At 33.6% G+C, this 72,089-nt stretch overlaps 5 long non-coding RNA genes across 6 annotated transcripts in view; 4 read left to right on the top strand and 1 right to left on the bottom strand.

Annotated features, from left to right (window-relative positions):
* Window positions 1-469, top strand: part of LOC111509132 (uncharacterized) — a 5,904-nt gene extending 5,435 nt beyond the window's left edge. Inside the window, exon 2 of the long non-coding RNA XR_002722603.2 lies at window positions 1-469. This exon is cut by the window's left edge and continues 219 nt beyond it. This is a non-coding gene — a long non-coding RNA (uncharacterized lncRNA).
* Window positions 1-16,672, bottom strand: part of LOC111509131 (uncharacterized) — a 17,962-nt gene extending 1,290 nt beyond the window's left edge. Inside the window, exons 1-2 of one of the 2 annotated variants that reach the window (XR_012467296.1) lie at window positions 16,397-16,589; window positions 4,264-8,772 (exon numbers count right to left, since the gene is read on the bottom strand). This is a non-coding gene — a long non-coding RNA (uncharacterized lncRNA). Of the gene's footprint in view, window positions 1-4,263; window positions 8,773-16,396 lie in introns of those variants that run through there. The other variant, XR_002722602.2, reaches the window with a different exon arrangement.
* Window positions 16,673-22,491: 5,819 nt separating this feature from the next.
* LOC111509133 (uncharacterized) lies at window positions 22,492-29,252 on the top strand. The gene is made up of 3 exons (XR_002722604.2): window positions 22,492-22,613; window positions 24,010-24,221; window positions 29,040-29,252. It is a non-coding gene; the product is annotated as an uncharacterized lncRNA (long non-coding RNA).
* Window positions 29,253-32,983: 3,731 nt separating this feature from the next.
* LOC141485580 (uncharacterized) lies at window positions 32,984-41,353 on the top strand. Its single transcript, XR_012467295.1, has 2 exons — window positions 32,984-34,852; window positions 40,482-41,353. It is a non-coding gene; the product is annotated as an uncharacterized lncRNA (long non-coding RNA).
* Window positions 41,354-46,971: 5,618 nt separating this feature from the next.
* On the top strand, window positions 46,972-52,769 carry LOC111507660 (uncharacterized). The gene is made up of 2 exons (XR_012467193.1): window positions 46,972-47,265; window positions 51,715-52,769. It is a non-coding gene; the product is annotated as an uncharacterized lncRNA (long non-coding RNA).
* Window positions 52,770-72,089: the final 19,320 nt, after the last annotated feature.

Raw genomic sequence — 72,089 nt, 5'->3', positions numbered from 1 at the left:
GGAAAATACCGACCTGCCTACTACGGGCCGACGGCCGGATACAGATTGAAGAGCTTTTATACGAACTTTGAATGTCATTTTGGAGAATGTCGGGATTATAAGTTTTTGTGTGCCCATTGTCCAGACCCGAATATGTCAGATTTCAGTATTTATACTGTCAGAAAGGACTGTACGAACTGTTATTATTGAAGTGGTAGTGTGGCGAAAAACTTCAGATGAAGACATACAGAAAAGAACTGTCCATGAATGTTCAGTTCATTTCGGATCTAAGTCGGTGACCAATTGATACTAAAATGATAGTAATGATTCAATTGTTATAGATTGAGATACGTTTTCGTCAGAAGTGAGGTACAAATCTGAGGTTGTAAAAATGTGATATATTTTTGAATCATAAATTATGATAATGCTAAGTGAATTAGTAGCAGAAAAGATATTTGTAAGACTCCGGAAATAAATGATAATAATAATATTCATTTCTTTGATTGAAAAGTACAGTTGAAAGAAGTCAATGCAAAATTTGCTAAAGCTGAATATCACGGGTTAGTTGATTAGTGAATTCTTGAATGGTTCAACACGTCCTTTGAATTACTATTTTTCTTAGCTTATGTTTTGAAAGAGAGGACTGAAAATTGGATTCATTTTTTTAAACATATGAACTAGCCTCTAGTATATAAGTGCTGGCAACTGTAATTGTTTTCAGCTGTTTAAAAGCATCTCTGTATGAATCTCGGTACCCTAGCATAGCTATTATTCCAACAGCATATTTTTGGAAAAGAAATATCATTTTGACAGAAGCACTCCAGTTGAGAATACCATAATGGTGAATGGAAGTTAGCATGGTACTATTTTAAGAGTATAGTAGAGCTGCAGTGATTTGACATGAATCTAATAGAATAGCAGATTTTCTTCAGTTTATTACATAATGTATCAATATGTTGATTCCACAATTATTTTCCATGTAGAACGTTTCCTAGCATATTTACAGTTTCTACAGGACTAATTGATTTTTCACTATTTTCATATGGTATACATTCGATTCCCTTTGACCACGTCTGCTGAACAATATGGTGTTAGTTTTAGATTTGTTGAGTTTTAAATTGTTTTTTCCAGTTCACAATATGATTTTATCATATACCGGGTGGCCCGGAACCAATTTACCACCCCTGTATCTTCGTTGTTATTGTATATGGATGTTTTAATTTGGTACTTCGATTTGATGCTATGAATGTACGATTTAGCAAATATCAAACCGAATATGACCCTTCCGGTTTAACCAGAAGCGCATTGAGTTTTTATATTTCAAATGGAAAGTATGTAAATTTTTGAAAAATACGATTCGGTATGGAATTACCTTTACAATGATGTCACAATCATACTACCAATTCACAATCTGCCAATATAATATATAATTGAGATTTATAAAATATCAATTTTAGTATTCCCCTCGTAACGAAACATTTTCATGGAAGTATGCTATGGAATATTGAAAAATATCGTATAAGTAATAATAATGTATGGCCAAACTTTTTACGCAATAAGTTTTATGCAGACTAACTATTTTTATAATTTCATTTTATCTTCATTTCTCAACATCAATACACTCATTTCTTTTGAATACTAACTTAGGAATTTTTAAAGTTGGTTGAAAACTCCAATACATATTGTAATACTAAACATAAAAAAACCTCCATATTTTTGTTATTTATTTTATTTTTTATGAGGATAATTTCCATGGTATACCTACATTTGTATTGAACCTTTCAACTTCATGTTAGTTTATTGTGGCTCACACCTAATCGACACTTGACCAAATAAACTCAGCTTTTTAACAAAGCCGATTAGTTTGTATGGTAAGTGGTTTTTCAGGTCAGATGGTTAGAGTACGGCTCTGCCAAACTCTAAAAACCTGATTCGGTCCCCAGCATGGCAGGCACAAAGTATATGTGCTCTGCTGTTTCATTATTTTCGAAATAGTGATAACACACACTCTCTTCCGACAATCCGGTCTCTGCATATGATGATTCAAATGAAGTGACTCATAAAAAGGTCTGTTAGATATCGTAGTTCATCTCTACTGTAATCCAACAACTGTTTGGTATCAAGCTTCACCTTGGATTGAGCTAATCCTGGAATATTCTGCCAAAAGTCCATGAATCTTCTTGCTATCCAGGTGTTCAGGTCAGTATGGCCAGGAATCCAGACCAGAGACAATATTTCAAGTCTCCTATCGAGGAGAGATGTTTTTGGCAATATGCTACCAATTTAGATGTTGCCCGGTAGGAGCCAAGAGCTTCCAACGCCGCTTTACTATTCAAGAATTTTTTCATTGACTTGTGTATGAGGTTAGATTATTTCAATCTCTTCACACACGATTCAATAGCGTTAATTTTTGCTTGAAGTACAGTCGCATAGGTTCCTAGGCAGGTTTATATCTCTGTTCTGGGTCCGCGACTGAAAACACCTGCACTAGAACCGGAAGGTGTTTTCAATCCCTCTGTGAACCAACAACAATCTGGTCTCAATATTTCCTTTCTAAGAGGATCCAGTTCTTTCTACTCGGGAACAATACTTTATAAGGAAGTTCGTAGTTGACAGATGGAGGCATGAAGTCAGAGGTCATTTCCAGAATGCTGTGACTTTCAGTGTCAACCAACAATCTGCTGCATTCTGCATTAAATTGATTTGTACAATTGGCAATGTTCACAAGTTTATATGCAGTCCATCTAGCCTCTCTCTACAGGAAAATATAGAGAGGCGGTAGATCTAGAAGGATCTCCATGGCCGGTGACGATGTGGTACAGATGGCACCACTGATGGCCAGACAAGCCTGTCTCTGTGAGCCAGAGAGCTTCGCCTGGGCCGTTTTATGTAAGCCCCTCGGCCACCAGGCAATCGCATCATAAGTGATCATTGGTCTGACAATCATCACATAAATCCAATGGATTCGTTTGAGACCTAAACCTCACGTTTTACCACAAATCCTTCGACCTGTCCATAGGAACAGTCTGGCTTTGTGTAAAACTTTTTCCAAGTGAGCGTTCCAGGTAAGTTTTTTATAGAGAACAATGCCAAGATATTTCACCTCAGTTCCAAATGGAATGACCTCACCATCGAGGGAATGTGGCGTTAGATCGTCCAATTTTATCCTTCTCGTGAAGGGGATTATCTCAGTTTTGCTAGGGTTGACAGACATCTGCTCTCTCAGGCACCAGCTGTGAACAACGTCCATCGTGCCTTGGAGGATATAACAAGCTATCCTTTCCGACGTGGAACTTGCCAACATCAGTTTGTAATTCCCTTGATTTGGACTCGTTCAATGCACTCCTGAATGAGGTGAAAATTATTCGTCATAAGAAATTCAAAAAACATTCAGATGGTTTTCCATCAGGAACTCTTCGTACACTCTTGACGAATATAAAATTTGCCACCTATTTTACTACAAGAATAAGTTATTAGCACTCATTTTTATATTGTATACCAATTTTGAGATTGTGATATCAGCAACTTTATTTATAACTTTTTTCTCATTTTTATAAACACCGTGTACCCTCTCGCTGTGTATGTTCATGTATTGTGACTCGCTACAAATGTTTTCAACATAACGTAGTCGAATGAAGTATCTATCTATCTACATATGTAAGTACTTTACCATTTTGGTCTTTTGTTCACTTGAGTTTCAAAAATGACTCTACTTACACAAGATATGCTGGAATCAATGAAGACATGATTTTGTGAAAAAACTCCGCTCAAAAAATACTTTTTTTGGCTTCCTCCTCAACAGAAAATGAAAAATCTTCAAAACTGAAAAATACTGAAAAATTTTTGGAATCATCCATGATAATAAATATAGAATTTACGCAATTGATATTATTCAAGACGCCTTCCGCTACGCGAAAGCTTCATCAGTTGGACTAGTATATCAAACTATTCTACAATATATTTGGCTTACCGGACCAAGTCAAATTGATCAAAAGTCAATGAAGACAAAACTTCAGTGTCGTTTAGATCAGAAGCATATGAGTTGACTTGTAGTTCTTGCCCAACATTTTATATGGGCCAAACGGAGAGAACCTTCTTCGAAAGGATGAAAGAACATGAGTAGTTACTTGAATATGAAGACGAATTTCACGTTTGCAAATCATCTTCTGGATAATTGACTGATTGTAATGGAACAGGTATATTTATAATGAAAAATCACAATGGAATATAACTTCTAGGAAAATAGATGAAATATTGACATATCTAAGGAAATTATTTTGTTACCTTGCCTACTTTCTCTCGTTCATTGGTGTTGATTCAGGAACATTTGGTTGAATTTTCTGCAAGTTCTGACGACGATTTGGTCACTTTGTCCATGTGTGATAAATAATTTCATAAGAATTTCATTTGAATAATTGATATTTGCACTCATTCTGGAAGATGTTTTGAAACACCGTCGATTACTATTCATAAATTACTTATGAAAGTAACCAAACTGTTATAACCTTGATGATTCCACTGCAACCTAACACCTCATTCCTAAAAAAATATGTTTCCAGGATAACTGACTTTATTAAGAAAACTTTATGATTTAGGTATAGGGATATGATATATCATATTGAAACATTTTTTATCACCCTCCAATTCATCGAGTAATATACAGGGGGTTTCATTTGAAAAAATGAACTTTTGGCCACTTTCATGCATAATGGAAGTAATAGTAATTTTAGCACGCCCTGCATGGTATGGAGTCGACTTCTTGGTTTCAATTAATCATTTCGAGTTTCTTGAAACTATCATCAGAATATTAACTTTTCATGAATTGAGAGTACTGATGTACTCTATATTTCTATGTTTCTATGTTTTTTCACCACTTGTATTTGTTTCTGCAGTTTCATGGTATTTGTATTCAGTTTATTGTATTATTTTGAAAATGCCCTTATGTGACGAAACTGTAGTAACGAGTGGTTGAAAAGCATAGTGACTTTTGTTTCCCATTTATCATGAATTACATCCAATGAAATACCATATTTTTCATCAGAATAGAACTACTATTACCTTCCTCAAATACACATAGAAAGGATGTGAAGTGCTAAATGAATTTGAGCAATACAGCATCGCAGTATGATTCGTCCTGCAAAAGTGAGAATTCATTTTCTGGTCTATCACCCAAAAGCAATACTGCTGGACGAATGGAAGCTTCTACAAAATGACTTCAATAGGAATTCTTACACAAATTTCTGTCGGATTTATTTCAAAATCCATCGTGGTGTATGCAGAAAACAAATATTTCCTGTCTGCTGTTTGCTAATTTTTATTATACTAAATAGTTTTCAGAGTCAAGGTTCAATCTAATATTATTTGACTATATCTTTATTGCAAGCTACAAAATCAACTACGTGCTAGATGAATATTAATATCATTTTGTTTTGATTCATATTGATTTGTATTAGCAGATAATCGTTTCTCAACGTGTTGGCTTATGCAATGTGTCAAGTTCATTTTATATCTTCAATATGGGGCAAAACCGTGGAAAACAAGCATGACCTTTATGTTGCATCACAAGTTCTCGTGAAATAGAAGAAGAAAGCAAGTATCATTCATATCGTTCTTTACTGAAAAAAAATTAATACTCTATCAGAGTGTCTCGATACGTTCAATATGTCTGAAAACATTAAAAAGTACTATACTTATTTTCATATATTATGAAGAATAGTACTGAAAGTAGCAAAATAATTAGAATAATACAAACTTTTTTTTATTGAAATGATTATAGATATTTGAAAGATACAGAAACGTAACTTCTTTGAATCATAAGCTCTCAAATTATTCAATAACATGATAATTGAACTGCATTATTGCATTATTTTCAGTTTTATTTCACAAAATTGGTGACAGGCACACAGAATATTTCTCAAAAGTAAAAATCCATTATTTTTCGTCAGCACGCTAGTAATATTTACATATCGTTGAAGGAGTATCCAAGTTATTAATAATACAGTATTATTAAATCACTTTCTACATGGTATATATATATATATATATATATATATATATATATATATATATATATATATATATTCGTTCATATAGTACGCGCCAACTGAGATGACAAAATTTGTAATGTATAAGTATGATGTGGGTTGATAAATTGGTTACTGAGAGATCTACAGGGTGTCCCAAACCTCTGACAACATTCGAAATCGCCGTTATCTCAACAGTTACAGAAAAAAGTTACTATGTTGAATTTAAGGCACCACTAAGATCCATGTGTCATTATGTGGTGAAACCATAATGTTATATTTTTTCTTCAACAGGAAAAAATATAACATTATATTTCTATTTTTCCTGATTGCATATTTTTCTTAATTGCCTCTTCTATTATTTATTTAATTATTGATCGTTATTTATTGAAAAAAGAATTTTTTTTAAGTCTTTTCAATATAAACTTCTTGTCATGTAACAATAAATCATAAGGATTTTATTACTTGCACTTTCAGTAGTTGTAGGATCATTAACATTTACTTATTGTCATATTTGTATGGAGTTTAAGAAAATTAAATGAAGCAATCAGTCATTCTGTTAATTTAATTTTAATGAGTTTACTCTTTAACCTTCTTCAAATTTCCGATGCTCACAACTCTAGTGAAAGGCTTGAATTGTTAATAAATTCATAATGAACAAAAATGACTTGAAGCATATTTGTCATAACTGCAATAGTTTAAAAGTTATTATAATTATATAATTATGAAAGCGAAGGAGCGAATAAAAAAGACAAGTATCAAGGTATCACAATATTGAAAGTTTAAAAAAATAGAATAAATTGAAAAAAAAAACACATAGTTACTTTTATTATAGAAAGTATTGAAAAAAATAAAATAAAAAAAAATAATTTGTTCATAACATTTTTTTAAATGAAAAATTAAAACAAGAATTTAAAAAAGTTTTCTCAAAACTTTAAAGAACAATAGGATTTATGATAAAAAAAAGGTTCCTTAATTTCAATATTTAGTTGCAAAAAACGATTGTTAATTAACAAACGCATTTTTTAGCAACAAAGAAATTTTTTTAGGAAACCATTTTTTTCTAAAAATCATGATTTTTTTCAATTAACATATTACAAAAAAAAATTTTCGAATTACTTGTAAACAATGTATTTGTTTACAATTAATTTATTAGCAATAGCTGTAAAAAATGAAAAAAAATAAATTATTCATTAGTTTTTAGCCATGAGACATAGAAACAATGAAAAATAAAAAAAAATTGTTATGTATTTTTTATAAAATTACAATTTTCAATTAAAAACATAGAAAACAACAATTTTTTTATTTTAACAACGGTAATCTATTTTTTTGCCTATTAAAGATAACTTCACCAAACGTAAGAAATGCCAGGGATTTAGTTTAATAAATAAGGATTTTTATATCAACTTTCAATTCAGAAAAAGTTATTAATTAACAAATTTATAATTAACGTTAAAATTGGGATAAAATTTTTTTGTCTGGGGATTATTGTTTAATGATGTATCTCAACATCACATGAATTTTTTCATTCCCTAATATTCACATTTAATATGTTTCAATATTTTATTTTTTTTTAATGTCAGAGTAACGAAAGGCGCACGGAAGCCAGACTACCCGCTTTTGGCTCTATTTTCAGGGCTCTGTAAAAATTATAAATAATCGAGATACAGTTTCGGGAGTCGGGACTTTTTTACCTTTTCAAATTTTTTTTCAAATTTCTAAAATTTTGAAAATTTTCCGAGATATTAAGAAAAAACTAAAGCCCCATTTTTTTCACTTAATTGTTTATAACTTTTGTAATTTTTATCGGCCCGTTTTCGGACCTTACCTTAAACTTTCTAGGCAAAAATACGAATCGAATGACACCTTGGTCGTAATTTTTGGACAGGGCTGAAAAATGTCACCAAAAAGAGCTAAATCGAGTACATGTGAACCAGAATATTATTGAAATGTAATTTGAAGTTATTTACATGTTGCTTGAGGTATTTTACTTTTCACTATTAACAAAAAGTCCCCACCCTTTCTACTTTTAAAGTAATTATACACATTTGAAATTACACGTTTTCTCTCCCTCATTTCAAAGTCATAAAATTGGCTCATTAACTTTTATTACTTCACACTCATCTTATAATTTAACGCCTGACTCAAGACTATTTTCTTCTGGCTGTTGCGCTACTGCGCATACAATGGCCATATGAAGTTGATGTTGATACCTGTAACCACATATAAAAATCACCGAAATCTTATTATCTCATCAATATTCGAGACAGTAGTACAAAATGTATGTATCACTTTGAATTATCCTGATTTCCAGAAAAAATATATATCAGTAATAACATCCGCGACATAAATCACTTAAATTATAAATACTGAAATACCCTTTCTCTGGATTGGGACATACACTGCAATCAATTCTGTTATCCACACATTCCCTGAATATACATATTTTTTTCATGTAATAAAGTCTTTTTTGATATCCTGGGGTTGAAGGAAACCCTGATTTTTGCTTCTGATTCACTTTTTTGCAAATGTCACCGCACACCTTAGTTCTGTAGCACTGAAACAAGTTGTGATTTTCAGTGTTCAACGGTATTTCTTTGCAGTTCGATACAAAGCAGCATGTTTCACTATTCCTCCTTTCTCGAGACTTGACGTTTGGTTTTACAATAAAAATGAACTCGGGTATTTTCTTTTTTCCTCTTTCACAATCAGCTATGGCCAAAAGGATAAAAAATAATGTAATAGTAACAACTCCGTAGTAGAAGTATTTCTGAAACCAAAATAAGTTACTCAATAATAATGAATTATATGCATGATAGAACTAAACAAAAAACGGCATAGAGTCTATGTTCACTTATATCTGCAACTATACAGGGTGAGGTTGGGTTGAGTCCAAAGTGAGTGGGTCAATACAACCCTCCACCGCAACCCGCAAATGTTTATTGTGTCTCTTAACTATTCACACTCGACCAAATGAATCCAGCTTCTAAACGGAGCCGATTAGTTTGTATTGTGACAGGTCTTTCAGGTCGGAACTCTAAAAACCTGATTCGGTCCCCAGCGCGGCAGGAACAAAGTATGTGCTCTGATGATTCATCATTTTCCAAACAGAGGCGACATACACTGTCTTCTGACAGTCCGAGTCTCTGCATATGATGATTCAAATGACACTGACCTGTAAGAAAGCGTTAGATATCGTAGTTCATCCCTACTGTAGTCCAACTGTTTGGTATCAAGCTTTGAAGGGTGAATAAACGCCTTGAAGTGGTGTTCAATCTTTGTTTGGCAAAGTCCAAAGCGATGCCAGTGACAGGTGCTGGTCCGAAGAAGCTGCCTGCAGCACCCTCTTTTGCAAGGGAGTCAGCAGCCTCATTGGCTTCCAGGTCAGTATGGCCAGGAATCCAGACCAGAGACAATCTGTTGAGTGGTCCTATCGAGAAGAGTCGTTTTAGGCAATTTGCTTCCAATTTAGACGTTGCCCGGTAGGGATCAAAAGCTTCCAACGCCGCTTGTCTGTCCGATAATATTTTTATTGACTTGTGTATGAGGTTGGATTCTTCCAATCTCTCCACACACAATTTAATAGCGTAAATTTCCGCTTGAAGTACAAGCTCATAGGTTCCTAGGCAGGTTGATATCACTGTCCTGAGCCTGCGACTGAAAACACCTGCACCAGAACCAGACGGAGTTTTTGATCCATCTGTGAACCAACAACTATCTGCTCTTGATATTTTCTTCTCTTTTCTCCATAACATAAGTCGATTGATTTCATCAGCTTTGAAATTGTTTGCTCAGGATTCGATAAAGTCGATCGGGGCCGTTTCTGCCTGGTCCTGATTGACGAAGGTTTTACTGATTAGAAAGTTATCAAAGTACTTGAAAAAAATGGTAATCGATTGACAGGAGGTCTCGGAAGTCTGGCTATACAGGGTGTATTGGAATATGTGTCCGATATTTTACAGAATGATTCCTCAGTTATTCATAAGGTGAAACGGTCATATAGTCATGGGTCTGCAAGTATTTCATTTTTGAGAAAAAAGATGAGAAAATTTAGTTTTATTTTGGTTTTTCGTAAACTTCAATATAATGTCGATATTCGAACGACAATTGGTATTTGGGGACTTTTTAATACAAGAAATTCAAATTTGGTTTCAATTTGGAACTTGATTGTAGGGGGTGCCACACAAGTCTTGATCGTTTTCGGTAGGACGGTAGCCTGGTGGCATGAAGTTATTGCTTTGCTTCATTCATTCAATCGACCGTAGTGTGAACCGATGGTTCGAGCCGCAAGGCCGGACGACACTTCCAGTCGTCCAACCCGTGTCGGAAATCACACGTTCAAAGTAAGACTTCGTTAGTCTACAGTTCGCACACAGTCCACAGCAAGTTTCACCTTTTGAGAGTTGTCGTTCGTAGGGGAGCAACAGCTGGTTAACGGGAAAACAGATTTTGAACAGTCACAACTTTATCATCCAAGTATGTATCACATTTTCCAGAGAAAAAATGTTTGTATGCTTGTCAAAAGTCGCTACAAGCAGTCGTTTTCGAGATATTTTGATTTAAATTATTCGATGCATGCGTTTGTCGAAAAATGAAAGAAAATATGTTTTCAATTCAACCTAGAAACATTTCAAACGCTAATTCCTAATCAACAATAAATAACGGAACACTGCAGATATATCCAATTCAAAATCACAATAAATGTTCGAAATGTGCACCTCCTGTCTGTATGAACGCATCCAATCTTCTTTTCATTGATTTGCGCACTCTTTGCAAAATTTCTGGAGTGTCTTAAATCGACTTGCAAGATGTAATTATTCGATTTCTCTTCTCCTTCTGGAAAATGACGATTTCCTGGATCTTGTTTCCAGGTGTTCTCCTATCAGATTAAGAACTGCTTTCTCAGTTCTTACCGTCCGATCTGAACTCGACAGATGACTAGCTTTCTCAAACCTTTCAGTTTCTTCGGAGAAAATATAAGAAAAACGGTGAAGAGATAGAATTGTGTATGTATGTGAATCTCAGATAACTCATTTATTGAACATTAGATACTTCTGATGCACTGTTTGGAACCTTTGTTGTAGTAATGAATATTACTGGAGTAATACCATACCAATATTTCAATACCTTGACATGCAAGCCTTGAAATTCCTTAGTGAGCCATTTTGCTTTCCTTTTTGCCGAACCAAGTTTCAGTAGAAAAACTCCTCAAATTTCATACAACATACAAAAAACATCGTTCTGCAAGAAGGTGAGATTTTGGTACCTTTTGGTGTTAGTCTCTTATTTCCTAGCGTCCCAATTCTACAGACCTTACAATACCTCAAGGAATTACCAGAGAATAATAATTTCAATAACAACGAAATTGATGAATTCGTTTCTCTCACTAATTTGTGTATGAAACAACAACGTTTCCAGGTAGAAGGTAGCTTTTATGAACAGCAGGAGGGAACGGCTATGGGTAACCCCTTGTCCCTCTACTTGGCAAATCTGTTCATAAGCAGATTCGAAATGGAAACCAACAAAAAGTCGAATTATTTTCCTTGGATATGGATCAGGTATATAAATGATATTTTTGCGATATCCGATAACAAAAATTCCTAACTCACGTATGAGTTAGGAAATGAAGAACAACTTTCTTTTCCTGTCATTTTGGTAATGAGGAGCCAATATGGAGGGCTGGAACACAATAAATTCAGAAAGGAAAATAAGCACGTACATTTATATTTCTGACAGTTCACATCACTGTGGACACTACAAACGTACTGGTCTGAATTTTCTATTTGTTTGACTTTTCCTCTCTCACACGAGGGGTTCACAAAAGAAAAACGTACAATACAGGAAATAGCAGCCACTAACGATTTCTAGAGGGGTATTGTAGATTATTCAATAAGGAAGAAAAAGTTAAGGAAAAGGTTAAGAATGAACGGAATCCCGATTTTCAAAAACCAAGAAAACCAAGATAAACATATCTCAGTTCAATACCATCAGTACACGAAGAACTTTGAAAATATTTTCAAGGAACTAGGTATGATAGCGGTTTTTAAAACAGGTCATACACTACACAGCCTTTTAAGAAACCCAAAAGTCAAAGTCATGAATTCAACAAATTCTGGAATTTATAAAATCGAATGTAAGGACTACGATACAAAATGTTATAGACAGAAAAAAAAATATATTAAAATAAGATATAAGGAACACTTAGAATACTTAAAATATTGAAGACCTGAAAAATCTGCAGTCACATCATATTTTGCAAAAAAATCATTCCATAGTTCCATAGATAGTTCAACAATATTAGGAATCACACGTTAAAAGGTAAGACCTCGTTGGTCCTTAGCAAGCACAAGTTTCTCAACTTCTGAGAGTTGTCGTTCATATGGGGGCGGCAGCTGATTAACGGAAAAACAGATTTTAAAACAGATATTACTTAGACAAGTTAACAACAACAGGCATCTAGAGTATAGAGTATAGAAATAAGTAAACATAGTATGATTATGAATAACGATCGTAGACCGATACCTAATAGTCTACTTTATAGGTTGTTCAAATAATATTTTATTCATTGAATTCACCTAACTATTGCATAAGGACACTTTGTAAAATTAATTTAAGACGCAGGTACCTAGAAGTGGTATCTATGTTATAAGTAAGGATAACATTGTAAGTATGTTTAGTTTGAGCTTCCTCTTGAAGATGATCACTTGGTGATCGAAACACATGTCGATGTGTTAAAATAACGGTTTGGTGTTGGGAAAAAACTCCAGTAATATTCAAATTATAGATTACAAAAATAGTTTATTTTTCATATTGTGGAAAGATTTAACCGGAGAAATAGAATTTTCATCTATTATATTTATGTTTAAATCTGTTTTTTCCGGTAACCAGCTGTCGCACCCCTACGAACGACAACCCTCAGAAGTCGAAACTTGTGCGAGCTAAGGATTAACGAGGTCTTACCTTTTAACGTGTGATTCCTAACACGGTATGTTTGCTGATAAACACTACAATGTGTGTTCTTGCAGTATTCAAACGATGAAAAAGCGCTCAGAAATAATAGCTGAAATAACACGGTAAGAGGAAAAGGCAGATATTTTTCATTTATGAAATAACCAAAAATATATGAAAACACGTCATACATATTTTGGAAGAAAAACATTTTGTAGTATGAGAATGTAGGCTAGTTTTCGATTGTAGTATGATATTATTGAATCATTTGAATCATTTCATTGAATTATTGACTTGAATTATTTCAATGGTTTTTATACTTTATCCAAAAATCTAAAATTATTTTAGTGATGCACTGTTTGGAACCTTTGGTAAAGAGGAAGATCTTTCTCTTGAAGATGATCACTTGGTGATCAAAACACTTGGTGTTAGGAAAAACGTCCAGTAATATTCATGAAATCATCCTAATTTATAGACAAGTATCACATTTTCGGGTAGCTCTGATACGTTCAATATTTTTCCAACTTCGATGATGGTTTAATTTGTCATTGGAAAATTCTGACATCCATATATTATCGTGGGATTCATCTGGAGTGAGTGACATGAATACATTCATATGTTACTTCATTAAATGATTCAAAAACATTATATTTGAAAATATCACATTATCTTATGAACTATTGATGTTCTATTATATTGCCATGAATGAAATGAAAATCATTTTTACTCGGAGTTCTTTGTTTCACCTAAAAAGTGAGGAAATGTTAACAGTGTTTTTATCAACGAATATTTTCTGAATGCTATTAATTTTATCTATAGTTTTTGTCCATTCAAATGTCATGTGTGTTTTGCAATTCCATATCAGAATAGAAATTTACTTCACATTGACGTGGTATTCACTGATCGAAAGAGAATTTTGTACACTATACACTGATGCTGACCATCAGAAAAAAAATGAATTTGTGGGGAGCCAATCAAATCAAATAAAAACCCTAAATGAGCAACTCGATTTATGTAGGTCTCTACTCTTAAATTTATAATTTAACTGTCCCTATAATCTGCAGTGTTGAATGTTAAAGTTAGCACCATTGTTCGTTCAACTACCTGTCCTTTCTTACCCAAAAACTCCCGATATAACCGAGTTTTTCAAATCTCACATTTAAGTTATATACTTGATAATGATAATGAAATAAAATTGACTAGTGGTACTTAGGCAAAAGTGCAATGTTCTTGAAGTCATTAAAGATAGTGATGCGGGTGAGTGCCCTATTGGGGTATTTTGCGACCTGAGCAGGGCGTTCGATTGTATCAGTCATACAATCTTATTGAATAAACTATCTCGATACGGTATCCGAGGTGTCACTCATGAATGGATAAATAGTTTTTTGAGTAAACGTAAGAATCGTGTCACTATTGGTAACCATATGTCATCGTGCAATGATTATTCTGAAGTAGGTGTTCCTCAGGGTTCGGTCCTAGGACCTACCTTATTTACACTTTATATCAACGATATTGTGAAGATATGTGATAGCTCAATCATTGTTTACGCTGATGATACATCAGTTATTGTATCAGATAGGGATGAATATTGTATACGTCAGAAATGTGAAAAAAATTCCTTTGATATAGCTCAGTGGTTTAGAGCCAACTCACTTCATCTAAATACAAATAAAACGAAATATATACGCTTTCACAATAGACAAAAAGAAGCTAGTGTAGTTGATTTCGGAGACTTACAGTCAGTTGATAAGACCGTCCGATTTCTTGGATTATATATAGACAAACATATTTCCTGGGGAGAACACTGTAAAATCTTAATCAATAAATTGAATTCTGTTTCCTATCAATTACGTAATTTGAGATCAGTTCTGTCTAAAGATCAGTTGCTGATGCTCTACTATGCCCAAGTGGACTCCATACTTCCATATGCCATCTCCCTCTGGGAAAGGTTTTCGAGAGCTAATGATGTATTTGTTGCACAAAAGAAAATACTCCGAGTAATGTTTAGTCTGTCCTCTCGACATAGCTGTATTGATGTATTCAAAACATGTAAAATCATGACGCTACCATCACTCTTCATCTTTGAAGTTTGTGTGTATATATTTAGTAACATAACAGTTTTTCAACCAGATCTAGCATTCATAAACACGACACAAGAATAAAAAATCAGCTGAATATACCCTTTTCTAGGGTCCAATCATCCAAATACCCTGCAAACTCGTTAGGTCCTTTATTATTTAATAAATTGTCAGACTATGTAAGAGAGAGTCGAACCTTAACATGTTTTAAAAAAAGACTTGAACATTTTTTAATTGAAAGATGCTATTATATTATAAAGTCCATCAGGCACTATAATAAGTATTTGTAAACCCTTTATGATTTGTCTGTTATTTGTGTATTTGGGTAATATATGTATATATGTCTATATATGTATATATGTGTTACACAATTTTTCTATACTATAGATGAACGACTATAATATCTGCAAATTTACTGTTTTGTTGTATACAATTCAACTGAATGTTATCATGTTCTGTTAATTTTAGATAAACGACTACTCCTATACAATACTTGTATTGTCCTTCTGGAGAATAGAGAATTATTATTATTATTATTATTAATTCATCTCATTAAGCCGTCAGAAGTGATGATAAGTGGATTATCTACAACTGAAGATGTTTAGAACAGTTGTTTGATACAGATGAGCCATCCATGCTCGTCTCAAAGACGAAAACCCCCAAAAAAAGGACATGGGTACTGTATGGTGGTCAGCGGCTGATGTGATTCACTGTAACTTTCTGCAACCGGGTCAAACCATCACAGCAGAGTTCTATTGTGAGGAAATCGGCGAAATGTACCGTCAGTAGCAGCCGACACTGGTCAATAGAAAAGATCTGATCGTGCTCCACGACAATGCCTAACCGAACGTTCCACAAATCACCGTCTAAAAACTTAACGAATTGAGTGTCAGAGTTCTGCTTCACCCACCATACTCCTAAGACCCCTCGCCAATCGACTACCATCTTTCCAATCACTTCAATAACTTTCTCACTGGTAGACTTTCGCCAATTAGGATCAGGCAAAAACGGCCTCCGTCGACTTCATCGAACTTCGAGAACGTCATTTTTATATTGCCGGAATCAACCAAGGTGTGTTACATTGACGTAAGTGCACTGATTGAAATTGCGCTTATTTGGAATAAATTGAATAAGTAGTCACTAATATATTACAGTTTGTAGTGGACTCATAAAAATGGACAAAACTGTCGAAACAACCTGATAGTTTTTCACACAACAAAAATATTGAAATATTTTCAGTGAGTGTGTACAGAAGATCTGAGAAACGAACCTCAAAACACTCTAAAAATGTATACAGTATCAAATAAGTAAACTTGTTTCACCTTAAGCAATCAATACAAATATCAAATCTAGTCAATGAATTCTTACCATGATTCTGTGTTATTATGATGACATGAACACTTTATAATGAGTTTGTAATGAATGTGACATTTAAGTTCAAAATATAAAAGATAGAGTTTGTTTTCGTTGAAAAACTACACTGATTAATTGGAGAAACTACGCCACACTGCATTATTGCATAAATAGTCAACAAGTAAACTGATTACGTGAGAGGCATGGCTCATTTTTGAGTGAAATTCATCAACAACATTAATAACATAAAAATATTCGTCTGATGATTATAATACATTGTACATGCTGATAATAATTATTTTAATGACCCACAAGTACAAAAATCATTTCTCTACTCAATCTGGAAAGTAGTTCGTATTCAGTTATCTACAAGATGTGTTTGCTCACAATATGTTTGTCGTTCGTGGGGAGGAGACAGCAGATTATTAGAAAAATTGGTGTAGAATTGAATAGGTGGAACTATAACATAATACAGTAGAACAAAATTGAATGAGAAAACAAAAATAATACTGAAATTCACGAAAAAGTTTGGGTATTGAAAAATTTTTACTATTTTTTATATTGCATTATATGGAATTCCAAACTTTGGACACAGATGCTCGAAAAAAAGTTAGTAAGTTTTTCGACAGATTTGTAAATCTATCCGACACAAACACTAAATGAAAAAAAAATTGTTGGAAAAAAGCCCGAGCCATAACATAAAACCATATAGTAATTCTACGACCTTAGAATGTTTGGGTATAGAAACGGAGCTGGCTCTAAGATGTACTTCTATTGATCAAATTCATTCTGATGGAGAAATTAAAATTGTAAAATCAATTAGGCAAAAGGCTAACGGTAATGAAGTGACTTTTACGAGAGCAGATAAAAGTCTGAGACATGATCCTGCAATTATGTACCAGAAAAAGGTTGAGGAAACCATTAGAACAATAGAATTGGATATGGATGGAAAGAATAAATACAGAGCATTGATCATGAATCTACAACCACACAAAACCAATTTACCGATTAGACCTGTGGTATCGTGTGTAACGGCACCTACCGTAAAAATCTCAAAAATCCTTATGAAATTGATTCAAACCTATACCAATTTCAAGTCGAAATTTAGTATAAATAATCCTCATCAATCAGTGGATACTATTAAAAACGTAATTCTTCCTGATAACGCAAAATTAATATCGTTTGACGTCCAAACTTCATTTCCCAGTATTCCGCCAATTGAAACAATTGGACTGATTGAGTGAATCCACTGATAAACAGGAAATTCAAGATTTACTTACTATTTGTCTATCTCAAAATTATTTCCAGTTTCACGAAAAATTTTATTCATGCAGTGAAGGACTAATGGAAAACCCTTCGAGTTCCTTAAAAGCTGAAATTTTCATGGATAACATATAGTATGAAATTCACAATAATCAGTTAACTAAGAGTTTTTTGTACTGGTACAGATACGTAGATGATATCTTAGTATCTTAGTCCGTTTTACTGGTACAGATAGGCAATTAGACAAGTTAATTGAATATGTCAATTTCATACACCCGTCACATAAAATTGCATTATTCAATAGTATGCTCCACAGACTATTGAATTTTTCACTGTCTGAGAGTAATTTCCAGAGAGAGCTGAGTTTGATCAAACAACGGTTTGGGGTCAACACCGGTTATAAGGTAGATATTATATACTCCATTCTTTCCAAAAAACTACAAAAGCAAGCCATGGACCAGTTCCACCCAAATTCAAGATGCGATAACGTCAGTTATCATTGTCAATTTGGGTGAACCAACCAATAATATTGCCCATTTGCTGAAGAAAAAATACGTAAACGTAGCCTACATGACGAATAATAATGTAAGTAAATTCATTGAAATCAATAAAGACAAAACTTCGATGTCGGATAGATCAGGAGATTTAAGCTGACTCGTGGCTGGCGATCCCAAAACTGTATATTGGCCAAACAGGGAGAACATTTCCCCAAAGAATTAAAGAGAATCGAAGTATAGTTTTGTTAATAGAAAGACCAATTCCACATTAGCAAACCACCTTTCAACAAAATGACATGAGTTCAATCGTGAATACAACGTGTTACATTCAGAAGAGAAGACTTCGAATCTTCTAGAATGTTTAGAAATCAATACATTCAGTAATTCGGGTAATTTATTGAATGATCAATTAGAATTGAATAACTTTCCGTTACTAAATATTTTTTCAAATGTGGAAACTGGGACATAAGCTCAGGTAATTTAATTCATTACAAATTTAGGTAAAATTCAGGTACTTCAAATTGTAGAATTAGGTATATTAAGCATTGAATACGTAGAATATAGTCAGTAAAGATACGTCCGAAGAAGTCATTGTATGGCTTTCATTTAACAATTTTACAAAAACGCAACACGAGTTGCGTTTTTTTTAAATACGTTAGATAATTCTCCACCTAGAAATCGACAAAGACTCTGGGTCTCCATAGCATTGATTTCAAAAATGAGGTTGGGACTAAAAGAAAGAAGAAATCAAATATTTGATGCCAAGAAATTCTCAACGTTCGAAGTAAAATTTTGTTTCAATACATGAACAACGATGTTTCGAAACAAATTTCAATGGAAAACGCCAACTTCTTGAAATATCCTGAAGTATCCTGCAACCGTGTTAGGAATCACACGTTAAAAGGTAAGACCTCGTTAGTCCTTAGCTCGCACAAGTGTCTCAACTTCTGAGAGTTGACGTTCGTATGGGGGCGACAGCTGATTAACGGAAAAACAGATTTTAAACATATGAAACAGATATGAATACGTAAATTCCGAATATTTGCTTCTACCATGAACCAGCATCACTCAGAAGAGGATAAATAGTTTTTGAGAAAAAGGTTTCTGGTTTTCTACTCAATCGATTTGCGATTATACAGACTGAGTGCAGAATGTTCATATGCACAAATATAAACATTTAATTACACTATAATGATTTCTCATTAAGCTTATACTCAGATTTGGAATAGCAATTTTCGTACACAAAAACGCAATAAATGAAAGATTCTATTGATATAATATTCCGCTCACACATTTGCATCTGATATTTTCATGTTCAATATATTTCCATTGAGGACCTTATTTCCGCTTTCGAAGTTATCTGGAAGGCTGTTGATGAAGAGTTGAAGACTAGTGTTTTCATCTTCTGTGAGTTTCTCTTGGAAGTGTATACCTTAATGCGTATCTTTACTCTTTCATATAATGAGTGATTTTTTGCTGGTATCTTTTTGTCAACACTGTTTTTGACAAATATCGCGTGAACCGTGTCTTGTGTCATTGTCAAACTTGTTCAGTTTGGTCTATAATTCAACCATGAATCGACTTACGAATGAACAACGCTTGCAATATATTAAATTTTATTATCAAAATTCATGCTCGGTGAAAAAAGTGCATCGTGCACGTCTTCCAGTTTATATTATTGGGTATTAAACCACCAATACGCATACATAGAGTGAGGACCAAAGAAAATATTGCGGCTGTATCCGCTAGTGTTCGTAATGACTGTGAAATGTCGATTCCCCGTCGTTCGCAGCAATTGGGCCTCTGTTACTCCACTAAATGGAAAATTTCGCGAAAGGATTTGGGTGTGAAACCTTATAAGATACAGCTGAAGCTACATGACCTCCCACAACGTCTTACATTTGGTGAATGGTCGCTGGCGAAGTTGGAGGAAGATCCACATTTTTATCAAAACTTTGTGTTCAGCGACGAGGCTCATTTCTGGTTGAATGGATCCGTTAGCAAGCAAAATTGCCGCATATAGAGTGAAGACCAGCCACAAGCATTGCAAGAGCTACCGTTGCCTCCCGAAAAAGTCGGGATGCATCGGTGGCTGTACTTCTTCAAATATGACAATGGCTGGAACGTTACTATGAATGGCAAGCGCTACCGTGTGATGATTGACGACTTTTTGTTGCCCGAAATGAAAGAATTTCAAATGCCTGACATGTGGTTTCAACAAGACGGTGCCACATGCACCGCCGCAAGAGCCGCCTTCGGTGAACAGGTTTATCTCACGTTTGGGGCCCGTCAATTGGCCGCCTAGATCTTGGATTATTTCTTGTGGGGTCATGTTGAGGCTCATGTATACAGGGATAAACCAGCTACTACTGACGCTCTGGAAGCCAATATTGAAGCATTTATACGTGAACTACCGGTCGATATGCCAAAATTGGACCATGCGCATGGGCCATCTAAAGCGGAGTTTGAAGATGGTTTGCATGAAATCATCTTCAAACATTAAATTATATTGATCGTTCTATCGATTCCAATGAAGATTTCATCAATTTCTTCAAATTTTTTGTGTTGTTTCGAAAATCAAATCCTATACCTCTTAAAAAATCACCCGTTAGTATGTGGTGAGGATTTCCTGAGAATATCTGTTTCAATTCCATTACAAACGTTTGGTATACTAACTGAATAGAAAACAGTGTTTTTTGTATAATTCCAAAATCATATTTGAACGTAGACGTTTTAGATGGAACTCTTTTAAAATGTTTTATTGATGTATTTTTTTTAGTTCATTTAACTTTTTTTTACTTATATCATCATATAGAAGTAGTATAAGTTGATAATGTTCATTCACCAATAATTTTTTTTGTTCCATTCATAGTACATATGTGCATGATGAAATCACATCGGCATTTCTTTCGCATATGACTTATGAATAATAAAGGTAACTACTCGGTAACGAAAATAATTAATAATATCTTTATTTAATTGACCACAGAGGCATTGTTGATAGATAAAACAATACAAATCAGTATAATAGTAAAGTGGAAGTACAATCCACAGTGGAAATGGATGAGGTTCAAATACATATAGAATTTGTCGTTCTAATTCAACCATGTATTTTCGAATATGATGGAGTTTTTGGATATTGTATCCGCTATTATTTCTAACAAATTTTCCACTCTATCCTTGGATAGTCTATAACTCTGAATGACATTTTTTTCAGATTTCAACCCAATTTTGGACTCAGATAGTTGCAGTGACCTTGTCCTACTATTTTTTATACATTTTTTAACTATAACACTAGTCTCTTCCCCTCTCGTATTATATTGGTGTTGTACAGGTATGACTTCAATTTCATTATCAAGATCACCATATTGGGTGATTTGCTGTTTCAAGAAGTGCAAGGTGAATATTCCGTTCACACACGTTCATACTAAATTAACCGTACCTTATCATTGTGCATCCTTTTTCAAGTTTTTCCATGTATCAGTGTTGAAACAGACTGCTGTTTCAATTGCAAAACTCATGAATCCATTCTCCAATATGAATAATATAGATATGAATAATAAATAAAGAATGGTAAAAGGCCCAAAACTTCACCTTGAGGAACGCCATGATAACATTCTTTGAAGAAATTCTAAATTCGTCAATGTTGACTGATCAGAGAGGTACAATTTTAATAGGTTATACCTCTCACATTATTTTCTAGTTTCTCAAGGAGCCTTGTGTGACAGACAGTATCGAAGGCTATGAAAATGTCAACAAATATACTTAGAAGACGGCTATGGATTGTAAAATGATTCATAATTATGAAATGTTAGTTCCCTAATTGCATTCTCCGTCGACCTTTCCCTCTAATCCACTGATGTTCTGACCATAATTTTTGTTTTTGCAATGTTCGAAATCAGCACTATGGGTGAAAAAAGTCCATCCCTGAAACATTCATTTATGAGATATCGATACAAAATGCTCTCAAATCTACAATATGTTTTATAAATTCTCTATTTGAATTATCATTTACAGAACTCTTTTTTGTTTTTAGAATGTTCAATGTTTGTTTTACTATCTTTCTTAAAATACAGTGTTTCAGCAGTTCCTGTGAGTTTGGCGGATTTCTATTAGTTGTTAATACCCTTGAATCGTGGATCAGTTGAATCCACCTTCAAACTGGAAGTGACATTTTTTTTCGAAATTCATGTGTATACCATTTCTTCATTCATTCAGTATTCAGATAAAATGAGTAATTAACATTATTTTCAAGATATTTGAATACATAGAAACACAATATTTTCGAACACCGCCACTGGAAAACCATGTTTTAGTGATGCTGAATATTTTCCCGATAAAAAATACCAATGATAAGAAAAAGTTTATAATTTGAGTTACAATTCGCACATATCGTTGTACGTATGAGTATGTATTTCTGGAAATGCTCAGTTGAAGTGTGCATATGCAGTTGTGGTTTTGATTGAAAAATGGTGAGATTATATCATAAATATTTTCTGGAGATTATTTTATCACCCATCACCGAATCACAGACACATCTATGAACAGATGTGTTTCATTTTCTGCTTCAAAATATTTTCTAATGATTGTCTGTACTTTCCAGTGGATCAAACGGTCATGTGACGGAAGACATATTAGAAAGTTGATTTCATTTGATGAAATGTTGTTAGTTATCTGAATATTGACTTTGGGAACACACAAGAGTTAATTGATTCTGATTTCGAAGGAAGTCATTTGAAATCAATTTCAATTTTTTTATTGCGATTCATTCTGATTTCTTTTTCATAATATTTCTATCTTTTTTGGTAACATTAACAAAACTCTATATTTTCTTGATATAATGCATTGTGGGAAAAATAACCTCATTATTTGATTCATTGCGGAAAGAAGTGTTATGAAAAATGTTTTTTAGGTGATACCGTGTTATATCAATACATTTCAGTAAAGATCATGAGTTATGAAAGAGACAGAGTTTTTTTTTTCATGTTCAAATCATAATTCTAATTTTGGGAATGGATCATCAAGAAACAAAGAGTCCTTGTATTGGTTGGGGTGGAAGAAACCTCGCTCTCTGCTAAAAATCCGAGATCACAAAACCATGCACTGTGGGCATTAACCAGAGTGTTAATGATCTATAAGATGCCTGAAGAAATATTTGATAACTCAGATTCGAAGATGGGCAGTATTGAGATTGTAATGTTTTACCAAAGACAAATATAATGTAATTTTTCTCCCAATTTCATGCTGGTATTGGAATTTCCAAAGTTTCAATGTACAACCATTTGATGAATATTCGCCATGTACGTAATTTTGTTATATGTCAGTTTCTGAGTTTCAATAATTCAATTCCCCATTATTTCCATCCAATCCCCGAAATGAATATTACTGGAGTTTTTTCCCAGCACCAAACCGTTATTTCAACACCTCGACACGTGTTTCGATCACCAAGTGATCATCTTCAAGAGGAAGATCAAACGATTTGATATATCTCTTGAAGATGATCACTTGGTGATCGAAACACGTGTCGAGGTTTTGAAATAACAGTTTGGTGTTGGGATTAAACACCAGTAATATTCATTACTACACCAAAGGTTCCAAAAAGTGCATCACAAATATATTTTGAAATGATTGCTAGATTCATTCGATGAATACCACACTCCTTTCATTGAACTTTTCGAATACTTCGTAATGTTCTTTTTAGTATAAAACAAACAATTACATCCCTACATATTCACTATTTTTTCCCACTAAAACCTCCTCGAATACTGAATTTCTTAGAAAAAGTTCATCTTCGTAGCAGTATTGAATTATTCATTATTCGTATGTTTCGTGTACAGTCGAGTATAAATTAGAATTTTTTTTTTCGAGGTGTGTCGAATGCAGCTAGTTCTGGTAACAACTCTCATGATATTGATAACTTCAACACCAACTCATGGAATTTTCACCCTGAAGAAGTCACTCATAATATTACAATCTCGTCATCGAAGATTGACTAAGTCGGCTTGCTGCCTGATGCCAGTATGTAATGATAAGAGCCATTGTTATCAAACATTGAGTTGTGGACATCTTTGTGAGGAACGGTAATGTATTACTGAGAATAGAAAATGCGTAAAATAATATCATTTTGGAATCATAAAAATGTTAGCGAATTATAAAAACTTTTTGTGCTTGAAAAAATTGAATAACTGCAAAATGAAATGTTCTTATTGTATTCAATACATAATTATTTCATTTCTGTGTATTTTGTCATCTATGAGTTTTTGGGTTTCTGTTATTTTTTTAAAATACATACATTCCATACAATTCAATACAAAATTATTCCATTTCTGTGTATTTTGTAATCTGTGAGTTTTTGAGTTTCAGTTATTTTTTTGAAAATACATATATTCTACACTCTGAAGAAATTGAACAGAAAAAACTTCCAAATAAACTGAAAAAAAACTCCAAAAACTGTTCAAATTCGATGTCTTCTCTCTAAAAATTATGTGATGATCATCGATAACTTGTATTTATCAATTTCATCTTCCAAATAAGAAGAATTTTAATTACACTTCAGAGACCAAAATATTCTCCATCTTGATCACAACACAACAAAGTTTTTGTTTCGGGGTTGAAATTAGATGATTTTAATGTATTTCCACGTGTTAAAACCGAAAGTGACCATAAAAATCATATATTAGCTCTTGTTTTCAAGATATAGTATCATTATATTATATATATGTATATTGAGTTTTCAACAAATGAAATATTTCATCACCAACAGTTGGTACACATGTTTGTTTACATAACACCTCTCTCATCAGCTGTTTTTAAGTAGTAGTAAACCCATCCTTCTACATCTTATGACCCTGATTTTGAGGTAAGCGATAGGTCTAGTGATCCGCACAGAATTAGTCAAGCAGAGTTGAGTGACCTTTTAAGAGATCTTCGCTTGTCTAAGGAAAAGGCTGAGCTGTTAGGGTCAAGACTACAACAGTGGAATCTTCTAAAACATGATGTGAAAATATCTCAGTACAGACAGCGTCAAAAAGATTTGCTTCCTTTTTTTGAGAAAAAAGAAAACCTCGTAGTTTGTTCTGATGTTAATGGTTTGATGGACTGCTTGAATTTGGATCACACTCCATCTGAATGGAGACTGTTTATAGATTCTTCAAAACTAAGCTTGAAAGCTGTACTTCTGCCTAATGGAAATCAGCTACCCTCTATTCCTATAGGTCATGCAGTTCACATGAAGGAAACGTATATAAATATGAAAACACTTCTCTAATCAATCAAATATGAACAACACAAGTGGCACATCTGTGGTGATCTGAAAGTCATTGCTATACTCCTAGGAATGCAATTAGGGTTCACCAAGTACTGTTGTTTTTTGTGTCTGTGGGACAGTCGGGATAGAAAATCTCACTATAAAAAAATGAACTGGCCTACACGAGACCTAAACCCTAATGAGAAAAATGTAGTTTACGAGCCTCTTGTAGATCCTAAGGATGTTCTCCTTCCCCCATTACATATTAAGTTGGGACTAATGAAAAACTTTGTGAAGGCCATGGACCAGGAAGGACAAGCTTTTAAGTACTTGAGAGCAAAGTTTCCCAGGTTGAGTGATGCTAAAGTCAAGGAAGGCATCTTTATTGGGCCTCAAATCCGTGAAATCGTAAATGATCCTGCTTTTGACATGATTTTAACAGGAAATGAAAAAAGAGCCTGGGAAGCCTTTAAGGGGGTTGTACATGGGTTTTTAGGTAACAAAAGAGATGATAACTTCACAGCATTGGTTAAAGAGCTTCTTCAAGCTTACCACCAACTTGGATGCAACATGTCCTTGAAAATTCATTTTCTTCACTCTCATCTTAATTTCTTCCCACAAAACTGTGGAGCTGTGAGTGACGAACATGGAGAAAGATTCCATCAAGACATTGCCTTAATGGAACAGAGATATCAGGGCCGTTGGAATGAAGCAATGCTTGCAGACTACTGCTGGTCTGTGTGTAGGGATGCTCCAGAAGTGTTTTATAAAAGACAAGCTGAACGACAGCGATCTTACAATGAATCGGATGGACTTAATTGAAATTTGGTGGTACAAACTTCTTTTATTTGTCAAAACACTAAGAATAATGTTTTTTTTATTAATTTTGTACTTAAAATATTCTAAAAGAAACATAACAATATTGTTTTATGTACTTTCACTTTTCACGTATAGTATAACTACTCTTTAAGATTAAGTACTGTGTATCTCAAAAACCAGAGCTAGTAGAAATTTTTCATTGTTATTTTCGTTTTTATCACCCCAAAATTAGTAGAAATTGACTAATTTAGTGTAGGAAACATTCAAAAAATATTTTTTTGTTGTGTTGTGAATTAAACCACAAGTATCTTCTGAAAATTCAATAGATATCAAAGGAGATTTCAAATACGAAATATGTTTCATCGACCTTTTTTGGGTATTTGTTATCTCCCACAATCTGAAAAATATTAAAAATTATATTGGTTAACTTCATACAAGTGTAGAAGGGCAAACTTTTTAGTTTACCCCGATGAGTTACTGCGTAAAAATCAAAGTATTTTTCACAAAGAAAAATCTTCTATTTATCAGTAACCTGTCGTATTCAACAATTTTGCCTATCAAAAAAATTGTTGAGAAATAATTCTTATCTTTTACGTTTCGGAGGCCAAAATCTGCCTCCGTCTTCAGAAATGGATAGAAAATTCGAATATATTCGCAGTTATTCCTTTTTTGATAGTTTATTTCTCTACTTCTTCGACAGATGTCAAAGAAGTTTTGAAATATAAAATTATGTCAATGTTGTTGATTGACAACTGAAACATTCGATGTAATACAAAATGTAAAAGATAAGTATTATTTCTTAACAATTTTTTTGATAGGCAAAATTGTTAAATACGACAGGTTACTGATAAATAGAAATTTTTCTTTGTGAAAAATACTTCGATTTTTACGCATTAACTTATCGGGGTAAACTAAAAAGTTTGCTCTTCTACACTCGTATAAAGTTCTCCATTATAATTTCTATGTTTTTCAGATTATGGAAGGTAACAAATACCCAAAAAAGGTCGATAAAAAACGGATTTTTCCTCTAAAAAAATGACTTTCGTTGAATATTTTCAAGTGTTTGATTGATTTTTGAAGAATTTGAGGTAGTCTTTTAATGTTTATTCGAAAAACATGCATCTAACACACATTTGCACTAAATATAATTATACAAGAACGCCAAATATTTGAGCCTACGCCTCTAAACTCATGGTTCACTGGAGAACATTCACGTCTTATTCCAATCAATTCCATTTGAAGGTTAGTATCATTTTGAAACATGTTTTGGTATTTATGACTCTGTTCTTATCTTGATGATCATTCTGGCGCACTTTCATGGGTCTTGATTCACCACCAATATTATTTTATATTGATGAGAATATTATGGTGTGTTTTATGTATTAAGTTCCAACATCATATCAATTACCAATTTGATTTTTTTCATATAGTCCTGGAATATGAGGTATAACATGACTGACACTCCTGGCACTCAGTATATAGTCAATCTATGCTTGTCCGCCAGTTCCCTCAGTTTTTCACGGCGTTCCCAGATCGGTTTCGATATCAATTTGGGGTTCGTCAGTTCCTTAATACAACAAAATTCAGCCGGTAAGACTGACCGAGTGACTGAAATAAGGATTCATCACCGCTCAGTAAAATCAGGCTCCCGTTTCATGTTCACTTTTAGACCCGTCTGTATACTAGGATTTTCTGCCGAGCAAGTTCATAAGATGACTCCCAATTCTCCACTCTTCGTTGTTCAATATTTCAACCGCAAAGTTTGTGAAGAGCCTGTATTTCGGTGTCATCTGTTTCAAAAACAAGTTTGTTGTTCCGAAATTTCAGTTTTGTCAGATCCAATGTAACACTGTGAGTCTGAATTAGCCCACTCTTGCTTTCCTCATCATCACTTAATGCAAAGGAGGAAGATTCAAGAGTGTCTCCGAAGCAGCTGTGGGAGAAGTTTTGATTGCTTTCGTTATTTTCGAACATGCAAGATTTGCATCCTGTTCAGTTTATTGATAGTGGTTGTTTGTTTTATTTTTGATCATCAGACCATAGATGCTTATGTTATCATGGATTCAACCGCCATGGTGTAGAGTGAGTACATCTTCCTATAGGTACGTTAGACAATGAGTGCTACCTCAGTCTTTCTATATGTTGGTTCGATATAAGGCATAATATTTTTCGAAACCTTATATGTTACAACTTTTTATAATATCGACAATAATAACTCCACTTGAAATATCCATCCTTTTCTTCAAATTTATTCGTGATAATCATTAGTGTAGGACTCTGGATCAGTCTCTGTGTACCATTACCGCTATGAAATATTAATATGTAACTTCTTCATATCAGCGATCTTAAAATGAGTTGCCTCCAATACCAGTTAAAGAGCTCTTTATATATTTTTCTAAAGCTTTCTGGTACTTTCCTCTTCCCTCTTCTGGATCAGATACACATCAATACCTGCGTTCAAAACAATTATCCCAACCTCTTTCTAATTCAGTCGCTGGTCACCTGGAGTTATTCCACATGGAATTTCGAATTTTTTCCAGTCATCGTGAAAAAATCATTCCATGACCTTCAATAAGCTTTTCAAAGTCCTGCAAAAAACCAGCATTCATTTTATTGTTCATAGATTTACAGAACAAAAATTCAAATGATTGCAATAAAATTGTATAAAAAACTATTTTCATTTCAAAACTATTTCAAAATGTTTTGCCTTGCAAAGTTATGTACTACTCTATTATTGTTTGAATAAATTCACAACACCAACTCTGTTATTTCAGACAATTTCTTTTTTCGTGTTTTCTCTAGGGTATTCAAAACTAATTCGTCATTCTTTTAGGCTTTATCCTTGGTCCAGAAAATGATGAGTAGTTAAGAGGTATGCAATAATTGCAATAACTGCAATCCCTGGTATCTGCAAATGATGCTGAGTTAGACCTAAAGTAAGATGTAATTAAGAAAGTGATTATTTTTGATACAAGAAAACGTATGGAAAATGTTCCTAGATTCAATTTTGTTTGAATAAAATATTTCGAGTGAACAAAATGTTGTATGAATTGTGTTTTATTTTATATGAGATTGATGCCCCTCCACTATTCTGAATATTTGAATTATGATTGTCGAAAACACCTCATATTCAGTAAAAATATACAGAATGATGCGTTGATTCATCCTACGGAAAGTATAAATAGACAAATTATAATTATTTTGCAAAAATAATGCTGTAGTTAATTCCCAACACTACATCGAATATATATCAAAACTATTCGAAAACACAATGGCCACAAGACTAACATCTTTCTTCTCAAACTTCAATATGTTTGTTGGTCACCAACACGCCTATTTGAAAAAGAAATCAATTGCGACAGCTCTTGTTAATTTTAGTAATGAAATTCTGGAAGCAATTTTATTTTATCAACTCTATACTTATATGTGTATGTGACGTGTTTTATTCAAATTTTGTTTCTTATTACTCTTTTGTAATTTTATTCGATGACGTATTTTTCTGACAAAGTATTTCTTTTAACTTCTATACAAGATTTACATATACTCTGTAGAAATAAATGAATATCTATCTATCTATCTATCTATCTGGTGTTAGAAAAAACTCCACTATAGTAGTATTTGGATTGATGGAAAGTGAAGAAGGATCCTCGGTTGAAAATGTATGCAACAAATTGAATTTCAAACTTGGTGTAGAATTGACATAAACCGATATAAGCAACATCTATCCACTGGATAAGTCAAGGAATCGCCCACTCAAAATTGAACTTCTGTCAACATTCACGAAGAATACTATATTACGAAATTGCAAAAAACTAAAAGGTACGAACATATCTACATCAGCCGATTTAACGAAAAAGCAACAAGAAACGAATAAGATATTGAGGGATCACCTGAAGGAATTACGTGAAAGTGGTGAAGAAGGCTGCTACATAAGGGGAGAAAAGCTCTATAGAAACAATATAGGATACACAGCGAAAGATATTTTGGAGATTAAAAGAAACATTAAATTACCAGATTACCCGAAAGCCATAAGTGCACCAGAAACAAGACCATCCGCAGAGAGAGCTAGAAAAGAAGAAAAGGAATTAAAAAAACTGCAAAGAAGATAGAAGAGAAAACAAAGGAGGTGAAAAATAAAAAACCCAGCTAACAGTCATATTGGCAGAAGTTTCACGCAAAGGAGACCAGAAACCAGAGAAAGAAAAAATTCAGCAAAAGAAATTCAAATGAGGGCTACCCAGAAAAACTCAAAGTAGGTAACAATTAATCTCGAGTTATATTTTACACACATCTCGTTTTTTTGTGATCTATATTATTGGTGAATATTACTGAAAATATGAATGATTATCTCAGAGACTTCCATATTGAAACAGTTGAAGCAAAAATATTTGAAGATGTCTCGCAATTAATGAAACTTGAAAAGTCTAGGGTAGATATCAAAAAACTTCACAGTAACATAAGGAGTGTGAATAAGAATCTTGACCAAATGAAAGTATTACTAGAAGAAACCATACATATTTTTGATAGAATAATTCTATCTGAGACTTGGCAAATTAGAGATATAAACCTATATAATATGACTGGGTATAATCTCATTTACAATCATTGTAACGTGAACCAAGATGATGGAGTTATTGTATTTATTAAAAATAATTTATATTTCACTCATTATATAATACATTTATCAAATGGAATCAAAATTATACAGGTGGAAGTTGAACTACACAATAAAAATATACAATTAACATCTATTTACAGATCACCATCTACATCAACTAATAATTTCATTGAAAGTTTGTCAGAATTTCTAGAATCTTGTGAAGATAATAATAATAATGACTATATTCTGATAGAAGATATCAATATCAATATAATGGAAAATGATGACATCACAAATAACTATCTGAATACACTTAGTGCTCATGGATTCACATCTTATATAAATTCGGTAACAAGGATTAACTCTGGTACTTGTATAGATCATTGTTCCGTAAAAGATACCTCAAATAACTACAAATACAATTCATTCGTACTTGAAACAGATATAACTGATCACTTTTCTATTGCACTACGAATCATTTCAACTGAAACAAAGTAAAAATAATTTGATTCATCGAAATATAAAAAATTTATCGATAACAAAAAACTAAAACAAAACATATGCGAGGAAAATTGGCTGGATTTATACTCGATAGATGACATTAAACTTGCTACTAAAATATTTATTCAAAAAACCAATAAAATCGTGGATAAAAAAACGAACACATTTAAAGTTAGTAGGAAAAACATGAATCGGTGGATTACTGATACTGAAGTCCATTGAAGTGAAAAGTAATCTTTATATAACAATGACAGGCAACCTAACAGAAAATAAATAAAAAAAATATAAACAGTACAAAAATAGACTGAAAAAAATAACAGAGGAAGCCAATATAAATTTTTATCGAAACAAAATTGAAAATAATAAAGGAGAATCCTCTAGACTGTGGAAAACTATTAATGAAATGACAAATAAAGGGAGTAACGAGAATACAATCAAAGAAATTCAATCTAATGACTTTTCTATGATTACTGACCAGAAAAAAATTGCTAACAAATTTGTTGAACACTATAGCGAAATTGGTAAAGTCTTGGCGGATGAAATACAAAAGAGACCAAATTATAAAAAAAAAACAAAAACCAAAAATAATGAATTTTTTTTCCTAGAAAAAACTGATGAATGTGAAGTCTTGCAAGTTATTCACAATTTGAAGAACAAAAAATCCCCCGGATTTGACACTCTTAGAGCTGAAACTATTAAACTAATAACAAAAGAACTAACAATTACATTGACATACATAATAAACTAGTCATTCAGTAGTGGAATATGTCCAGCTCCATTCAAGTGTGCTGTTATTCCACCAATATTCAAGTCTGGAAATAAACTTAAAGTGGATAACTATCGCCCAATATCCGTAATTACAAACTTTGCGAAAATATTCGAAACCATCTTGAACTCACGCATTGAAAAATACCTAACAAAATATAAAATCTTATCAAACAATCAATTCGAATTTCAAAAGGGAAAATCAACTGAAGATGCAATAACACTCCTTACTAACAAAATTAGTAAATATATAGACGAAAAATCACCATCGCTATGTATATTTGTAGACTTGAAGAAAACATTTGATGCAGTTTGCCATGATCAACTTCTAGAGATACTTGAGAGTATTGGAGTCAGAGGAACATCCCACAAACTCCTCTATAGTTATCTCCATGAAAAGAACCAATGTGTGAGAATCAAAGACAATCTCAGTGAATCTCGAATAGTACAATATGGTGTACCCCAACAGACAGTTCTGGGTCCAATTCTCTTCAATATCTACCTAAACGATCTCTTTATGTTAGATGTGGAAGGGGGCATAATATGCTTCGCAGATGACACAGTAGTCGTTTTCAAATCGGAAACGTGGAGCTGTCTCAAAATAAAGTTGGAGAAAATTTCAAAGCTATAATTAAATGGTTTGAAAGTAAACTACTGAGTATTAATATAGCTAAAAAATTTTATATCACCTTTACATCTCATGCTAGCTATTTACCAAGTTTCAAATCACTACTTATAAAATATGATAATGTGAATCTCGCTATTTCTTCAGTAAATAAAATAAAGAATCTTGGTATATATATATATATATATATATATATATATATATATATATATATATATATATATATATATATAGATGCCCATTTAAAATGTAATGCACATATTGATTACGTAGTGTTATTTATAGATTGAAATACATGACATCCTACCTAGATATAGCTCAAATGCTCATGCTATACTATACCTTGTTTGAAACTCACCTCTCCTATGGGATAGTTGCCTGAGGAGCAGCAAGTGATTCTCATATAAAAATCTTAGAACAAATTCAAAAATTAACTCTGAAAATAGTCACAAATGGAAAAAGAACTCACCCCACAGAAGCGCTATATAAGGAAACATTGAATTTAGACATAAGACAGCTTTACTTCTTCAAAACTGTTATGAGGCAACACAAAAATAAACATGAACCCAGAAAAATAGAACACCATTATGCAACTCGCCACAAAATGAATTCAACCTATGTACCAAAATCAGAGAAAAATACTTTACAAAAGTGTTATACTTACTTAGCTCCTCGACTGTATAATCTTATTCCAGCACATATCAAAACTATCTTTGCCATTAATATGTTAAAAAATAAGCTAGCTTTGATCTTAGGTTTGCCTATAGCACAGATACACCAATATGTTGATGTGAAAAATACATATTACTACAATGTATAAATGTGTACATGTTTGAAGGGACCGATATAACAGGTGATAAAATTGCCTAGGCTACGAAGTAAAACCGTGGGTAGGGTGACATTTCAAAAAGGTCTTTGCTGTGCCTGGAACACTTAGTGGCGATTCAATTAGAAATTTTAATAATCTCCAAGCAGGAAATATTCTAAATTGCTGGGCAAATTGGGACAAATTCAAGCGAATAAAAAAAATCAGGGTGAAATAAAGCTTGCGGTCGGCGTTGTATTTTGGATCGAGATGAATCAAGCTAGTATAGTTGTATTTATTAATGAGAAATAGGAACCGAAATCGGATATCGGAATAGAAATTCATATTGAATATAGAATAAAGTAAATAACTTGTCTAATTTCCACTAAGTTTATTATTTGTTATGATCGGTTTCGGTCTAATGAACCGAAACGGGTCGTAACAAATAATAAACTTAGTGGGAATCAGATTCTTTTAAAACAAACAGGTAAACCCTTTCTCTTCCTGTGTAAGTGCAAATGACTCACTGAACAATGACTAGTATTGAAAACAGAGTACGGTTTTTCTGTATGGTCTAAATGAGACCAGTCAATTTGAAGACCCCCTTTAGAATAGAAAAGAAAAGACAAACTGCGCTGTTTTCTCCGCAAACTCAAGAGCTGATCGTTTCCAGCTGGGCAGTTGTCCTACTATTTTCTTACACAAATAAGAAAATAACGAAAGTACCTATGTAATAGTGAGATGAGCAATATGGAGGATCCATGTGATAGATCCGAATTTCAATGAAGAATATAATTTTGTTTCGAAATATAAATAGTTGTATTTGAAATAACGAACTATTTATTCGTTTCAGATACTCCGGTCTTGAAATAATGTTGGCTGAATTGCTCCCAATATTAATAAAGATGAATTTTCAGCATTTTCATATCAATTCTTCTGAACAGTCACTAGAACTGTACATAATTATTTGGTCAACTGTTTATGAATAGTAATGAATAAGGTAAATGTAACAACAACATCTGATTATGAACAAAAAATTATAAATGATGGTATTTGCAAATAGGTATTTAATATATCAAAATGATTCACTCGAAAGCATTATAACCTGCAACTTCATCTTTCTTTTTATGGGAATAATAAAGTGCATAAAAATAACATTGATATTATTCACCTACGAATAGTGTATTCAATACCGACTGATACGAGGCCACTCAATCTCAAGATATCGATTTCAACGATCTCTTTGTTACTATACGTGCTTTTTCAGCAAAATGCATAATCTCTACAACCTACTTTTCTTCTGGGCCCAATTCTGCGGGCATAATCAGTTCCGTTCTGTGCTTTACCATGGTGAGTATTTTATTACCTCTGATTAAAAGATATGAATTGCACTATTTTGTTTGTGAATTATACAGAGGATAAATGAAAAACATTTTGAGAATATAATACTTATCTATCGAATTCATCATTGTTTTGTAACTAAAATTATTTTATAAAATGGATCTTTGTCAAAATATGAAGTTTCTAATTTTTCACCAGGATGATTAGAGAATTTAATATTTTTCAACGACTTAATATTTCCTGAAGTAATTATCCCATCAAGAAAACAAGTTTTTGAATAACTAGTCAAATAGGAAACATATTTTTCCTATTTGTTCTGTTTCTGTTATTTGTTGTTTCTGTTTAGTTCTGCTTCAAAATATAACTTCGCATAATATGGACAAAATCGTTATTCTTGATTTTTAGCTATATAATTCTATATATCTAACTGGGTATTTATTGAAGTGTTGAAACTTGATACAGGTGCTTATTTGCCCATACTGATTTTGTTAAAAAAAACACTCCTTTTTATCAATTTCAATTATTCTGTTTATATATGAAGCAACTCTGTCCTCATATGAATGGCAACCCTCTAAGATTTTCAGAATATTTTTTTCAGATGAAATAGTACACAAAAAGTGATGATACTGAGAAATTTTATAACATTATACAAAAACAAACAATTTTTACAATCACCAGAAATGTAATACTCTTCTCAACCCGCGTTCATCAACCAAGTTAGCGTCTTCAGGATATGAAGAAAATAGATTTCCGAATTGAATAGCGCCGTATTCAATGACTTTGTTATCAGTCAGTATCCTCCGAATGACCATAATACCAAATTCATTTGAGAATTGATTTCAACATATATTTCTTCCGGAGTCCACGATGTGGTTGCACCTCCAATCTTAAAGAGAGTTCATTATGAAATCGTTTTCAAAATGTGAAGATACCTGAAAGTATTTCTCCGAAAAGTGGTGAAATGAAAAGATAAATTTTGAGTATAGCCATAAGCTGACTGTTTAAAAACTGAAGTCAATTTCCAGTTTTTACAAAACATATATATATATATATATATATATATATATATATATATATATATATATATATATATATATATTGAAGAGTGCAAATCAGAACTTCGAGGATTGGAAAAGACGTTGGCAAATGTATAATATCATTATACATTTGCCAACATCATATATTCATCAATTTGAATTTTGCCCCCTTCGAAGTAGTCCCCTCAGATATTATACATTTTCCAACGTCTTTTCCAATCCTCGAAGTTCTGATTTGCACTCTTCAATCTTGAGAACAGAAAAAAGTCACCGAGGATCAAATTTGGTGAATATGGGGGCTGAGGTATGATCACGGTGTTGTTTTTGGTCAAATAATCACGAACGAGCCATTACGATTGAACAGGTGCATTATTGTGATGCATAAGTCATGACATATTTTTCCACAATATCAAATCCTCTTTCCGTATTGTTTCTCACAAGAGGCGCATAACTCCAAGATAATTCTCCTTATTAAACGTACGATTATGTGGCTGGAATTCCTGAGCGTTGCTCAGAAATTTTCGTTTTTTTTGTCAAAATTGAACAATCTTGAAATGAACTTTGCTGCCACTTAGGTTAGGTTAGGTCCAAAGTCCACCGCAACCCGCAAGGGTTTATTGTGGCTCACATCTATTCTCACTCGACCAAACAAACCCAGCTTCTTAACGAAGCTGAATAATTTGTATAGTGAGTGGTCTTTTAGGTCAGAGTTCGGCAGAGCCGTACTCTAAAGACCTGATTCGGTCCCCAGCGGGGCAGGCACAAAGTATATGCTCTGTTAATGAGGTAGTCGGATAGTCAAGTTGCAAGATTCCCACCTTGATACCCACGACAACCTTCCCATATGAGGGTTTTTGCACGTTAGCTACACCTGACGATGCCTTAGCCGTGCAGGGCTTTTTTGCCTCTGGTTTTGGTGAAACCTCACTTGGGCGCAAACGTTTGCTAACCTGCTTATGGGGACTGTAGACTCGCTCCTTAACTAAATTTACAGGGAGGTCCGTTGGAGTCGTAAACTCGATATCTATCTCCTCTGGAGACTCGCTCCTGAATTAAATTTACAGGGAGGTCAGTTGGAGTCGTAAACTCGACATCCATCTCTCGCTCCTGAACTAAATTTACAGGTAGGTCAGTTGGAGTCGTAAACTCGATATCCATATCCTCTTTAGACTCGCTCCTGGATCAAATTTTACAGGAAGATCAGTTGGAGTCGTAAACTCGACATCCATCTCCTCTAGAAACTTGCTTCTGATATAAGTTTGCAAGGAGGTCAGTTGGAGTCGTAAGCTCAACATCCATCTCCTCTATAGACTCAGCGTCAGAAATAATTTTCAAGTTCACTCTGTCCATAACGATCCCACGTGTAGCTAGGGAAAGACGGTCAATTACGGCAGAGCCTCGCATTACCGTGACATGGCGATGCTACGACGTGAGGTCGCCCGGTATCTCGAAGGTTCCGTAGAGACAGCTGATAGGCTCAGTGTCATTCATCCTCTCGGCACGGATACAAACACCTAGGGATCAAGCCATCGTTGGGATGCCATTCAGTTAGGGAATAACAGAACCACTAGTGATTCTGTCATTCCCGTATCCAGCGGGGCTACGTGGAAGCAGACATTCAATGGCCGGTTTGCTCAACCCCCACATCCCAAGCCAATGCACTGGCCAAAAACAGCATGCACAGTGGTTCAGGCAGCCGAAGATGAACAAAGACAGCCAACCCGCCAGGACAGATCTTATGTGAAGAAATGGTATAGCAATATCGTCCATTTATTTAATTCAATCAATTTAAAAAAGTCATCGAGGACGTTTTCTCCGTATTGTTTCTCACAAAAGGCGCATAACTTCAAGATAATGCTCCTTATTGAACGTACGACGATGTGGCTGGAATTCCTGAGCGTTGCACAGAAATTTTCGTATTCTTTGTCAAAATTAAGCAATTTTGAAATTGACTTTACTGACACACACTTCATGTCCGAAAAAATGGCATGGCATGAGCCAACTTCTCTAATAGTGATTCGACAATTCTCCATAACTTTTTTTTTACTTTATCATCGGTTGTTGATGTGCTGAGGCGTCCAGGACAGGCATCGTCATTGACATATTCTCGACTTTATATGTTGGTACACAAAATTTGATGCAAATTTTTTGCTATGACAGAAAATTGCTGAATACGCAAAACACTTCTAACACTTCTAACACACGAACAAACTAAACATGATACCCGTCATGTTCATGACGAGTGTAACAATATAAAAAATTGAAAAAATTGAAAAATTGCTAATCGGATATAGGTAGTCCGCGAAATCTAAAAATCCATCCATTCACTTTTATTCATACCAGAAATAAAAGTAGTATTTCAATATTTACTACTTCTTCCTGAGTGAAACAAAATATGAATCAATCAACATCAAAGTATATGTAGGTAGATATCTTAACGAGAACTGTACTTATTACATACAGAGTGGCCCAAATTTTTATTTTTCACTTCCTTCAAATGAAAGTGAGATAGTTGTCACCAATTTAGTTGTGTTGATGTGATATTATTTCACATTCAATGTTAATGTAATCGTTAAAATTCTTCATATGTTTCATTCATGTTTTGAAACTGATTTTCTGAAATACTTCACAGAGTGGTGAATTTTTAAAATATTATATCACCAGAGTTATTGCGAAATTGCCATTATTCCAAACAAAATGAGCTCTGAAGTTAATTATTATTACGGTAAACTCAAGTTATTTATTGAAGTGATAATTTGAATCATATTGCCACATTGAAAACTCTCCAGCTTTGATATATTTTATATGAAAACATTGGAGAAACAAAAACGCTAAAACATATATTCTATAAAATATATTTTGTATCCTAATCATTTTCTCATAGCTCTTGAACAATACAATTCTGTTCAAATACTATTAATAAAGAGTTGGTAGACTCTGCAAAAAATATTTTCAAACATCAATTTCAATTCTCAACAAGAAATCAAGTTGGTACCTGCAGGTGTTGAAGTAGTCCACTTCATCTCCTGAAAACGTCAACTTAGTTGGTAAAACGCATGTCGAGAAGTGTGTTGCTGTTCTGGTGTTCAAAAAGACTGTTTGTTTTGGATTAGTAATGTTTGCTGCAATCAAATCATATTGTTTGATTTGATCTACATTACTTATTCAACGAAAGTCATTTTTTGTGGAGGAAAAAATCAGTTTTTTTATCGACCTTTTTTGGGTAATTGTTACCTTCCACAATCTTTTACGTTTCGGAAGCCAAAATCTGCCTCCGTCTTCAGAAATGGATGAAAAATTCGAATATATCCGCAGTTATTCCTTTTTTGATAGCTTATTTCTTTACTTCTTCGACAGATGTCAAAGAAGTTTTGAAATATGAAATTATGTCAATGTTGTTGATTGACAACTGAAACATTCAATGTAATACAAGGTACTCTCCGAATATCAGTTTGTTGCCATTTCGCCACTATCCAAAGTTTTCTTCAAGATGGGTAGCCAAGTACGGTCTATTTCTAAGGAGCTATTCGAGATACAATTCTCTCCACACATGAGAATATACGCTGATTCTTTTAGCTTACGTCTCTCAGAATGAGCCTCATTGGTAATCTTTCTTGTCCTATTCCATTCCACCTGATGTTCACTGTCTGATTTTAAAATGTGTTCTGATAGTTTTGATCCTGTCAATTGTCTATTTTTTATATGATCTCGATGTTCATTCTCACGCACTTTCAATGGTCTTGAGGTTTCACCAATGTAACTTTCACCACAAGAACAAGGTATTTTATAAATACAATTTTTTGTTTTTTCTTCTTTGACATCTGTCGAAGAAGTAAAGAAATAAGCTATCAAAAAAGGAATAACTGCGAATATATTCGAATTTTTTATCCATTTCTGAAGACGGAGGCAGATTTTGGCCTCCGAAACGTAAAAGATTGTGGAAGGTAACAATTACCGAAAAAATGTCGATAAAAAATCTACATTATGTACCATTTGAATTTCGTCCACCGATCCTTTTTCTTGAAAATATTTAACCATTTTTGCAGTACATTCACTTATTGAATTTATAACACAATGAACACAATAGGTATAAAATAAAACTTTCGAAACTGAATATTTGAAATTTTCAATGTAATTGAAAAAATGGAGCTTTTCAAAAAATGTTCAGCTTCAGTTGAGAATTATAAATTCACGAATCAAATACTATTTATCACATAACTGTTCGATGTAAGTTTTAGTATTTTTTCTTTCATCGCCATATTAATCAAGAGGAGAGTCGAATGAAAAAAGGAATTCAATTCAATATCAATAGGAGTTACTTCGAAATCAAAAAAGCAATTAAAAGTTTTTTAACTGTATTACGTACCACTTGGACTTTTATCCATTGGAAACTTTTATTATGTTTCTGATGGAAATGAAATAGATTTTTATTTCGATTTTCAAATCATCGCCAAAAAAAACATATCGTGAAAAAATATTAAATTGCCGCACTATTATTTTATATAGTACTTCGAAAATCAAAATCCCATTCTCTCCTAAATTTTTTTATTTTATTTGTTATTATTCACATATTTCTTTCTATTTTTCTCATTCTCTTACAGGGAACCTTCACAGTCATTTGTGTTTTCTCACTTTCACTTCTGTTGATGATATTTCAAGGACAAATTCTAGGAAGTCGTTGCTGTGGCTCTCAAAATAATTGTAAGGCATCAGTTTGCTGTACCACATGTCAATGGAAATGTCAAGAAGAAACTTGTCGAGATAACTGTCCCAAACTCTGTTCTTCGAATATGAAAGTAACAAATAATTCGTCAAGTACTTCAACAGGAAAAAGAAAAATATTTGCTGCCACTTCGGAGAAGTCCAAGGAAAATAGGAATAGTGAGAATGTTCACACTGTCAACGTTACCAGTAATTTCATCAACAAACTCTATTTACCTATTAACTACCACCATGAGTACATCAACTATAAACAAATTGTTAAAGGTCCTTCGAATGGAAATATTCTACAAGATCCTGGCAGCATTTCAACAGTCCCATATTTCATTCAAGGATATCCGAAAGTTTTCTTCACTACCAATCCTCACAGGGCTTCGATATACGGTTCAAATTCGTTCAGATCCACGAGAAAATGTATAGGCAGATGCATGAAGAAGAAATTTGCCACAAAACTTCATTGTATATGGCCAGGTTACTGCAAGAACTTTGTATTGGATTGTTCTCAGTGTGAAAACGACTATTACTTGAGATATAACCCAACATTGCATTGTAACCCTTGTTTCTATTGGGAATATTCCTGTAGTAGCACGACTGGAGAACCCAAGAAAAAGACATCTCAGGATAATGACAACATGTGAAAAATTTGATGTCATATTTCGAACCGCAGCTTGAATATTCATCAAATACCAAAAAATGTATCCAAAAATTCAGAAATATCACATTAAACGTTGGTTACAACGGTATTCAAATTTTTTGAGGTGATTATGTATTCCTGGAAGTATCCGAAAGGTATTTTCGAAAGCGAAATATTTGAATAATATTTGAAAAATATACAGGGTTTTTCATGACAACATGTTGATTTGCACTGAAAAAAACAATTTCACATCATTGCTTCATGTGGCAGTAGAACCTGACCTCTTTCTTTATTTGTATATTGCCGAAATTGGTATTGTAATTTCATTAATTTCAGATGACTTTCGAAAAAATATCAATTTATATCAACTTCAATACAACTGAATTCTACTGATAATATCATATATAACGTATATTTTCTGAAAAAAAACAGTAAACTTAATCACAATTATTCATCATAGGTTCAAATCCTACCGACTGCGCCATGTAATTACAGATGACTTTCAAAAAGTCATTTACTATTCAAATCATATAAAAGAACAATTCGTTCAGGCAACTCCCTTTACTGTAGGTTGATGAACTGACACCTATTAGAAAACAACTACTTTCCTGGCTAATACCACGAAGGGCGTTGGATTATATCCGACAGGTCAGTGAAGTTATTCCTGCATATGCTGTTCGATGCAACTGCCGCAATAGACTTGCAATTATTGGAACACACTTGCAGAACGGTTTCGGGCTATTTGGCCTCTCGTCAGTGCAATGTAGTGTCTATCATCAACATGAAGTCAATGATTTCCGATAATTGAAAATCACTGCAGTTGTATCGTCAACAGCATATGCAATGTAGGGAGTTGTAACTGGCCTAAACAAATTGTTCCTTTAGATGATTTGATCATATATAACATCTATCTTCTGAAAGAACAGTAAACATTCATCCTAGGTTCAAATCCTAACGACTGCTTCATGTAAAAACAGATGACTTTCAAGAATTCCTTCACTATTGCTATTATGCATTATTCCCAATTCTGATATAGAATGATATATAACATCCATTATATGTTATATGAATGGTTTATAAAACAGTGACACGTCTTCAGCTATGAAAACACGTGTCATGGTTTTGCTGACCTTTTGTAGTTACAATCAGGATAATTTGTTTCAGTAAGTTTTCATTCAGATTTTTTATGAAATATCGCCCGGTTATATTGAACTTTTTGAAAAAATAAGTTCAGAACCAGATGGTGGCATCTGAAAGAAGCCCAACGTATTTACCTAGATTACCAAACTCCAATAGTTCAGATTATTTTCTCTGAATTTATATTGAAATTTCAGCACACCAATCATATTGAAGAGCGGTTGGAAAATCACCTCATCATTTTTGTTGAACTGTTAAAAACCGCTCTAGCATTTTCCAAAGACTACTTAAATCTATGAGAAGGGTGTATATTTGTAAGAGGTAGACATTTGCAGAAAAAGCATTGGCGTATCACTTTTTTCTTCAAAATAACTTGATTCAAATCCCCCACTGAAACTGGCCATAATAAAAAATGCTTTCCGATGCATGAAAGATGCGATTACCTTCGATAAAAAAAGTTTGAACAAAATTATTTTTGAATGTTAACACTCTGTAACTCAGAAGTTAAGACATTCAGGAGAACAGTTCAAAGTTTTTTCTTAAATATCCTTCTCAAATATCAGCATTTTATAACGATAATCGCTGAATGTTATTGAAGAAAATGATTGTCTTCATATGCATTTATTGAGTAATGAGAAAACAGCATAAAAGTTAATGATATTATTTGAGTTATTTTATTAGATTTCATTTGAAACCAGAATGGAGTATTGATGTTATCGGAAATACAATCTGTCAAATGTGTGTGATTGATGACTTGTTTACTTTATGGTAATTCATGATTACTTAAATGAAATGAATAAAAACACTTTTGTCTAAATACGACTGGAAAATCTTATTTAAACAACCGGTTTCGGGTTTGATCCCATCATCAATTATAAAACTGAAATCTGAATTTTGAAACATCGATATTATAGAATTTTCAGGTATGCTGCAAGGACAGGTATTTGAGAGGCAGGATGCCAACTTAAAATACCATCCTGAAAATTCTAGGGATTATTAAACGAATGCTCTGCAGTATATACAGGCCAAACCGGTAGAAACTTTGAAATAAGACTGCGTGAACACGTCTGTTTGGACAAAAAATCTGCAATGCACGAACATATTGAAGAATCAAACCACAAGATAAATGAAGATAAGCTCAAAATCCTACATATATATACAAAAGGGAGAAAAATGAATCTGTTGGAAGCCATGTAAATTAACAAATCAATTAAAAACCAGAAACATATACCTCTAAACGAGCGATTTTATTCATGTAGGTCTCATCTCTTGAATTTATGAGTTAAACAACCCCTAGATATTTCAGGATGGTATTTTCAGTTGCCATCCTTGCAGCATACCTGAAAATTCGATAAAATCGATGTTTCAAAATTCAGATTTCAGTTTTATACTTGATAATGGGATCAAACCCGAAACCACTTGTATAAATAAAATTTTCCAGTGGTATTTAGACAAAAGTGTTTTTATTCATTTCATTTAAACAATCTGTCATATTACCATATCAGGTTTCATCAATGTTCACCTGAAAACACATTTTGATATCGAAATATAAAACGGTGAAGTAACTACAACCCAAGTTGAAAATATATTCAAATTATATCTTTGTTTACTCATTACTCTGAGAGAATGATGGAATGGAGTCGACAGATTTCCGTTCTACCACACACATAATGATAATAATAATAATAATAATGATAATAATATTTCTGTTCAAAATCTGTTTTTCCGTTAATCAGCTGTCGCCCCCATACGAACGACAACTCTCAGAAGTTGAGAAACTTGTGCGTGCTAAGGACTAACGAGGTCTTACCTTTTAACGTGTGATTCCTAACACGGTTGCAGAATCATCCCCGCTTCAACCAGATAAATCCTCTCGAGAAAAATATCTGGTCGAGGCAGGAATCGAACCCACGGTCTTCAGATCGTGATACATATAACATATTGACGGTATTGATGAGACAACGGCGTTGCCTTATGCTCCGGGGGGATATTGAATCCATTGTGGGGAACGAGAAGTGCCGAATTTATTGGAACTATTCGTTCCCCACTCTGAGGCTTATACAAGCTAATAAGCCTGATGTAGTCATTCTCAGCCACCAGACCAAGACGATGTTTGTCGTGGGGTTTTCAGTTCCTGGCGAGACGAATATCGTACGAAAAGAGGTTGTTCTAATTATTGGAGTCCTTGGTGAAATGATGCCCTTTCTACTCTCAAATCTCAAAAGCATACCGGCTTGCCGCACTAAAACAGAAATTTTAGCCGGACAGATGCAGAAGACTGTCATTCTTGGTCAGGGCACATGATTCTCAGACCCAATGATCACTTACCCAACGGTGTGGAAAGTGGTCGTTGGTTGATAATGCTGGCGCGGGGTTTCGGGGGATAGTCAGGCCCTATCCCCAGCACATACTACGGTAAAAAAATAATGTTTAATAACCAAATATAGATGAAAATATAAAAAAAGTGAATAAACAACGGCATCACAAAAGGAGTATCGACGAAGGGATGTTCCCTTTTCGTAATATAGCCATATCGGTGATTATAAAAAATTAGTACATATAAGGTAAGTTGAAATTCATTGGAAGTAATATAATATCGATGTTGAAAAATCATTAAAATAAGTAAAATAGTTCTCACTGTCGGGCTAATATTTACAGTAGTTCAGCGACAATAGCCATTGACGGTTGAACGCAAAATACATTATTTTGTATCTGATAAAGTGACCGATGTTCAGGAAACAGTGTTAGCCAGTATTGAATGAGATAGAATAGAACATAATGATAAAAATAATAGGTACATGGAAGGTTCTAAAAATATTAAAATTTGTTTGTCTTATGTCTTTTAATTTTAATTTTATTTTCTGGGGGGATTATGGTGGGAGGGGTATTTTGTTTGTATTTTTTTAATTATGTCAATTATCCAGTTAATGAAATATCCATTTTTTAACTATTTCCTTGTTATTATGATTGTTTTTGATTACATCGGGTATTATCTGATAATTTCGTGGTCCCAAGTAACAAGCATTTCTTTGTCTAATCGTTTTCTCACAACGAGGGGCGATCACAGAATTATCTCTGTTTCTTTTGTGGCAGGAGTTTTCAGCTAATATTATCTGAATATATTTTTTTTTTATATTTTTTCGAATACTCATGTCAGGAACCTGTGTGTCTCTGAAATATCATTTTTAAAATACACTTCTGAATTGTATCAAGATTCACCAAATGAACTCTCCTCCCTATTCGATTATCTCGTATGACAACTGAGACTGAACAAATGCAAAATATAGCATTTTCAAGTGTTTTATCTCTAGGAAGTTTCTGAGATATTGGAATTTAGAAAATATACCGTCCAAATTTATTACTGTTCCTTTCATTTGTAAGTCCCAAGGAAGGTGTCTATCAATTTTCACACGTAGATATCTAATTGAGACACTTTCAGTTATCTAGTAATTATTGTTGATATTGAGTTGTCCAATATCGGGCGATTTATTGGAGTATGACGTGATTGGTAATTAATTTTATCGAAGTTAACTGTGAGTCTGTTCTGTCGAAACCAACTTTCGATTGCTAGAAAATGTTCTTCTACACATAACTTGAGTTGTTCCCACGTAGTTCATGTGTATAGGATGACAGTGTCATCCGCAAAGCTCAAAACCTTACCTCTTGTATCAAGAAGGAGCAACGGGGCCTAGCACAGTTCCTTGAGGTATCCCAAGTCCCACAGTTCCTGGATTACTCATTTTATCACCAATCCGGACCCTCTATTCACAATCATTCAAATAACTTTTGAAGACTTCATAGTTGTTCTGCGAATACCAATGTTTTCCAGCTTTTCTAAAAGTTTAGGGTGACACATTGACTCACTGAGTGTCGGAATTCCTTCATGCTCTGGTGATTTTTGTGATTTCAATTCCATGATCACGTCATGTACTTCATTTGTATCAGCTTCATAAACATACAATGATTTTGGTATTCAGGATATTATTATATTTTTCAACAATTTCACAATCTGATAATAGGTTGAGGTTTATGTCTACAATGATTATTTGTATGTCTGCACTGTTTGAATGCTGAAGATACTCAACTAAGTCTGAGTTGAATTTTTTATGGTAGGTACATAGGGCCCTGTATATGGCTCCTAATTTCAATTTTTCCATCGAGATAATTTGATATCACCAATATTTTCCATATTACTTGTACAATCATAGCATATACTATAACCCCTTCATTATGAAATGTCTAATACCCCGAAATTCCTATGGTGCTGAGGTCATTCACCATAACAACAATGATATTCAATTTTTCTCTAAAGTTATTCAAGTATACCAATAGTTCATCTTCATTTCTAATAACACAAGAATATTTAAATGGATTCAGTTGAGTCAATTTTTTTCTTTGAATTTTTACCTATTCATTTGTGCATTTCTCGAATCATTTTTCTAGCGTCTTATAAAATCCATAATGAATATATATTGAATGTTATACAGCTTACCTAACACTACCCGAGTAATTATCACTAAAATGTTTGTTGAAAAATATTATTTCCACAAACAGGAAAAGGAATAAAATCAATAATAGCTATCTTTGGCAGAAAGAACTTCATACAATATGAATTGTACTTACAATAGTCTGCATAATCTTCATACCTAACTATGTCATCAATGCTCATATTTTTGAATTGTAGCAATTAAATAACAATCCTAAAATAGCATGAGTTCAATAGTGAGAAAAAATGATAACCCTGACCCAAAGACGTTTTAAAAGAAGATTCAATGATATGAAATAGAAATACAAGTTCCATCGATAAGTTTATAAAACATGCATTTTTTGCTAATTATTAATATAGTCACATTGATCAAGTTAGTTGAAATGTGCGTGCAGTGACAAGCAACATGGTTAGTATGTTATCTTTTCTGAAATAAGAGATTCACCATTATTAATAATAATATTATATCTAAATTTACTATGTTTTCGAGGTTGGAAAATTTATTATTTTTGAAGATTGGACAATAAAATGAAACAGTAGTTGTGATAGTAGATAACTATCACAACTACTAATGAATCACAACTATTGAATGAGTAATCAAAACTCTAGGACGAGCCGTAGACAACCCTAGAAGTCTGCGAGTCCACAAAAACAATTTTCAGAAGTGCTGCGTATACTATTTTCTTGGAAATCGTGTACAATAACAAATCAGTGGGACAAATTTCTTCAATATATTTCTTTGTAGAACAGAATTCCCATCAGTTCAATATTTATTTGTATCAAATATTGAAATAGAACCATTCTAATTCTCATTGATATTGATGTTTATATGAAAAATTGAGCAACTGCTGATACTGGAAGGGATTCAATTTGTTTGAAATGCTTAGTATATTTAGATGCCTTCTCTTGAAGTCAGAACAAGAAGGTAAAGTTCATGCTTAACATTGATGGTTTTCATCTGATAATTTTTTAATCGTAATAGCAAGTTTTATTTTGTCTGTGAGTGAATTGTCTATACATATACCCTCCAGCAACATTGGTAAACTTCCAGCCACCGTGTCCATTCAAATTTGTGATGTTTCCACCACTATCATCAAATAACGTCGCTGAAATTCGACGAATGCTATGACCTATGTAATTTTTAGGATTGTGTGATTTTAAAAATTCTTCGATACTCAATGCGAGATTTCTCAAACTGTTGATACTGAATCGAGCAGACTGAATCGAGCATTTTTTTTTTTGTTCAAGAATAACCTCTTATGTGGAGTATGAGATGGTCATAAAGATAAATATTGTCTATACAAGAGTAGGTTTTCTTGCCCAATCACAACAAAAGTTCCCTCAAAATGTGTTTTGAAATCTAGCAGTTTCACGAGCAGAATGTCTTTTTTGTCGTTCATTTGATCAATTGGCATTTCTGTCCAATAATCCAATAATTTAAGATACTCAGCGGGCGGAGATAACTGTATGAAGACTATTTTCCGTGTTTTCCAGCAGGTTTTTATGCCTGACTTTCCGTCTACTGCCGCCGTAGACATTTTCTTAGACGTGAATTTTTTTGATGGAAGTATGCCAGTATTCAATTTTTTATAGCACACCTAAAGTATATAGCACACCTAAAGTATGTAGCACACCTAAATTATGTACACACCTTAAATATGGAAGACCAGAAAAATCAGTAGTTGCCCATCATGTTTTGCAACAAAACTATTTCATAGACTTTATTCAATGAATGGTATTGGTCATGAATGGAATTGATCAACCACCGTAACGAATAACGATCGTTGATCAATACCTGATAGTTTACTATATAGCTTGATATCATATTTACCTGACTAGTAAATAAGGACAACATTGAATGTAGATTTAGTTTACACTTGGTGTAGTTTACACTTGGTGATCGAAACACGTGTCGACGTGTTGAAATGACGGTTTGGTATTGGGAAAAAACTCCAGTAATATTCATTACTGAACCAAAGGTTCCAAACAGTGCATCACAAGTGTATGAACATACACAATATTCAATGATCAAATTCGAATTCAAAACAAAATAAATTGCCGAAGTAGAGAGTCTGAACAGATTTCTAAGGCAAAATACCAAGACAGTCATTTTATAACATGAGAAAACTTGAACCAGCGTACTCCCCATAGTCTAGTTTCTAGTTTCTTTCAATTCAAATTTTTCCCTTCGCCTCCGAAAAATATGAACGGAAAGTCATTTAATTCTGAAGAGCGTGTAGATAATTTTTGGAAAAATGCAAGTGCCACTTGCAAAAATTGCAATAGTTATAAACACTTGACTGAAGAGAATCAAGTTTAGTTTTTTGCAAATATCCCAAAAACTCTTTGACACCTTTAAAATGTGAAAAAAATTTCAAGAAGGAGACATTTCCAAAAAAGTCGTACCTCGTGGAACAATAGGACCGATATTTGAAAATACGTTTTGAAACGGATACTCTGGCTTGCGCAAGACACGTCAACTTTGGAGCTTCAAATGAAAAACTACTATTTCAACTTTATTAATATCAAAATTGAGAATTGAGATTGCTGACGCATTTATTGGATGAATGAATGGATAACAATACGCGTTGAAAAACTCTGTAACGTGATTTTCCAATGAATTATGCGGTAGCTTAGGTTAGGTTAGGTATTCGTCCTTCCACCGCAATTCGCAAGGATTCATTGTGGTTCACTGTAGTCAAACAACTGTTTGGTTTCGAATTTCGAAGCGTGAATGAACGCCTTGGAGTCAGCCAATTCTGAAAGATTCTGCCAGATGTCTTCAAATCTTCTTGTCATCCAGGTGTTCAATGTTTGTTTGGCAAAGCCCAAAGCGATGCCAATGACAGGTTCTGGTCCGATGAAGCAACTTGCAATTATGCAAACAGAAAGTAGATGAAAATTGGGAATCAACTAATACATAATTACCTGGAAAAATCCACATCTGTAATTTTGAACCGATTAAAATACGTTATTTTGACAAATCACCATGGCAATGAAGGTATTTTAGTGGATTTTTTTTCCTGTGGGATACCCAACAGCGAATCATACTGGAGATTTTTTGACGTTTACAATAACAGACCACTTTTGACAGATTGGTTTTTATTTGTTCACATAATATTTAGTTTTGATACCTTTTAATTACAAAGCTACACGGACACCTCCTCTCTTTTTAATGACGAAAATGCAAGACTTTGAATGTTTTCAATTAGGTGTCTATGTTTAATAAAATATATATATTCAGACATTAATTTATTCACCTTTTTCCCATCCACTACTTTCAATTTTGCGTAGTTTAAATGCAAATATTCGTGGACAATTCGGAACAAATTTTCTTTCTTCAAGTTAAAGCCACAATCCTCCATTAATGCGAGTAAATAAGTCATAGTACGATGATTGATCATTACATCAGACAATTTCACGCATATTTTGCATATAGTATGATTTTCAAATCGATTCATTTTTCAAACAAAGAATTGTGTTGTTTTTACTGTCTATGCAATAGTCTGTATTGTAACAAAACACGAGTTTTTTTGATGTTTTGATTGATGCTTGCCGACGCTGGTTATGAATTCCATACCATTATAGCACGCATAACCCATATTGATAAAAACGCAAAAAACTATTTTCTACCACTTGTAGTGATAGTGTAGCATGTTGAATTGAAGAATATACTATTTTATATCTTGAAATGGTATTCCCATGCTACTACAATGAGTAAAAATTACTAATTTGAAGGCCTAAATAATTGCTGCCAAAGCTATGACGCGCTGTGAATCTATTTATGCAGCTTACCGAGAAACCTCTAAAATTTTAATTTCCTACCACTTGCAGTAAGCTCACGTAACTATAAATTGAAATCCCTAAATGGCACTTTTGCGCTACCACAATCAGTAGAAATCAACAGTTTATAGGTATTTTTGAGAATGGAAAAATAAATTTGAAAATATTCGATTTTCCACCACAATTCGATGTGGAATTTGCTTACCGAATACCACGCGAGGTCAAATTAATATCCGAAATTTTTTTTTCGCTCATGAATATTTTTAGAAAATTTCCTTCGTCTACTATTTGGGAAATTTTCAAAATATTTATGAGCTCGAAAAAACTTTCGGAAATAATTTGACCTCTAGTGGCATTACTAGTGAAAATATCGATGAGAATTTTTTGACCGCGGATCATTGTACATTCATCCAGTATCCAGTAGTTGTCTGAATTTTCTCAATTTTTGGTTTTGAAATAATATTTTTTCATTTTAGGACATGTTTTCAACCCTCTGGGAAAATTATCAATATTGTTCCTGCACTTTTTCAATCATTATTTGAACTTGAAAAATGTCAAATGGTTTTTGAGTCATTTGCAAAAACCAAACCCCTTGTTTCACTTCAGTGTTTATAACTATCGCAAGTTTTGCAAGCCGCACTTGAATTATGTCGGTGTTTATAACTATCGCAAGTTTTGCAAGCCGCACTTGAATTATGTCGAAAATCATCTACATCTACACGCTATTCCGAATCGAATGACATCTCAATCATATTCTTCGGAGGCGGAGAAAAAGTTTGAGCTGAAAGGAATTTGTGAACATTTTTTCAAAGACAATTCGTTTGAATCTGTATTTATGAAATGAAAAAAAATTGTGAATATATTTTCAGTACCTAAAGTACATTTCATTTCAAACGACTTTGGTATCAATTGATAGATTTGATAATATGTGTTAGCAATTGAATGGTCTTCAAAGTGAAATATCACCAGTTCTCCTTTGACATTGAAGGTTTTTCCTTACGCTTACTTGAATAATGTTATCGTTCAGAATGTTCATTTCATACATGTGTTTCTAACTGAGAGTATCTATTTTCAGCGCTTCACCTGGTCAGTAGTTCTACTGACACCAATAATTGTAACACAGATTTTTGCTGAAAACAATGATTGTTGCGATGGTTCAAAAAACTGCTGCGATTCAAAAACCTGCTGCGAAAACTACTGTGAAACAACTACCTGCTGCAGAAGTTACTGTGAAACAATTACTCGCTGCCACACTGCCTGTAATAAAATATGCGATAGTGGCTGCAGGACCCCAAAGTGTGCAGATGACTGCAAGAGGAGATGTAGTCCTTGTCCTACTCCTCCAAACACTGGAGACTCTACTACCCCTTCCTCGACGATAACACCTTCTCATCCTACACCAAGTGTAGTAGATAATTCGAATATTAGCAATACAAACAATGGTTCTGTTATAACAACAATCATGATAACCAACAACATCACAAATATCAATAAAATAGATATTCCTGTCACTTTTTCAAATACAAATATTCAGAATATAAATATTGAAGAATGTTGTGACACGGGTTGCGATGGAACAGTAGAACCCTGTGTAACTACAACTTCCTCAACCTCTGGACCATACACCAGAAGCCCGTACACAGTCGAAAAAAATAATGTGACTGTCATTCACACAAGTTCAAAAATCAATTGCACAAATTGCACAGACCAAAGCCAATATTCGGTGTCGAATCCAGAACCAGTACCTGTTCCTATACCAATTTATATCAAAGTTGACAATCCTATGCAATACCCACAGGCAGCCTATCCAGTTCCCCAAGAAGGATGTTGCAATGTGATTACACCTTGCATTTCCGGGCCGTTTTCGAATTGTAATCCGTATGGTATGATGTGTGGTGACCAGTGTAGTCATTCGACTATGTACCAAGTTACGAATCCTTGTATTAGTGGGTGTTACAAAAAACCGTTTGCTCCAGTGACATCCTGTTCAAACTTTGGGTATTGTCAAGTAGTTATGAGAAGTTGTTACTTCTGTAGAGAAGACTTTTATATGAATTACAACAGTTATCAACAATGTGCTGGTTGCTTTGGAATGTGACTTTTGACTCTGAAATAAAGAGCCTCAGAGTACACCTGGATTTTTATTTTCATCGAGAATTCGAAAGTTATGAAAGCAACTTGGAATTATCAACTTTCATACGAGAAAGTGAAATTTATCATAATTAATCCTATAGTATTCAGATAGCCCAGATAGCAGGCAGGAATCGCGAAAATAGCAGATAATATTCAACAAGTATTTTTTCATAGATCAAAGTAAGTACCTATTATCTACCCATAATGAAACAAAAATTCAAACATTTGATCTGGTAAACAGTTTTCCATTGTGTTTCATTCTTACTTACATAAGATATGAAATAAGTAGAAAGAAAATTATATTAAACGATTTTACTGAAGAAAAAAGATGATAATTATGTAAATAGCATTTATCAAACCACTATTCTCGGCAATATGGAAATACTACGCCTAACGATTTTATAATTTTTTATCTGATCCATACCGTAGATTACAAGGTTATATGTAATTCGCTATTTTATAATTGCAACCATCTTATATTTGCATATTTATCAAAGTCTACTACTATTCGGTAGCCGGTAGGTTCGACGTGAGTACTTTGCTATCGTACACTTGCTATTGTCCAACTCGTGTTAGGAATCATATGTTAAAAGGTATGACCTCGTTATTTCTTAGCCCGCACAAGTTTCGACTTCTAAGGGTTGTCGTTCGTAGGGGTGCGACAGCTGGTTAACGGAAAAACAGATTATTGTGCCATTTGATACCCATATTGAGGTAGTTGTGAAAAAATATGTAATCTGCCATTTTGTATCTGTGGCCATCCTGAATTCGCATCTTTTCTGAAGTATATTACTATTCCACTAGTCGAGTCCTGTTTGATACCCATATTGAGGTAATTATGAAAAAATATGTAATCCGCCATTTTGCAACTGCGACCATCCTGAATTTCCATATTTATCAAAGTGTACTACTATTCTGCTAGTCAAGTCCTGCCATTTGATACCCATATTGGGGTACTTGTGAAAAAATATGTAATAGGCCATTTGGTAGCTGCGGTTATCCTGAATTTGCATCTTTTTCAACGTATACTAATATTCCACTAGTCAAGTCCTGTCATTTGATGCCGATATTGAGATAGATGTGAAACAGTTTGTAATTCGCCATTTTTTAGCTAAGGTCATCCTGAATTTGCATCTTTTTCAAAGTATACTACTATTTCACTAGTCAAATCCAGTCACTTGATACCCATATTGAGGTAGTTGTGAAAAAACATGTAGACCGCCATTTTGTAGCTGTAGCTTGCAAGCCAAGCCGTCATTTGATACCTATGTTGGAGTAGTTATGAAACAATATTCAATACGCCATTTTGTAGTTGTGGCCATCTTGAATTCACAATGATACAGAAATCATTTAACTGTATTGTCCTCAAAACTGAATATGTTTACCAAATTTTAGATCAATCTTCAACATGAAGGAGGTCAAACTTCAATTAATATGTAGTAGTCATCATACCACTCTTCTCAGCAATCTACAGTATTGATCAGATTAAAAAAAATTATAAAATCATTGGCGAAGCGTATTCCTTTTCAATACGGCACCCAAAGATTTTTTTTTTATAAATAACATAGATTGCTGAGGAGAGTGGTGTGATGACTGTTACCTAGGACCCCCTGGATTATTTTTCAGTTTTCAGTACATTATCTTCAACATTATTTTTTTACAATAAAACCGTAATCCGCCATGTTGTAGCTACGACCATCTTGTATTTACAATAATACAGAATTCATTATAGTGTATTGTCATCAAAACTAAATCAATGTATTTTCATGAAAACCAAATTTCGCATGAATTTCTCAACAGATAGTGTGTAAAACCTCAATTACTAATCAATAATAACAATCAGGGCAAGATAAATGAAACCGTTCAATAAAAATACGTCTGTAAACTATTCAAACTGTTATTGTATACTCGTAGAAGAAAGGTTTGGTGGTTATTGATAATGGATAAAATCGAAAACTACTCAATCTATTTTAAAAATTGTTTCACCAGTAGAAAGCTACATTATCAGCAAGTAACATGGGTTATATTTTGTTGCCCAGTGTCTTTTGAATGTCGCACGTAACCAAGGTCCATTTATAACTAAGGTACTCAATATCCGCGCGACTCAGTCATACATTCAGTTACTGAGGCGGACGTCACGAATAGTTTCCATTCGTAAATATGAAGATTTTGTTGTTTATCTTTTTGTAAATCAACCAAATTCAGCTAGTTTCAATTGCCTGTTTCAACATATTTTTTCAGTATACAATGTTCCAACTACCGCTTGTATGCCGATCCCGTGGGGACATCTGAATGAAATGTAGCCTATATTACTTCTGAAACGGCTTCTAACGAGTACCTACATTGATAGAAAGGAATATTGAGATGAATTCCTTGCACTGAAATTTTTTGTAGTTACCATTCTCATCGCTGTATGAGAAGATCATTCATCCAATACTAGTAGAAATTCCTTATGAATAATATTTGAATTTAGAACTCCAAATTTTTTCTTAAAAAGATAAAAATAGGGTATTTGAATTTTTCAAATACATTTTGACGTTATGTAAAAAATTGTGAAAACAAAAGTTATAGATCTTTTTATCACCTGCAACTATGCTATTCAAACCATTTTTTACCCTTAAAAACCCACCCCCTCCCAGTTCCCGAACTCAGATCGCCTGTAATTTATTTTTCCTCTCATTTATCATATTCCCTTCCTTTTCTGATTTTTTGGTTTCAAAAATTATCAACACCGGTCTATAATTCATACTTTGCGATCTACTATAGATAAAAACACTCTGCCTATGGGCTCAAAGTTTCATTATGCTATTTGTGCTCATATTATTGCTAAATAACATGAAAAATGGAACTTTCATTCATGAAACTTTGAGGTTTTTCGTTATTACTTTTCACAAAAAGAAGGAGTAGTTCTGCTAGGGGAAATTCTATCGGCAAACTGAAAATAATTAAAGTGAACGTTTCTATTTGAAAAAGCAAATCTACGTTAATTTGTGTGTTGGATTTGTGACAACAGACAAAAATAGCTATTCATTTTCAATAAACTGTAGGGGTATTAGTAACCAATTGTTTCTTCTTTTCTTCTTCTTCAGTCTCTCAGACTGTGGTCGGAGATGTCGATGAGTTTCACTCATGAAACCACAAATTCTGTCCTATCCCTACAGACGCTGGATTGTATGTTAAGCCATAATCGAGTCAGTATGTTTACTCAAATGATAGTTCTTGCAGATATTCATCTGAGTGGGTAGTGCAGGCTTTTTGGGGTTTTATGTAGCTTAAATAGTGAATGAGTCACTGAAAGTCAATAAGTAGTCGAAACGTCACTGAAAATAAAAAAAAAACATTGTGTTTCAACTCATACCCTTTCTTTTGGGTTCAAGTCTCCAAAAACATATTATCATTGCACAAGGAGCATAGCATATATGCCTATATCTTCTTCGTTCGTAGTGTCTCATCAGCTAACATATTATATAGTATTTCCAATACCAATTGGAACAGCACAGAGAAGGAATTCCCGCCTCGACATAGGCGTCGGCATATTATTTTTCAGTGGTAGTTTTTCAGTTACTTATTCTTACAATCATAGCAATTGATCACCTCATGAAAACGTTATCTCAACTGAATTTTTCCACCATGGGTAATTACGAAAAACTTCGAAATTTAAGGTAGTTGATTCATGAGTCGAAAACTCTAAAATACAATGAAAACACAAATAATCACATTTACAAAATATTTACAAAATAATAGAGGACAACAAAATTGCTAGTAAAATCAAAATTTTTCTTCGCTACATTCGGATGAGGTGGAATCATCATCGGGTCGGATAACGATCGGATTTATGGAACTTTGCTATTTGTTCTCTTCTTTTATAACGTGGGCCACACAGTTCTTCCACACATCACTATTAACTATTTCATTCACCACTCGCCTTATATTGTCAAGCACCACAGCATTCAAAGTCGGTGACTGATTACTTTTCCGCGAGCTTTCTTCCATTGTGGCCAAAACCATTTCAATTGGATTGAACACATAATAGTATGGAGGCAAACGTAAGAGAATATGACCACGTGTTTCACACATCGAATTAATAATATACTCTTTCCTAAAATTACGTTGTTTTATGGTTGCCAGTAATACATTTTTCGTTGGAATCTTTTCAGGTAATTCCATGTCATGATTTCGCATAAAATTACCAATATCTGCTTTTTTGTGTTATTGTTTGATACTGAAGTCAATAACCGAGAATAAAAAGAAGCGTTATCCATAACAATAACCGAGTTTGGAGAAATATTTGGGAGAAAGCTGCTCACTGAACCAGCTTTCGAATAAAGCCGCAGTCATATCTTCGTGGTAATCAGCAGACGAATCTTTTATATTTTTGGCCAACAGAAGCAAAGCGTTTGATACAAAAACACTTTCATTCCCGGCATGCAAAATCATAACACGTTTTCCCCTTGAAGAAGGTGTGTTCAGAGCACAATACTTGGTTTCGTCTACCCAGCCATATTTGACAACATCATGGGTGTCAAACTAAGTTTGTCGAGGTAGATTGTATGTCTGCTGAATTCATTCGCCTCAAATATTCTTGTCGGAGTTGAACAATGCGTGTCGATTCCATTAGGACCATCCGATTGTTCAATTTTTTATATTCGAAAACACAAGACAATAAGACACCTCGTAGAGTTTCTAAAGATTTGTAAGTGTAATCGAGATAGTCGAGTAATTTATACCAAATCAATTCCGAAGTTGATACTTCATTTTTTTGGTATATACCATAAATTGTTCGCCGAATCACATCTTTTGTAGCACCATCAACGTTTGCGAATTTTTCATTCCTTTGTTTTCGTTTCATTGCAAGGTCAATGACATATCCTATTTTAATGACTCGAAGAACTGTTGACGAAATAGTTTCGTTAACTCGCATATTCCATTCACAATAGCATTCTGTGAGTGTGGCAGTTTTCCGTCTTCAAGCATTCATGAATATTTGAAATTACTCGCTGAACTTGAACATGTAAGTCCTTATTTTAAAATTCCGGATCCTTGTCGATTGACACAGATTCCTCACACGTAATGTTATTATTTGTTTCAAAAGGTCTCCAGGAAGCCATATTGATGAAAGTACCCAAAAACACTAAGATTTTCACAAAAATCGATTAAAACGATGAGATTGGAACCTTTGGTGTTAAAGTTGAAAACTTTTTCTAGAGATCAATTACCCTAACACCAAACTGATATTTTTGCACTCCACACGCGTTTCGCTAACAAGGTTAGCATCTTCAGGAAATCAAATTGATACTGAATCTAAAGACAAGGGTTAGCTATTTATATACCAGAAGTTTTTTGGTCCGATGTGGACTTTGTTTGTTAAATGATTATTATTCTAATTTTTTTCGGTAATGAACTAGTGGAACCACTACCTGCAAAGTAATTTGTCCGCTTTTTAATCTATTGTTGACAAATTAATTTGCAGGTAGTGGTTCCACTAGTTAATTACCGAAAAATCAATTAGGAGAATCATCATTTAACAAACAAAGTCCACATCGGATCAAAAAACTTTAGGTATATAACAGCTAACCCTTGTCTTTAGATTCAGTATCAATTTGCTTCTTCTGAAGATGCTAACCTTGTAAGCGAAACGCGCGTCGAGTGCAAAAATATCAGTTAGGTGTTAGGGTAATTTATCTCTAAAAAAAGTTTTCAAAAATTGGTTTGCAAAACCACTCACTACCCCACCTATCCCCACAAACACACGGCACTGATACAGAAATATTGTGAAACGGACAAAAAATTAGTATTCAGTTAGTCCAGCTAGCCAAGCCTTTATTCCTTAACTACATTTGATAGCACGTTTACTTACTATCTGGGCGACTAGGGGCCATAGGCAAGAAATGTTTTCGTATTTTCATTGCCGTTCCAATTGAATATGGATAGACTATAACTAATAATAATTTTTCCCTGTATATCAGATAACTCGTTATGAGAATCATTATTCTATTTATCGTCAATATTGTTATCACCAAATCTGATTACAGTGAAATGAAATATTATTAGTGTTGGCCATGTCTACTATAGGACATCAGGAATATTGTGAGCATGTTTGATATAAAACACAGATATCCCTAGATCCCACTAATGTGTAGAAGATTAACGTCAGTAGCCGATTATTGTATGAAAATTTACATTGTGATGAGTAAACATTTTATATGACAGTGGTAATGGTTGTGATAAAATGCCCTAGGTTTGTTTTCTGTATGCTCTATCGTATGAGAATAATGACATTTCTGTACTTCGCTATGGCTTTGAAGAAAATTAAAAAATAATTGCTAATAATTCTATCCCCATTTCCAGAGATATCCATAAATGAATTCCGAAATCATCAACCTCAAATACCAAATCTCTTTTAGTAGGATTTGCTGAATGACTGCACGAATTCAACTACTTCCCTGGCTAATGCCACGAGGAACATTGGAATATGTTTGGCTTGAATCACCTATAGATCAGTTTGGGAGTACTATTCCTCGTCAGTGCAGGACATATCCAACCAAGGTAGCAGAATGTGCCTGGAACACGAGTGACTTTATTTTGACTACGGAATCTATGTCAGAGGAGAAGCATGCCAAAGAGGGAAGGAACATCTCATATACTAACACTCTAGCATAAATCAAAGTCAATCTGACGACTGTATCGAGGTATATTGTATATTGAGAAAATAAGTCATTCAAGTAACACTTCATTGTGAGATTTCCACTAGAGAGTTCACAAAACTGCAACACGTGTTTCGCTATACGATATCTTCATCAAGTGAAACACTTGTTGCGAGTTTCTTGAACTATCTCGTGGTAATCATACAATGAAGTTTCACTTAAAAGAGTTATCGGACAATTCCATCGCATATCTTGGGTAAATATATATTTCGAAATAGGAATTCGAAACATTCACCTCCTCCAACAGATCTTACTGTTGAGTGAAGTAAACTAAACAAACTCATGATCTGTTTATCTTTAAAGGTCACGGCCATATTGTTTTGGGATGTTGTAGCACAATTCACACCGATTACATCGAAGAAGGTGAAACTATTACTGAAAAATATAATGTACAGCAGCTGGACGAATTTGAATCGAAAGCAATCATATTCGTTCAAAAAGAAAGTATTCAATACAATGTATTGTTATTCACATCGACGATGGCGATGACCAGAATCCATGAATTGGGCTAGGAATCAGTTCCCTATCAATTAGTTCTACTACTACATGTTTCCAGACTGAGGTAATGGCTCAATGATAAGTGATTTTCGTTCGTAATTGCAAAAGACAAGTTTTTAGTTGGATAATATTGTAAAATCGTTATATGATATAAAGAGCTTGAAGCGGATTTTTTGAGAAGTAGCTGAAAAATCTTTTTCGTTTGCCTAAGTTGACAACTAGACTGCAAGCCCATGCTGAATGTCAGAAGATCATTTAATATATTCTAAATATGTATGTCTTAGGCCTGAAGTAGGCCTGTGATGGTGCACATGAAAATCTTTGAAAGAAGAAAACATAAACCCGAGTAGGGGTAATTTGCCAAAAGTTTTTGAAAAAGTTATTTCCATATCCAAAAAATCTTTGTACGCTTTCGTGAAATTATTTTCTTATATTGAAAAATGTGTTTTTTTGGTCAAGAAATACAAATTATTTCATTCATGGGGTGATAATGTGAGATCAACCGTAAAAGAATGAATGATCTTGAATGCTAGTTTCTGGTTGAAGTGTTGATCTTATGTTTACAGTCTCCTGAACCCACGAATTTATACGGCATGACATAAATGACTTTTCTTGATATAGAAAACTATTCTTTGAACGGCAGAGTTCAACCCACCAGAGAAATTATATATTCCAATTTTCATTCGAAAGGTTTGTTCTATTAGCGTATGTGTCTTTTCTTGGCATATTTATCTGTGTTCTTACACGCTTCATATTAGATTCACCTGTATGTATGTATATATGTATGTTGTTTGTAATTCTCAAGCTCGCGATCCCTATTTGACAGAATTACCTACATTATTGCTTGATCTATTCGCGGACAGATGGCGCTGTACCTAATATCCTCGATATATCGACATTATTGCTTCATCTATTCGCGGCAGATGGAGCTGTACGTAACCTCCTTGATATATTGGCATTATTGCTTGATCGATTCGCGGGCAGATGGCGCTGTACGAACATATCAATGGTCATTTTTCTAAACAATATACCGCTGATTGATCCCAGAGTTTAAAAGTCCAAGAAACACGTTTTCATAGCATTCGAAACTAAAAGATGAAAAGTAAATATAGTTTAAAAAATTAAAAAATACGCTTTTAAAGAACGTCGAACTAAAAAGTTGAAAATATTTTTTTTTAAATAAGCTTAAAACAATAACGAATGAAAAATACTGGTATTATTGTGAGAAAAGCATGGGCACTGTGTGCCATATTTTTTTTATATCACAATAATACTAGTATTTTCGTTCGTTATTGTTTTAGGCTCATTAAAAAAAATATTTTCAATTTTTCAGTTCGACGTTCTTCAAAAGCGTGTTTTTAGTTTTTAAAACTATATTTATTCTAATAAAACTTCATGTTTCAACAAATTATTTTCAGCTCTACTGCTTTTTAGATTGAAAACATATTCAACACACAGCATTGGCAATGATCTTTGTAATTTTGTTGATTATTTCCTTCCTACCGATAAAACATGATTTTGCAATGATTCAGCGCTTTTTTTAACAGCTATAAAACTGACAGGCATTAAATTAACATCCAGGTGTTATCACTTCTTAATCATACGGCCTATTTATGCATCATTTTCGCAACTTCAATCACTCTCAGTGCCCTGATCAAATTCATTTAATGGAATCAAATATTCCAATATGGCTGTGACTACATTATGAAACTTTGCAGAAATGCTTCTGCAGAAATTCTCAGGTTCAATTCAATATTATGATTTTGACAGTAACTAGACTCTGACGCTATTGAGACAACTCAAATGAACATGTAATTCAAATAAAACGTACAAATATCATTAACAGATGCTAGAAACCGAAATGAAAAACAATTGTCACACTCTATTATTCCTCATAACCTCACTAAAATAAGGCAAAGATCTTCCGATTAAAGCTCTACTTTGAATTCCAACAATTTATTTATGATATTCAGAAATGTCACTCGACAGTAGCGCATCAACCACTAGGGTTACATGATTGTATTCAAATTAGATGAAACATATTATTATTTGTCAAGAATGACAGATATAATAAGACGTTTTAATTCGTATCGAAACATTATTCTGAATAGTAGCAACTATTCTTAATTTCTAGGTATGCACATTGACAATAAGCTCAAACTTATTGAACATATCAAGCAACTTAAACATAAACTTTGTTCTGGATGTTACGCAGTGAGAGTAACTTCAATAAATTTGGAAATAAAAACTGCCAGAACGGTGTATTACACTCTCGTTGAATACCACCTACGTTATGAAATACCGTTTTGGGGACTATGCAATTCATCAACACTTCTGTCTGTATTAGTACTGCAGAAACGGGCTATTAGTTATATGTGCACGATTAAACTTCTTGATTCGTACACACACGAATTCGTTGAGCGAAAGATTTCAACAGTGATTGCTTTGTTCATTTTGGAATCGGTTTGCCTCATTTACAAAAATGTCTCTCTATTTGAGGCTTCATGCCATTCTTATAGCACCCGTTCCAGCGCATTGAAATTGCCAATTCCTTCAACAGATTCGGTCAGGAATTCTATTTATTACAATGGGGTCAAAATGTTTAATCACTTGCCCTCAGAAATAAGGCAAGTTTGACCAATAAAATGAGTAAAAACAGTTTTGGCTGATAGACCCTATTATAATTTGCAAAAGTTCTATATTACGTGACAAAATGTGCATATTTGAATTAAGGTTATATAAGATTTTGATTATATTCTTGTTTGGATATAAATGTTATATGCGAATTAGCGTCTCACACGTATTAAATTACAAGCGATAACAGTTTCCTGCTAAAAGTGCTAATTGTGCAGTATCAGCAAGATGAACACTTGTGTTCCAGACAAAGCAATTGCTGACACTGTTCAGATATTGTTTTTCATTCCAAACATATCCCGAAACATCTTTCTGACCCTGCGAGGTCAGAAAGATGTTCATTAACGATTGATCTACTACGATCTACTACCCTACCCGATTGATAGCGAAGCTACATGCGGAGCCCAACTATTAAGAAGATTGACCATCCTCCCGAAAACTTGCCAGTCTTCACTGATCTACGTTACGGAATACAATGTCCAGGAACTGAGTCTAAATTTGTGGCTCATAACAATATCTGAAGTCCTACCAATCACCATTAACTGCGAAAATATGGAACCAGTTACACGAGTGATCAAAACCAATTCCCTGCTAAAACTCCAACCCGGATGCAGCTCATTCGTTGGAAGCACTAGAATTCACTCCAAATACTTCGTCGATAGATATAAGAACGTCACATACAAAAACCATGCCGTATGAATACCATACAGCTGTTGCGATCATCTTCCTGAAAAACGACATCTTCCAGAACTGAAACCGCTGAAACTCAACAAAATCAACGTTGACGAGTTGAACATCGCTCAACATGAATTAAACCAATATTCCGAAGAATTGGATAAACTTATCAATGAGCCATTTGTGAACAAACATATCATGGTTCACATATTGCACTATAATATTGATCATTGTATTGATCATACTTTACATCTTTTGCAAATGTAGACGAAAAGGACCTATACGAATTGGTATAACATCCACTTCCAATCAACCACCCCCAGATCATCCAAGATCAGACAGACAGCCATCCCATATATTATCGAGATTGATCCTCAGGAGAAGACCAAGTATCAACCTCCAGGAACCTATAGAAGAGGAAATCCAACTCAACACCAATTTCCACAAGAAAATGTTTTGTGAAAAGTTGCAGCAGAAAGTAACAACTTTTTGTAAAAAATGGGAGTTGTTATATGCGAATTAGCGTCTCACACGTATTAAATTACAAGCGAATTATTTCGAAGGATTTGCTTTGAGACTTTTTAAAAAAACTTTATTTGTACATTTAAGGCAAATAACTATAATTGAATGACATGAATAATAAAACAAGGTGTATAAATAAGTTCGCATATGACGCAATGCTGAGTAAGCAAGCTGGATCGGCTAACGACCTGGTCTGGGAACATGCATCTGTAATGTTATACCGGTGTACTATCAGTTCCTGATATAACTCCTTCCTCCTCAAATTTCGACTTCGGGCTGGAACAAGACTGAAGGCGAATTTTCAAGTTCTTTTCCTTCAAATTTCACTTTCAATTCGGAGTTTGGTTTCTTCCGTGCAATTTGAATTTTCCTGAAGGTGTAGCAGGCCAAAACAAATAAAATAAAGCAGATAATTGTCCATAGAATCCAGTCGGTTGATTGGTAGTAATCGATGTCTTCTATTGATAGTTGATTTGTCGCATCGATATGTCTCTGAAGTTGATGGATATCTTCCAGTGGTATATTTTCTATCCTTAAAGGTTTTCTTTCGAGTGTCTCAATCCTTAATACTTCATTGTTGATTTTTGGCAAGACAAATGGTTTTCCGAAATTCGAATTTTGGCGGTTTTCGAATTTGTATCGTTTGAATTCGAAACTGCAATTGGTTGGAATTCGTAGAAGGGTGCTGCCTTTGACTGAGGTGATGACGATAATATATTCCTTGTTGATTTTATTGAATATTTGGGTGGGTGATTCTATCGGCATCTGGGGGCACCTAGCATCCTTGTCGTGAATAAGGGCGGCAATGCAGTCTTTTTCTGGGTGGAAACTCAGGTTTTCTTGATTGCAGAGATACATGTCCAAGATTTGTGTACAGGGTTGGTCCATATATTGGAATGTTTCTTCTCCGAGAGCCAAGAAGGACTTATTGTTTTTATTTCAATTTCTGGATTGGCCCTGACCATTGCTAATAACGTCAGGAGGTTCAGGATTCTCAGGTTCTTCATTTTGAGCCTGTAACAAAGGTGGTTTTCTTAATTCTTTTATGTGAATTATTTCAACCTTTCCCTTTTTATTTTTTATTTCTACTTTGTTATGTTCTAAGATTTTTGTAATGGTAAATGGTCCTAAAAATTTATTGTTCTTTTTATTTCTGTTTTTCGGATTTTTCTTGAAATTTTTTTGATTGATTTCAAATTCCTCGTTCGTGTTACCTTTAATGTTTGTTTTTTCTTGTATTTTTTCTTTGCGAGATTTCAATTTTTCCAAAACTTTTTCATAAACAGGGGTTAGTTTTTTATTGTGTTCTTGTCCATATGTTGAAAAAAATTCTTTGGGACTGAAAATTTCTTCTGGACTTCTTGAATTTGTATGACCAAATATTAATTCAAATGGAGTAAAACCAGTTGAACTGTGAATTGAAGTATTGTAACCTAGTATGGCGTAATTAATGAGATCTGTTTCGTTAGGGTGTATTTCTTTCAAAATTCGTAGATGTTCGATTAAGGTGGAATGAAGTCTTTCTACAGGGCTGTTGGATTCATGGTGTCCAGGGGTGGTGAAATGTACTTTTATTTTGTGTAATTTCAAAAGTTCTTTGACAGTTTCGTTACTGAATTCTCGGCCACTATCAACAGTTATATTTTGAGGGGTGCCAAAAGAAGCAAAATACCTTACTAAAGCATTACAAATGTGAATGGCTGATTTGCCGGCTATTGGTATCGCTTGAGCGAATTTAGAAAAAGAGTCAATAATTGTCAAATATATTTGGCCGTCGAAAAAGAAAGCATCGATGTGAATTATTTGAAAAGGTTTTGAAGGAGTTTCTGTCAAAACTAAAGGTACATATGGATTTTGCCTAGAATACTTTGTTCTTCGACAAATATCACATGAATTAATGTAATTTGTAATAGTTTGTTTCATATTTATCCAATAATAATTTCTTTTTAGATATTGTAAAGTTTCTTCGATTCCGCGATGATTTGTTTTTCCTTCGTGATGATTTTTCATCAAGAGGATTTGTTCGTCTTGACCTTTTATAGTGTTGACAAGTTTTGTACACCTGATTAATTTTAGAGTCTGTTTGCTAAAATTTTCAGAGTACACTTTTGTGAAATTTTTCATGAGTTGAGCGTTTTCAAAATATATGAAGTAATTATTATTCGGTTTCAAATAATCTTTCATGAAATTGAAAATCAAGAGTTCATTTTCTTCTGAAGGTAGTTTTACTGTTGAAATTTTATGAATACCATATGTTTCTTGTTGAAGAGATACTTTATTTTGTTTATTTTTTAAAACGTGAATTTGATATATTTCATTATTGATTATATCATCTCGAATAGGAATTCCATCATTGGCTACTTCTTGTGATAAAGAATGGGGAGTTTCGTCAGTTTGAGAGATAGGTAGTTGATCGATTTGATTAGTGAGTTCATTCGGGGGATTGATTTGGATATCTGAAATGATATTAATTTTTGATTGTTTTCCAGGATTATCATTAGATATATCTGGTTTTGAATTTTCTACTGGATTTTCTGCTAGTTCTCTAAGAAAGTCTAAAGTTTCTTGGTCAATGTTTGTTTGAAGGTGATTGACAATGTCACCTGGATTGTTAGCAATGGAGTCGATTTCGTGCATGTTAAGTTGAATACGTGAAAGTGCGTCCGCATTGGAGTTTAGAAGTCCTTTCTTATACACAATTTTGTAGTTGTATTCTTCCAATTTCAAACGCCAACGGAATAGTTTGGAATTGGGTTCTCGAATATTAAAAAGCCATGTTAATGGGCGGTGGTCACATACAATTGTAAAGGGTCGTCCAAAAATGTAAGGTCTGAATTGTTTGCAAGCCCAAACTATCGCAAGAAGCTCTCTTTCGATACTGCTATAACGTTGTTCAGTCTCATTTAAAGTTCGCGAAGCATAAGCGATAGGCTTGTCTTGGCCAATATTACCTTGTGAAAGGATTGCGCCTAGGGCTACGTTTGAAGCGTCTGTGGTCACTATAAATTCTCGTTCAAAGTCGGGGTATTGAAGTATAAGGTCGTTACATAAAATTTTCTTACATGTTTCGAAGCTTTCGATAAAAGTTTTGTCATGTATTATTTTTGCATTTCGTTTTAAACATGCGGTCATAGGTTTTGTAATTTTCGCAAAATCTTTAATGAATTTTCGATAATATCCCATTAAGCCTAAAAGTGATTTGATTTCTCTCTGAGTTTTTGGGATAGGGAATTTTTGAATTGCTGAGATTTTATCCGGATTGGGTTTCACTCCCTCAGGGGTGATTAAATGTCCTAGGTAGGCAACTGATTTTTTAAGAAATTCAGATTTATCCAATTGTATTTTGAAATTTGCTTTCCTCAGTCTCTCGAATACGTTTTTTATTCTAGAGATGTGTTCTTGTGAGGAGCTACTGAATATTATTATATCGTCAAGGTACACTAAACAAATTTCGATGTTTAAGCCCCTCAGAACATTATTTATTGTCCTCTGAAAAGTAGAGGGACCATTTTTCACCCCAAAAGGCATACGTCTGAATTCGTAGTGCCCATTTTGTGTAGAAAAAGCTGTTTTTGAAATGTCATTTTTGTCCATTTCGATTTGGTGGTATCCTGATGCCAAATCGAGGGTGGTGAAATAATTTGCCCTACCAAGTTTGTCTAAGATGCCTGTAATGTTGGGAAGAGGGTATTTATCGTCAATTGTTTGTTCATTCAATTTTCGATAGTTTATGACGACGCGCCACTTCTGTTTTCCACTTTGATCTAATTTTTTGGGAACTACCCAAATTGGGCTGTTCCAGGGTGAGGTAGAAGGTTGAATTATACCCTGTTCTAACATTTTATTGATTTGGGAATTTACTTCATTTTTGTGAATTTCCGGAATTCGATAAGTCTTTGTAAAAATTGGGGTTTCATTTTTTAATTTTATTTTATGAGTAATTTCATTAGAGAAACTCAAAGGAATGTTTTCACAGTGAAATATATCTCTATAATCATAGCACAATTTTGTGATTGCTTCTTTTTCTTCTTTATTGCAGTGTTCCAACCTTAGATTTTTCAAGTTATTTTTTAAAAGTGGTGGTGTTCGTTTACTTTACTATTTGTCTCGATATTTCCAACGAAATTAGTTTCATTTAAATCGAAAGGTTCAATCTCAAAAGGTTCTGTTATCGTGATTTTGAATGGCTTTGTGTTCGAGTTTGTTATTGTTGTATAAGCAAAATAATTTTCTATGTTAACGATAGCTTGTGGAGATTCTAAATTGTTTCCAAAATCTATATAATTTAAAATTCCTAAACCAGATTTTTGAAGGACAGGAAGTTTTATAACTTGCTGCATTCTGCCAGGGATCATCACAGTATGAAAACATTTTTGTGGAGTTTTATTTGATGTGTTTAGTGACTCATCAAAAATAATTGGAATTTGGTTATTAGGAGTGATCAGTAATTTTTTATGAATATCGACTATTGCTTGTAATTGTTTTGAAAGATCCATTCCTATAAGTCTGTCATATTTTTGATTAAAATCAAAAATATAGAATTTGTGACATTTCTCAATATTGAAAATCTCAAATATTGGAATTACAGCCACTTCGTTGTGAAAAGAAATACTATGAGAGGTTTGAATATTGAAATTTTCATTAGAAATATAATTTTGGAAAAATTTATTTGCCAAATTTGGACTCATGAGACTACGAGAGCTACCTGTATCTATTAAAAATTTTGCTTTCAATTTGGGAACGAATATATATGGTAAATTGTTCTGTAAATGATTGAGGTCTATATTTGTTATGTTGTGTTGTCCTGGGTCAAGGTATGGGGAAAATTTTCTTCAAAAGTAAAATTCTCGGTTTCGTTAACATTTTCGTAAGGGCACTGGTTAAATACAGTGTCCTGAAAGTTTTCAAAATTGTCGTTATAAGCATTTGGGTCATTTTGTTCATTTATAACACCTGAACACTCATATTGTTGGTTTTCGAAGGGATTATCAAATTCTAACTGATCATTTGGGTAGTATCTAGTCTCTATATTATGAAGTTCCTCTGACATGAAATTTCTTGGACCGGAATTTTGAAAATAATTTCTATTAGGATTACGATTTTGTTGTATCGTAGGATTACGAGATGATGTTGACATAGGTTCTGGTTTATTTTGTATAACTTGTCAGGTAGGTTTGAAAACATTACGGTGTGTTCCAAATACTTGTTGGTTAGTAAAATATTTTGGAGGAGGCGTATTTTGTCTCGGTTGTAACTGGATAGGTTGACATGGAAATTGGTATCTCAAATTTTCAACCGGTGGTTGGTTTTTATTTTGGAAATTTTGGGTATTGAAATTTGGTCTTTGAAAATTTTGAACTGGCATTTGTTGTCGGAAATTTGAAATTGGTTGTTGCGGTTTGAATTGATTAGATGATTGTGGTCTTGGAGGCATCGTTTTATTATGTTGAAGAGGATTTTGAAAGTAATTATTTTGTTTTTGACTATAAATGAAATTTTCTTCTTCTAGAACATAAGAAATGGCTAGTTCCAAAGAGTTTGGATTTCGTAGTCTAACCATGTCTTGTATTCTTCCTGTTAAACCACGGATAAAGGTTTTTAAAGAAAGTTCATCGTAATTTCGCAATTTGAAAGTTCGTTCTTCCACACTCAAGTTCATTGAAACTGATTTTGAAGCAATTGTACTCCTACTTTTCTGAATTCTCTGACCAAAAGAGAAGAAAGTTTCATTTCGAAAAGGTTTCATTATCATCATTTCTTGAACAAGTCAATCTAGATTTCTTTGGTCTCCGAAACTAAGCCTAAGCAGATTCTTTAAATTATCCCAATCTCGAATTTCTGGTCTACTTCCAACTAACATTAATGCATTTCCTGATAATTTCCCAATAATAGCTCTGATTAAAAATTTATTAATTGGATCATCAATATTTTGAATATTTTTGTAGGTAGAAATCAAATATTCACAATGTTCAATAAATACTTCTAAGGTACTTTCATTATCACCATTAAAATTTGGAATCGTATCAATATATAGTCTCAATAATTGGTAATTAATACCCATTTCTTGAGGATTTACCATATTATTATCTCTATCTAATACTAAGTTATTCAATTGTCCAATTAATTCGTCAATTTTGATTGATTGTAAATGAAAATTTATTTTATTACTATTCTTTCTTTTATTACTTTTACTTATTCCTTTACTTTCGAAAATTGTAATTATCCTCTTTCTCTTCTTATGCTAAATTTATGTTTCAGATTATTATTTTCGCTAATATCTAAAACGCAATTGATTTCCACTCAATTCTGTTCTTATTGTTAAATTTAAATTATATGCACTGATTGATTCAATCAATAGTCAACTTTGCCACAAAATTCAAATAAAAGGAGAGGAAAATGGATGGCTCACCTATTCCTGGTTTTCGTCCACTTTTCTGGCTCACTGTGTTTTTCTGGGTCTCTGGCTCGTTCTCCAAATTTTAGGTTTCTTGTCCGTTAAGAGTTGAAACTCACAAACGAATTCGCAATGAGTCGTTTTCGAACAATCCTACAACGACTGCGCCAATTATTTCGAAGGATTTGCTTTGAGACTTTTTAAAAAAACTTTATTTGTACATTTAAGGCAAATAACTATAATTGAATGACATGAATAATAAAACAAGGTGTATAAATGAGTTCGCATATGACGCAATGCTGAGTAAGCAAGCTGGATCGGCTAACGACCTGGTCTGGGAACATGCATCTGTAATGTTATACCGGTGTACTATCAGTTCCTGATATAACTAGCGATAACAGCTTCCTGCTAAAAGTGCTAATTGTGCAGTATCAGCAAGATGGACACATGAACAAGATGTTCCAGACAAAGCAATTGCTGACACTGTTCAAATATTGTTTTTCATACCAAACATATAAATAGACCCTGCGAGGTCAGAAAGATGTTCATTAACGATTTATTCATTCTCAAGTATAGTTCATATCAACTGCTTATTCTTCAGTTAATGTTCCAAGTTTTTCACATTATATTCAAATATTGTAATCAAGTGTTTATGAAGGAATAAACCAATTTTTAAAAAGTGAATCGTGAAAAACAAGATATAACATAAATGTTTGATTGTCTGGTGCAATGGGTGTGTTTATTAATATAATATTATATATAAGTATATATGGTTATATGTCTATTATATAAGTGTGTATAATATTTTTAAACAAGTCTGTACATATTTCGGAGTCGAACTATAGTGTATGTTTTAACTTTACTTTTTTGTAAGTGTTTTTATGTTCACATGAGTATTTATTTTTCACTAGCTTTGTCCACAACATTCATTCTTAATGAAAATAAAGTATATTATTATTATCATTATTAAAGATTTGACGTGTTCTGGTATTTCTTTCGATGAATTCATTTGTGGCCTGCACCGCCACTGTACACATAGACCTACAATTAAGCGGTAATTCATTAATTTATCGATTGCAACCGACCAACCATCGTGATTGGATTAGTTAGCAAAACTCAGCGACCAGCTCGCTCAACAAGCCGATTGCAGATGACTCTAGAGATGCACTTGCACAGAATGCGTCACGTTTGTCACGGCGAACGAGGGCTGCCTCGCTTGGGGATGGGGTGGATGATACGAAGACCGCAATGCAAAACGTAACGGTAGCCACAAGTGGCTATTGAGAGACGGGCATTGCGGAGACACGAACTCTTCTACGTTAGGACCACTAGAGATGCTAGAGAAGTAGGAAGTTGGGGATGTGGATGCTTGCAGGAATGCAAATGTGCTTTGTGTTTCTAGTGGACCGGAAAGTTCAGCGATATATTGCGCTAGTTCAAAGTACAAAATAAACTGGTCCATAATTAGCCCATCGCCATCTCTATATTTGTTCATGAAACATTTAGTGCATGTAATGAGTTAACAGAAACCAAATAAAACTGCTAATTATAACGTTGAAACAGCGTGATCCAAATTGTGACGTGAAAAAATTGATAAATGTGGGAATACGTGGATTAAATTGTAAATATTCTAAATTAAGGAACCTAAGATACCAGGGAGGCAGGAAAAGAAGAGAGTAGAACTGGTTTCGAAAGGAAATAATAATCGCTGGACAGTTATAACTTCCCAACCAATGTTTCCTCTTCAAATTACATGAAATCAAATTCAAAATCTAAACTATGGTATCGTTTGTAACTCCTCTATCCGTAAACATCTCAGAAATGTTGAAAAAGTGATACTGTATATATTATACGTAACTATAATTTTCCCTGAAAACACTGAATTGATGA

Source organism: Leptinotarsa decemlineata, unplaced genomic scaffold (genome assembly GCF_025532065.1).
Source record: "Leptinotarsa decemlineata unplaced genomic scaffold, Ldec_3_MD MMD2_tig00026328_RagTag_RagTag, whole genome shotgun sequence".
Lineage (NCBI taxonomy): Eukaryota > Metazoa > Arthropoda > Insecta > Coleoptera > Chrysomelidae > Leptinotarsa > Leptinotarsa decemlineata.
The sequence above is the reverse complement of the archived record's forward strand: the minus strand, read 5'-3'. Positions and strand labels throughout refer to the sequence as shown.